This window comes from Trematomus bernacchii, unplaced genomic scaffold, assembly GCF_902827165.1.
Source record: "Trematomus bernacchii unplaced genomic scaffold, fTreBer1.1, whole genome shotgun sequence".
In the NCBI taxonomy this organism is placed as follows: Eukaryota; Metazoa; Chordata; class Actinopteri; order Perciformes; family Nototheniidae; genus Trematomus; species Trematomus bernacchii.
In genome coordinates, this window is record NW_022988043.1 from 23,959,239 (window position 1) to 24,029,813 (window position 70,575).

General features: G+C 41.0%; 3 protein-coding genes across 4 annotated transcripts in view; 2 read left to right on the forward strand and 1 right to left on the reverse strand.

Annotated features, from left to right (window-relative positions):
• The window catches only part of ptar1 (protein prenyltransferase alpha subunit repeat containing 1), an 18,798-nt gene extending 9,976 nt beyond the window's left edge, over positions 1-8,822 (reverse strand). Inside the window, exons 1-5 of one of the 2 annotated variants that reach the window (XM_034118406.1) lie at positions 8,734-8,822; positions 7,445-7,614; positions 5,170-5,236; positions 4,253-4,357; positions 2,818-3,079 (exon numbers count right to left, since the gene is read on the reverse strand). In XM_034118406.1, the coding sequence (XP_033974297.1) occupies positions 2,818-3,079; positions 4,253-4,357; positions 5,170-5,236; positions 7,445-7,614; positions 8,734-8,819 (690 nt within the window). In that variant the 5' untranslated portion in view covers positions 8,820-8,822. The remainder of the gene's footprint in view (positions 1-2,817; positions 3,080-4,252; positions 4,358-5,169; positions 5,237-7,444; positions 7,615-8,733) is intronic. The other variant, XM_034118405.1, reaches the window with a different exon arrangement.
• Positions 8,823-26,508: 17,686 nt separating this feature from the next.
• LOC117472628 (uncharacterized protein K02A2.6-like) lies at positions 26,509-28,935 on the forward strand. Its single transcript, XM_034117927.1, has one exon. It carries the CDS (start codon positions 26,533-26,535, stop codon positions 28,933-28,935), a length of 2,403 nt encoding a protein of 800 aa, XP_033973818.1. The 5' UTR covers positions 26,509-26,532.
• Positions 28,936-32,557: 3,622 nt separating this feature from the next.
• mamdc2a (MAM domain containing 2a) lies at positions 32,558-59,588 on the forward strand. The gene is made up of 14 exons (XM_034117686.1): positions 32,558-32,696; positions 33,291-33,492; positions 43,903-44,153; positions 46,889-46,973; positions 47,077-47,190; positions 49,747-50,003; positions 52,209-52,302; positions 53,205-53,351; positions 54,746-55,011; positions 55,533-55,629; positions 56,192-56,338; positions 56,602-56,861; positions 57,525-57,609; positions 57,728-59,588. The coding sequence occupies exons 2-14, from the start codon at positions 33,327-33,329 to the stop codon at positions 57,784-57,786; spliced, it is 2,028 nt and encodes a 675-aa protein (XP_033973577.1). The 5' UTR covers positions 32,558-32,696; positions 33,291-33,326; the 3' UTR covers positions 57,787-59,588.
• Positions 59,589-70,575: the final 10,987 nt, after the last annotated feature.

A 70,575-nucleotide genomic window follows, 5' to 3' on the forward strand; every position in this document is an offset into this window, starting at 1 on the left:
GCACCATAGAGAGTATGACCTTCTACAGGTGCACCATAGAGAGCATCCTGACCTTCTACAGGTGCACCATAGAGCATTCTGACCTTCTACAGGTGCACCATAGAGAGTATCCTGACCTTCTACAGGTGCACCATAGAGAGCATCCTGACCTTCTACAGGTGCACCATAGAGAGCATCCTGACCTTCTACAGGTGGCACCATAGAGAGCATCCTGACCTCTACAGGTGCACCATAGAGAGCATTCTGACCTTCTACAGGTGCACCATAGAGAGCATCCTGACCTTCTACAGGTGCACCATAGAGAGCATTCTGACCTTCTACAGGTGCACCATAGAGAGCATCCTGACCTTCTACAGGTGCACCATAGAGAGCATCCTGACCTTCTAACAGGTGCACCATAGAGAGCATCTGACCTTCTACAGGTGCACATAGAGAGCATTCCTGACCTTCTACAGGTGCAACCATAGAGAGTCTCGGACCTTCTACAGGTGCACCATAGAGAGCATCCTGACCTTCTACAGGTGCACCATAGAGAGCATCCTGACCTTCTACAGGTGCAGTCCATAGACGCGAAACCCCAGCCCGCGCATAAGAGGCATCCTGACCTTCTACAGGTGCACCATAGAGAGCATCCTGACCTTCTACAGGTGCACCATAGAGAGCAATCCTGACCTTCTACAGGTGCACCATAGAGAGAGCATCCTGACCTTCTACAGGTGCACCATAGAGAGCATTCTGACCTTCTACAGGATGCACCATAGAGAGCATTCTGACCTTCTACAGGTGCACCATAGAGAGTATCTGACCTTCTACAGGTGCACCATAGAGAGCATTCTGACCTTCTACAGGTGCACCATAGAGAGCATTCTGACCTTCTACAGGTGCACCATAGAGAGCATCCTGACCTTCTACAGGTGCACCATAGAGAGCATCCTGACCTTCTACAGGTGCACCATAGAGAGCATCCTGACCTTCTACAGGTGCACCATAGAGAGCATCCTGACCTTCTACAGGTGCACCATAGAGAGCATCCTGACCTTCTACAGGTGCACCATAGAGAGCATTCTGACCTTCTACAGGTGCACCATAGAGAGCATTCTGACCTTCTACAGGTGCACCATAGAGAGCATTCTGACCTTCTACAGGTGCACCATAGAGAGTATCCTGACCTTCTACAGGTGCACCATAGAGAGCATTCTGACCTTCTACAGGTGCACCATAGAGAGCATTCTGACCTTCTACAGGTGCACCATAGAGAGCATTCTGACCTTCTACAGGTGCACCATAGAGAGCATCCTGACCTTCTACAGGTGCACCATAGAGAGCATCCTGACCTTCTACAGGTGCACCATAGAGAGCATTCTGACCTTCTACAGGTGCACCATAGAGAGCATCCTGACCTTCTACAGGTGCACCATAGAGCATTCTGACCTTCTACAGGTGCACCATAGAGAGCATCCTGACCTTCTACAGGTGCACCATAGAGCATTCTGACCTTCTACAGGTGCACCATAGAGAGTATCCTGACCTTCTACAGGTGCACCATAGAGAGCATCCTGACCTTCTACAGGTGCACCATAGAGAGCATCCTGACCTTCTACAGGTGCACCATAGAGAGCATCCTGACCTTCTACAGGTGCACCATAGAGAGCATCCTGACCTTCTACAGGTGCACTATAGAGAGCATCCTGACCTTCTACAGGTGCACCATAGAGAGCATTCTGACCTTCTACAGGTGCACCATAGAGAGCATTCTGACCTTCTACAGGTGCACCATAGAGAGCATTCTGACCTTCTACAGGTGCACCATAGAGAGTATCCTCACCTTCTACAGGTGCACCATAGAGAGCATTCTGACCTTCTACAGGTGCACCATAGAGAGCATTCTGACCTTCTACAGGTGCACCATAGAGAGCATCCTGACCTTCTACAGGTGCACCATAGAGAGCATCCTGACTGGCAGCATGACGTAAGACTCTACAGAGGGTGGAGAAAACTGCACAGAACATCACCAGGACGGAGCTGCCATCCATGGAGGACCTTTACTCCCAGCGGCTCAGGAAGAAATCCCTCCGGATTATAAAAGACCCCCATCACCCCAGCCACAAACTGTTCTGTCTGCTGCCGTCTGGCAGGCGGTACCGCAGCATCCGGACTAAAACCACCAGACTCAGGGACAGTTTCATCCCACAGGCAATAAGACTATTAAACACCTGAACTGTTGAAACAACATCCATAACATTCATCTGGCTGCTACTTAGAAATTATTTATCTAATATATCATATTTCATTTTTCTTTTTGTATTTACTTGCACTATATTTTTCAGCTTATCTGTTTTATTGTGTTGCTCTGTTGGAGGAGCCTGTGACCTAAGATTTTCATCGTCATAACTACACTGTAGCTATGTTCGTATGACAAATAAGAACCTTGAAACCTATTATGAAGGCTGATTCATAGATTCTCTCACAGGGTTGACCTACAATTTTTGAGCAGAATTTTAACTGGTGGAGCAGTTTTCATTTTAAAGTGGTAGACAAACACTTGTACCATGTAGTATTGTAATACACTGAAAAAAACGGAAACCTTGAATTTCATTTATATTTATTTATATATGTCAACAAATTTCACATTACTGTATTAGTTTAGTTGAAAGCAATAATATTAAGTTGAACCTAATATTTTTTATTTAAACTTAAAATGATTGCTTTCAACTAACCTAATACAGTTATGTTAAATCTGTTGACACTCTTTTATCACAATAAAATTCAATCTTAAAACAAAAAAAATATATAAAAAGCATCTCTTCCTGATCCTACCTTTACGTTGCCCTGGCCCATGTGCTGCAGCACCCAGATGCGGTGGGACCATGCGTTGTAGTTGCTGGGGTAACGGCAGGCGGCGTCGGAGCACACCTTCATCTCCTGGTGGAGCGTCCGGGCCAGCTGCTGGCTCCTCTCTGCATCCCCCCGCTCTGCGTCCCCCCGCTCTGCGTCCCCCCGCTCTGCCTCCCCCTGCTGAGGCTTCTTGCTGCGGTCCGCTGCAGAGCACTGACCCAGGATCTGCTGCAGCACCCAGCGCCTAAAGGGAAACAACCACTGCTGGGTCAGCACCTTCAGACACTGGTGTACGCTTACTTTTTACCATACTTCAGGTACTTCTAAAAGGAAGGCATTGGAGAGTCTGAGTGTCCTTTATAAAATGAAAAGGCAGTCACTGATGTATGTAGGGGCAAGGTTATGTAAAGCCATGATACAATTTAACAATAGCTCTCCTCCTGCCACTAGAGGTGTGAAGTCCCCATTAGTCAGAGCAGCCAAAAGGGAACTTTATTTTATAGTCACACAGCAGAGGGCAGGTAAACAAGTTTGAATTTGAAACAGGAGACAAAGTGTCTGATGGAAATTCAGGACTATAAGTTCCAATTTTGACATCGGGTTGTTTTGTGTCTGCGCCTCAGTATTATAAATAGACTAATAATGTATTAACAACACAAAACATATTATTATGTAATGGTTGTTCTAAGCTAAAATAATGCTTATGTGCGTGTCCTTCTTGTCTTTATAGAAACAGGGATCTAACAACCTGTTTCCAATACAGAAACGTATACAGGGCCACAGGACCTTTACCTGCGTTTAAATAGAGTTTCTCGATCTAAAATTAGACCATAGTTCTCCAGCTTTGGAAGCATCACGTTGATGGCACAGTGACTATTGGGGCAGAGTTTGTTGTTGAGTGGTCAAACCAAACGTTTGGACTGCTTCAACTTGTGTACAGCTTCGTTGCAGGATACAGAAAGAATAATTATTGGAACTAGAAGTGGATTTTTTTTTGTAGTGCCTTTTGAAAACAAGCTTTATCCTTAACTTCCCGACTACTTTTCGCCAAAAGATAAAGAGAGTGTGTGCAATGAGCTCAGAGTACGGGGGGGAAAGGGAGCCGAGAGAAGGAGCTGCCATTAAGACAAAAATATTTGGGTATTGTTTCATTATGGCGATATTATAAAACAAAAATGACTGTGCAAGCACTTGTTGTCAATGATCTTCTCTACCTCTGCATCATCAGTTGCCATCTAATTAGCTTACTGTATTAGGTTGATGTCATTTGATAGAAAAAGGGAGTAGTTTGGTTCCTGTGACCAATGTTTGACTGACTCACATATTTACCAGCTTCCAATCATATCAACCACAACATTGTAGTCACTGTAATGTGCAGGAGTGAATCTGACAATGTGGAGAAGCAGCAAAGTCTAACCTGTGTATCCATGTCTCCGGGCTCTTGGGGAATTTGGTGAGGGCGAGCTGGCCCAGGTAGAGGTCTTTCTCTGGGTTAAGGACTCCGCATTGCAGCAGCTCCTTCCTGCAACAACAAGCAGCCATGCATCACTACCAGTGTTGGCGTAGTTACTCAAATAAAGTAATGCATTACACATAGTAGTCCTTTAAAAAAAAAGGTAATGCCTTTCTTTACTTCGTTACTCACTGCTGAAAGTGATTAGTTACACTACTAGTTAGATTACTTTTTGTGATGACTCTGTAACATCGCCAGAGAAGCACCATACATCAAATAACAAATAACAATATAAAGTTGAACTTTATTTCTGCCAGATCAGCACAAATCCTTAATCTAATAAGGACAGTACTGATCACAGAGCTCTGATGTTTGAACATCGTGTTTTCCAGCTAGTGGAGCACGCTCATGACCTGTTAGCAAAACAGGTAAAGGAGGGGCCGTTGTCCACTAGTTAATCGATCACGGATGGCGTCGTGCTCGCGGAAGGATAAAACATTTTAAACCTAAATGGGTCACGAAATATACTTTGGCGGACGTTAATATAACTGGGCGGCCCGCCCAAGTAAAGTGTATGTGTGGGAAACCCTGGAATCTGATTACAGTAATGCGTTTCTTCGTAGCGCATTACCCCCCAACACTGCAGACTGTGGCCTTCTTCCACAGGGTCAGTACAGCATGCTTAAATCCCACTGCGGTGTGTTGAACTGGGATTATATGTATTTCCACATAATCGTCACAGCACTCAGCCAATGCACCAGTCTAACTATATCCAGCTTTTAATATTAGGTCTTGTAAAGAGATATTCGATATTTCAAGAGACAACAAACAGCTCACCTTCAAAGAGAACAAATATTTGTGCTGCGAAAATGTATCTGTACCTGACATTCCATGCAGTGGTGAAGTCCGGGTTAAGCAGCAACAGAGTGCAGGTGATATCCGCTAAAGCTAAGAGACACACAAACATCAACAGTTAGCTCCTCTGATGTTTATCAGTATGGAGGAGGTTTACGCAAAAGGAAACCGCTTCTATATTAAACTTGCAAACTAGGTTTGTAAAATAAAGTAGCGTTCAAAAGAGTTGTGCAGGAATGAGTTCTAAGACATGGAAATTAGTTAGCATTTTACCACTTTCGATTCCCTTATCTAAAAGTCAACAGTTTTTACGTGTCTTTGGTTCGAACGCTTGAAATATGGTCTGTTGTTTACACAAACTGAAGAGAACTTCAGTTTGTTTATGACATGAAATAAGTCAGTAAACACCCCACTGGTTCACAGCTAATCCTAACAAGTGACTAAATGAGACAGCTAAACGTCCTCACGCTGAACATTAGCCGCCATTAGCTTAGCGGTGGTGATGCTCAGCCATGCAAACATGTTTTAGTTCGTTTATGCATTTAGGATGAAAATGATAAAAGTGGTGCTTATATGTGGAGATATCCCTGCTCATAAAAACATGTAGGTGTCATAAATGCGTGTTTCCCAGAGATATTTTTTACTAAGCAATATTCCGAAGTCCAAGTCCTTTTGTTGAGGAGACCTTCGGATGCTAACTTACTCTGTGCTGTTATCCTGTATTGTTATGTTTACAATACAGGATACCTCAATTACAGCACAATGAATTTTGTGCCATATTAACTCCCTTGCACTTTCTCTTTCTGCACTGTGTCGTTGTGGGGGTATACGTATACTCGTATAGACAATGAAAACAGAGTTCTGGGGCCTCATTTATAAAGCCTTGCGTAGGATTGGCGTGGGAAGGTTGCTTACGTAGGACAAAGCAAATAAATACGCACCGACACTTTCCGAGTCATAAAAGACTGCGTACCGGCACAGGACTTGCGTACGGCACGTCCTACGCCTGTTTCCCTTTAGAAATCACAATCAACTCGAAATGCGGCGCAGCTTTTGCAGGCTTCACGTAACGCCCATATTTGCCTATAAATAGTCAAAGAAACGCCCATTCATTCATTCATTCTGACTGACTGCATGAAGAAGTTCGCAGGAAATGACGATAGAACAGCTAAAAAAGACATCTCACACCGTGTCAGATTTAGGTTCTTTTGGGGAGGTCGAGATAAATCATATTGTTTGGTGGATGCAGTTTGAACCAGAGTAGCAGCATGGAGGTCGGATCGTCACCAAAATAAATAAATAAGTGGTCCGAAAAAAGTTAATGACAAGAAAACTACACATAACCTTACTCAGGCAGTGTGTCAGTGTGTTTGTGCCGGGGACAGGAGAGCCCCTCTTGATGAGAAACTGTAAGAAATGATGGGGGAATCCCTCCGGAGTGGAGTCATGACGACTGGATCTGAATTATTTTGTTGTATTTGGTGGTTTGTGTTCCAGCTGTCGATCAGCAACTATATATCCATAATCCACCAGTTAAAGGAAATACAACTAACGTGTTGTGTTATATTAGCTGTACAATTTACCACATATGGTGTTCTTAGTTTCCATACCTCCTGTGTTTTACGAGCAACTTATCAAGTAGGCTATTGGCGAACGGCATAAAACATGATTAAACGTGATAGTATATAAAACCATGCTCGTATCTGTACAACCTATAGAAATGCAAAACGGCGTCAGTTTAAAGTAATTCTGTCCTTCTGCTTACCGCATCATTTATGAGAATACATTTCTTATAAGAGAACATAATCGAGGGGTGATCAATAACATTTCCGTATTTATTTATTTATTTCTCCAAGTTATGTTTTTGTGTGCACTGAGGAGTCTCAAACAGGCGTTTGTTTAATCATTTTAAGATTGGCTTTAATCAATGTTTGAAAAGGAATTCTTCATATATGATAAATGAGGTAACATTTTATTTATGGTATTATTTCCACATATTTCTCTCCATTCTTCCTTCTGCCAACGGTGTCGCAGTTTCTCGTCTCTCCCGTTTGTGTGCTTAGTGCGTACGCATGGGTCAGAGTTTGCGTGGAGGACCGCACATTTTCCCGTCAAGTTAGTTTTTTATAAATCGCAAACAGTGCGTAGAAACTGGCGTACGCCATCTTTTGAGCGTACGCACCGTTTATAAATGAGGCCCCTGGTCTTTAATCCATCAAAGATATTAATGTTACAATAAGTTAGACAAAATATAATAACATGATTTATTCGTTGTGGCAGATGTTGTGAGAGTTCAGGTACCTTCCCTCTCCAGCCAGTGTTTGCGCTGGCGGTAGAGCAGCAGCTTGTTGTGGACATATGGCAGCAGGAACTTGACACACCAGCTCTCCACACCCAGCTTGTTCTCCACCAGCACGATGGGACTGCGGTTGTAGCGGGCCTCTGGACACGGGATCACACCAATCTCATCACTGAGGGAGCATAGGAGGGAGGATTTTACTAGTTGTATGTGAACATAGAGGAATTGTTCGTACAACACAACATGGGGCTTGAGGCACATTCTTTGTATTTTTCTGACAATTTATAGAAACTATTTCCCCCAAAATGTTCTGCAATAGCTGGGAGAAAGAAGGTGAAATCTGTGTTTGTGGATCTAAAAGAGCAGTCTCACACATCCCATTTAAAACCTTTGAGAACAAAAACACCCAACAATATTAATAAGGTGCAGTCTGATTGAGGCTTATTTATGTCCAATATTATATGAGAGCCATCTTACAATAAAAACATGTTTAACATTGTTATTGTAAATGTATATATTGGAAAAGATACATTTGAATATGATACACCAAGTCCACCATAAAAGTTGAAATAATAAAATGCAATACTAAGGTGTATGGAGAGCTAGTAGATACAATATCATGACAGACTCAATGTTTCTTCTCATCTACGCTACATTAATTATAAATAAAATAATTATCCACATTTCCTAATATTTAGGATAATGGGCTTTTGAAACCATAGAGTATATAACCATAAGTACATATTAAGGTGTTATTTGCACTATAAATAGGTAATAAGATAATACGATAGCTCTTGAAGGCATTTGCCAACACTGACAGCCCGATGCCGGCGTTCCTCTATTAAATTATAGACTGAAGCAGCCCCAGAACACCAAGGAATGGGGAAACAAAAGCTACATTTTCAAAAATGGCACTTTTGATTTATCGTTCTGAATGACTAATCACATCATTGATGAGCTAACGTTGCTGGCCTGGGCAGAAGGTTTTGACAGCCGCCTTACCACGTCAAAGGGCGAGCTAACTGGCTAGACAAACAAACACACTGTTTATTTTGTTATTTAACAGATACATTATATATTTCTAAGAACCTTTTCCAGCTATATATATATATAAGAGAACAAACAAACAGCTAAGCTAGCTAAACTGTCAACTTTCCCTGGACCGCTGTGATTCCAGGTAATAGTCCGAGCCCATGCTGAAAGACTGGGTCAAGCAGTGGTGCGTTCAGGGTCCACTGGATGAGACAGACCGCTCCAGTCTCTCTGCTATGTTCACGATAAATGTACTTACATGTTGGGGTTTCTCTTGAAGGCATTGGTGATGTCTTTGACAACTCGCTGGACCAAGACGTCCACCTCCTCCTCCGACTCCGCCATCTTTATGGCACCTAATGACGTTCACGTTACACGGACCAAACAGTTTTTCCGGTTAAAAAAAACAACACTACGGAAGCCCGGAGAGCTTAAAGGCAAAGCTGCCTAAAAGACTCAGGAGGAGATGGATTGTTATTTACTGCTATCTCTCGCGATGTTTTATCTATGTATAGTACCGGTATTTAATAATGTAAATACAAAATAAATAGTGTACGTTCCGAAGTCCAATGGAAAATCACCATTTTACATTTGACTGATTTGTTCAGTATAGAGCCATTTATTTTGTAAATGTATGTATTGTAGAATATTTTGGCATGAGGTAGAATATTTTTTTTAAATAAAACGGGACAAAAAGTACTCCAGGATAGAGACATTTTTACATATTTAAAGTTGATAGTATGGACGCAAATATAAGTGTTTTGTGCAGTTAATATTATTTTTAGGGAAATGTCATATCCATAAAAAAAAGATGGTCTGACTCTTAACCAAATTGTGCAGATTTTTACCAAGAACTAAAATAATAAAGTAGCACTATTAACAATATTGTGAATAAAAAAGCAATCAAAACTGATTGTTTATTTAACAAATATTGAATCCGAAATATGGAACTGTATTATTTTAATTGTATTTACTTAATGTCATTTGTATTACTTTAAATATCTACCCCTGTTGTCGACTTTTTTGTATACAAAATATATGATGTTCATATATTATGTGCTTGAATAATATAAAAACAATTTGTTCAGTAGTTCCATTAAAACGTTCACATTCAATTATATCATTAACATTTTTTGCATAACCCCTATGGCCTTTTGCTCATTCTGTAATAGCTGTTCTGGCTAGTCACTGCAGATGGGCCTCAAAGCACTACACATTGTGGTTCAGTTGTGCATTTTCCAAAAACAAGAGTTCACTTCATCACTTAAAGGTGGGGTATGTAATTTATTTCAGAAACACTTTTTGTTATATTCCATGGAATGCTCTTAACATCCCGATAGCAATGAATATATTAAATGCTTTGACAATAAATACATTAAAAAAATGTCATCTGTGGAAGCCGTAGCGCTGTAAAAAGCACGACCAATCATTTTAGCCGGCCCGGCTAAAATAACTGGATGGCCTACCTGGGGCCTATACGACGAAGCAGGATTTTTGTTTAGCAAGCTAACTTCAGGGGTTTCCGGTCCTACAAAGCTGGTTCACTTTTTAGCGGGCTAGATAACTTATTCTGAACGGCTAGCCTCCGGAGCAGGATAGGTTCCAGGATAAGAGATCAACTCAGTGAAAGCACCGCCTGCTGAGCTCAGTGTGCGGAGGAAATACAGTTTAAACTGCCGTTGCAGGAAAGACGGCCGGCCAAAATCACCGACTGTGTGAACGAGAAAATTAATAGAATATCACCTCCCATCTTCAGAGCAATCTGACTATTAGCCTATAACTATTATACTATTATTATACTATTATGTTAAGAAAGCTTAATTAAATATCTGCCACATCATACAGATGGAGCATCTTATTTCAGACAGTTTGAAACGCGAGGGTCGTGATTGGTCCGTGATTGGTCCGTGATTGGCCCGTGATCGGTTCGTGATGAAGAGCCGGCCCCCAGTCTGACTTGATACCGCCCCCGTGATTTAGTCGAAAAAAACGAACGAGAGGAAATGCAGCCGGCTCTCGATTTTTAATCCTAATTTAATCATCATCTTCACCACGATCATTTATGTTTATGTTCGCCGAATTGACATGAAATCACTGACAAATATGAATATACTGTATTCAACTTCATTAAAATGTTATTAACGTGCCTAAACTCAGTAATTCACTAAAAATATTTATATTTTAATTGGGCCTTGTCAGGCAGATCAAGATCCCGACGCGTAGCGGAGGTGTCCCACATCCTGGGGATTGTGTTTACAAACATTGACCATACCGTTCACCATCCCCCACCCCCCTACTGTATGTTGATTTTTGACTTTGTTTAGAGCAGTGAATTCTCTTTCTCTCTGCAGCAGAGAGCTAAGCGCTGTCAGACCAGACCTAACCCTAACCCTGAAAAGTATTATCATCTGAAAGTAAAATGAATCATTATGTTATTAGTATTAAATACATATAAGTATTTTTACAACTTGTATTTAGAAATACTCTGTTGTAATTATTGATGCATAAATGTGTTCATCCATTCAATGTGGCATCTGCTATAATGGGGTTAATGTATGATATTACTTAATAATACAATACACTATATAATATATGATATGATAATAACATTTTAATTTGATTCATTTCTTATTTCATAGTTTCTCTTCATTATTATAACAGTTCTGTTTCATATGAGTGTTGAGAGCTGTATCCATAAATCTCTTAATTTTGCCCTCAAAGTGCACCAGATTGATGCATTTAACTTCAATATAAAGAAAAACATCTTCTGTTGTAACAACAATAACATTATAAATAGTAACATAGCTGAACATGGTATTGCACATTTAGCTTTGAGTGTTACTGACCTGAGATACTGAAATTAAATGTATTCTGTAGATTTTGGGGATTCATTAATGCATTTATTGCCATCACCATGCTTTTTCAAGACTCTTTTAAATTCTATCATTTTATAAGGACTTTGCAGATGTCTGTCAAGTCGCTGCAAATTACGGTAACTCCTTCTGACGTCATAGCTACCCACGTATAATATATAAACAAAGTCTTGGCTTTCAGAATATGAAACTTTTATTTCCAAAATCACACGATAAATACATTTGTGAAGCTTGTAAAGGGAAGATGACAGGCACCTCACTCGCAATCTGCTCCTCAGCAGCGCCGCACCCCTCCCTCCGGCTGAAATTATGAATGTACAGTAAGGCATAGTAATCATAAATAACACGGCAGGGTCCGTTACAGTTTGTTTTCATCTGATTTCAAATAAACAAAGTCTTGGCTTTCAGAATATTAAACTTGTTTCGGCAAATTTAGATGATAAATACAACTATGAAGCTTGTAACGGCATAATTACTTAAGCGGAGAACGGAGTAATTTAACGTTACAGCAGGCATAACAACAGCCGGTGTTTATTTTATTATTATATATAGTCGTTATTCATTTGTTTTAAAGCTCAATAAGGAAGATTTAAACTTTCACACACGTTGACCGGCGAAAAACTCTGCCCTCGGTTCCCTCGGCCCCCACCACGTTGATTAAACAGAAGGCTGCTTTTGTGGAGGAAGTTACAGCGCTACGTACAGGCTCGGCATATGCAGCTTTTTCCAGCGGTATCCATAAATCTCTTAATTTTGCCCTCAAAGTGCACCAGATTGATGCATTTAACTTCAATATAAAGAAAAACATCTTCTGTTGTAACAACAATAACATTATAAATAGTAACATAGCTGAACATGGTATTGCACATTTAGCTTTCAGTGTTACTGACCTGAGATGTTTTTATTACATGAATTAAGGTGACTGAGGCTTTTTAACATAGACTTTTCAGTGTCCCACATACCCACATACCGTTCACCATCCCCCACCCCCCTACTGTATGTTGATTTTTGACTGTTTGCCTACATGTAAATGGGTGGCATTTAGTACCTACCCCCCTCTGACTGAATACCTGTTGTACCTGTCCGGGGCTAAGCCCATAGGACGATGCTCTGATGTCATCACCCTCGCACATTTGTCATATGTTTACAAAAAACGATGTTAACACTTTCTCGTTCTTAATATATGCTATATTTAGGGTCGATATGTGTTGAATTTACTTTAAAATAGCAGATCACTGTGACCGGATATAGTTTTTTCGGCTTAGTGAACGTGTGTCTCTTCCTCCGCGGCTCCTCCGTGCAGAGAGTTTGTAGCGGTGTGTGTCAGCAACGTGCAGTCAGGGGAGGCACGGATTGGCCGTCGGGAGAGTCGGGACTTATCCCTGGCCAGCTGTGAGTTCTGGAGAATCACAGAACGGCCGGACGCCAACGGCCCGGTTCGCTTACGGCTGACAACACTTTTGCTATTGCTCTTGGGGCATTAAAAACAAGATTTTAACTTTAGTTTTTTATATAATATCTGCATTTTCTCTTGTGAAAAACTAAGTCTTAGTTTGGCCACAGTTATTGAATATATAAAGACTATATATTATTGAATTACAAGATTAGATATACTTTATTTGATCTAAAATATTGATGTGTTCAAATGCTCTTCTAAACAAAACTAAAAGTCCATGAAAGTTCTCTTCCTGTTTTTGTGAAGGAAGCGCCATCTCCTGGTTAAATCCTGAAATTGAAAATCTGGCAACGCCCTCTTGGAAAATAGTGGGAGGGCTTAACATTCCCAGATACTGGTCTTTGGCAGGTCTTAGGCAGGTAACTGGCAGGTAGTAGGCAGGAAGCAGTAAGCTGGAGTCTGAAATAAGATGCTCCATCTGTAAGTAACCGGATCAAAGTAACATTACGTACAGTCCGCGGCACTGTGAGTGCAGACGTCGATGTGTCCCATTATCATTCATATCACATCATAATGCATCATATATTTCCTTATCTGAGTCAGCTTCTTGAGCCGTATCTGGCCGTGCAACACTCACAGTGTCACATACTGTATGCAGAAGTATTATTTTAAGCAACACATTAAGTTGACGAAACACTTGAGTCAAATGTAATTCAAGTCAGATCCACTCGTGTCTTAGACGGGGCAGTGATATCATAAACCTGTTAATGTACGCATTCAAACACTTTTTCTTTTACCAGCTGTATTCACCTTGCAGGTGCAGCTATGTGGCTTTTATCCTGGATAAAGTGTTTAAGTCATGGATGTTTAAAGTTTAACTTCTTCATATTTGACTAATATTATAATTGACTTTTCATTCAGGAAGTATGACGCTGCGCTGTCAGAACGCTTCTCCATGTTTGTGATTGGTCGAATGCTCCAGATACCACCCATTTTATGTGAACGCGCACCTAACTAGATAGGACACGGCTGGCTTGCGATCAAGTTGATAGCCAGCGTCGTAGGACAGTTTAGCGAGAGCGTTTTTTTTTTTTGGATTAAGTCAACCGGATAACTCAAAACATATCCAGGATATGTTGAACTAGATTCGTAGTATACCCCCCTACCTGGGGCCTATACTACGAATCAGGATTTTCGTTTAGCAAGCTAACTTCAGGGATTTCCGGTCCTACAAAGCTGGTTCACTTTTTAGCGGGCTAGATAACTTATGCTGAGCGGCTAGCCTGGGGCCTATACTACGAAGCAGGATTTTTGCTTAGCGAGCTAACTTCCTGGATTTCCGGTCCTACGACGCTGGTTCACTTCTTAGCGGGCTAGATAACTTATTCTGAACGGCTAGCCTCCGGAGCAGGATAGGTTCCAGGATAAAAGCACTGCCTGCTGACCAATCAGAGCTCAGTGTGCGGAGTTTAAAGCGATCAATTCATATGACAGGAGAAAGGAAATACAGTGTAAACTGCCATTGCAGGAAAGACGGCCGGCCAAAATCACCGACTGTGTGAACGTGAAAATGAATAGAATATCACCTCCCATCTTCAGAGCAATCTGACTATTAGCCTATAACTATTATACTATTATTATACTATTATGTTAAGAAAGCTTAATTAAATATCTGCCACAACATAAGTAACCGGATCAAAGTAACATTACGTAGCCTACAGTCCGCAGCACTGTGAGTGCAGACGTCGATGTGTCCCATTATCATTCATATCACATCATATCACATCATAATGTATCATATATTTCCTTATTTGAGTCAGCTTCTTGAGCCGTATCTGGCCGTGCAACACTCACAGTGTCACATACTGTATGCAGAAGTATTATTTTAAGCAACACATTAAGTTGACGAAACACTTGAGTCAAATGTAATTCAAGTCAGATCCACTCGTGTCTTAGACGGGGCATATCATAAACCTGTTAATGTACGCATTCAAACGCTTTTTCTTTTACCAGCTGTATTCACCTTGCAGGTGCAGCTATGTGGCTTTTATCCTGGATAAAGTGTTTAAGTCATGAATGTTTAAAGTTTAACTTCTTCATATTTGACTAATATTATAGTTGACTTTTCATTCAGTAAGTATGACGCTGCGCTGTCAGTGCGCTTCTCCATGTTTGTAATTGGTCGAATGCTCCAGATACCACCCATTTTATGTGAACGCGCACCTAACTAGATAGGACACGGCTGGCTTGAGCGATCGAGTTGATAGCCAGCGTCGTAGGACAGTTTAGCGAGAGCGGGTTTGCTTTCGATTAAGTCAACCGGATAACTCAAAACATATCCAGGATATGTTGAACTAGATTCGTAGTATAGGCCCCTGCTTGTCAGCCTTCCATCTGTGCACAAACTTATCTCGTGCCCTCATTGGTCATGTGCGCGTTCGTGTGTGTTGGAGGAGGGTCTCTGTAAGGAAGTGGCAGATTTTTTCCGGTTGTGTATTTTCAAATTCTAGCGCACTCGAGCTGAGGCCTGTACTACGAAGCTGGTTCAACCTAACGTGGATATGTTTGAGTTAGCCGGTTGGCCTAATCCAAAACCAACATAGTCTCACGGCATTTCGTGTTATAGTCACGAAATTAATCTATTGATTCGTGTTCACCAACACGATTTCGCCATTTTTTTCGTGTCACACAGAACGATTTTAAAAGCAATGTAAATCATAACAAATTACAAGGAAAAACAGATTACAAAAAATACAGATTTCAGTATTCTGACACAGAACGATTTTAGAAGTAATGTATTTATATTGGTAGTGTGTTTCGTGCCTGCACCAAATAATAATAAATTACAAAGAAAAAAAGATGACAAAAAATACAGATTTCAGTATCCTGAGGCTCTGAGCCATTTCTTTTCCTCACTGACGGCAAAAAAACTCCGACATTATACAATTTAAAATAAAAGGGATAGGGTTAGGCTTTAGGGTAAGATATTGAGTAAGAAAATGTTTTTATGAACCACACCGCTTCTGGTATTCCAAGACCCGACCGGACAAAAAGACGTGTTGCAGGCACGAAACATACTACCAATAGAAATACATTGCTTTTAAAATCGTTCTGTGTGACACGAAAAAAATGCGAAAATCGTGTTGGTGAACACGAATCAATAGATTAAATTAATTTCGTGACTATAACACAAAATGCCGTGAGACTGGGTTGTCCAAAACATACGCGCTCTCGCTAAGCTGTACTACGATGCTGGTTATCAAGTGGATCGCTTAAGCCAGCCGTGTCCTATCTAGTTAGGTGCGCGTTCACATGAAAGGGGTGGTATTTGGAGCATTCGACCAATCTCAAACATGGACAAGCGTACTGACAGCGCAGCGTCATACTTCCTGAATGAAAAGTGAACTTTAATATTAGTCAAATATGAAGAAGTTAAACTTTAAACATCCATGACTTAAACACTTTATCCAGGATAAAAGCCACATAGCTGCACCTGCAAGGTGAATACAGCTGGTAAAAGAAAAAGCGTTTGAATGCGTACATTAAAGGTGGGGTAGGTACGTTTGAGAAACCGGCTCGAGATACACTTTTTGTTATATTCCATGGAATGCTCTTAACATCCCGATAGCAATAAATATCTTAAGTGCTTTGACAAAAAATCCATTAAAAAATGTCATCTGTGGAAGCCGTAATACTGTAAAAAGCACGACCAATCATTTTAGCCGGCCCGGCTAAAATAACTGGATGGCCTACCTGCCTGTCAGCCTTCCATCGGGGCACAAACTTATCTCGTGCCCTCATTGGTCATGTGCGCGTTCGTCTGTGTTGGAGGAGGGGCTCTGTAAGGAAGTGGCAGATTTTTTCCGGCTGTGTATTTTCAAATTCTAGCGCACTCAAGCTGGTTTCTCCAAAATTACCTACCCCACCTTTAACAGGTTTATGATATCACTGCCCCGTCCAAGACACGAGTGGATCTGACTTGAATTACATTTGACTCAAGTGTTTCGTCAACTTAATGTGTTGCTTAAAATAATACTTCTGCATACAGTATGTGACACTGTGAGTGTTGCACGGCCAGATACGGCTCAAGAAGCTGACTCAGATAAGGAAATATATGATACATTATGATGTGATATATGATAATGACGTCGATAATGGGACACATCGACGTCTGCACTCACAGTGCCGCAGACTGTACTTAATGTTACTCTGATCCGGTTACTTATGTTGTGGCAGATATTTAAAGGGGACCTATCATGCAAAATGCACTTTTGTACGTCTTTTATACATGAATATGTGTACCCGGTGTTCCAGGGAACTCACCAAGTGTCAGAAAACACAACCCTCTCTATTTTCCTCCATACCCAAATCTCTAAAAAAGGGGCTGCAACGGATCTGATAAAAACTGATCCAGATTTGAACACTGTCCTGACGTCAGGACAGTGGCGCTACGGCTATTGGGCCAACTCCACCAATCAGGAGGAGACAGCCACGGCCATTGCCGTTCAAAAGCGCTGGAGACGCTGTAGTACATATGCCAGGCCTGTAGGTGGTGCTGTTCTCACAGAATCAGCCCTTGCAAAAACAGAGCTAAACATTTTCAAATTGAGCGAAATGAGGCATGGCTAAAATGCATGATCTGTTTGGTATTTTGAAAAAAAAAAAGTATAAATATGCCTTATATAGGTATGGTCCTACACTATATTATTCAAATATAGCATGATAGGTCCACTTTAAGTAAGCTTTAACGCAAATGTTATAATAGTCCGATTGCTCTGAAGATGGGAGGGGATATTCTATTAATTTTCACGTTCACAAAGTCAGTTGATTTTTGCCGGCCGTCTTTCCTGCAACGGCAGTTTTTCAGTATTTCCTCTATCCTGTAATATGACTTGATAGCTTTAAACTCCGCACACGGAGCTCTGATTGGTCAGCAGGCGGTGCTTTCACTGAGTTGATCTCTTAGCCTGCAACCTAACCTCCTCCCGAGGAGGTTAGCCGCTCAGCATAAGTTACCATGGAGATCTAGCCCGCTAAAAAGAGAACCAGCGTCGTAGGACCGGAAAGCCCGAGTTTTCCCTGAAGTCAGCCGGCTAAGCGAAAATCCGGCTTCGTAGTACAGGCCTCTGGTTTCTCCAAAATTACATACCCCACCTTTAAGTACACAACAAACCTGCCAGAAGAGGGAGACATGTGGCTACTGTAGCACCAAACCATGTAGGGTTACAATATCAAGTCTGAAGCTCATGTTTATCAGAAATCTTTGTATCTGATAAAGACAATCACAGATTGAAACAATATAGATATAGCAAGATGGCCCTGTGCCAAGTGTCAGCCTGTTGCAAGCAGCTCCCTGTATTTTTGATTAATTCTTTCTTTTTACCTCTTTTTCTTATCTGTGCTTTTTCTTTCCACTATTTATTTTCAATATTTGTCAGAGTCTACATATTTTTATTTTCGCTCTTTTAGTTAGGTTTTATATTCAATTTTTGAGATGTTTATTTCTCATTGTGTGCAATACTTTGTTTTACATGCTGCTGTAACGAAAACATTTCCCATCAATGAAGTATATCTTACATCATCTTAACCTTAAACTAACTGTAAGGTTACATAAAGACAACTTTCTGGTGGGATCTAAATGAAGTCTTGAGAGGTGTTTGGGAAATGCAGCAGCTTGACAGTCTCCCATTGCCTCCCCGACCTGAAACTCAGTAAATCACTTTCAAACAATCTTACGTAAGAGATGGAGCGCATCTGTGGAAAAAGTGTGTTACCCTGATGGGGAGCCACAGCGGGGGAGTCGACTGTTTACTAGCCAAAGCCTGTCCAAGCTTTTATATAACTTGCTCCTTCTGAAGTTGTTTAACCAATAAAATCTTATTCATTACGGTTTGGATCTGGATCTTTATTCTCGAGGAGTTTCAGCAGCTCAATCGTTTTTATTTCCAGGTAGGTTTACACATACGAGGAAGTTGCTGTGTGAACGGTGCGTTTTTTTTTTAAGTTTAGCATTGTGTCATAATCTGAATTTATAAAGTAAATAAATCTGTATTTACTAGTAGAGTAACATTTGCTACTAAAACGTAGCAAATTAGAAGTATAAAATGAAAATACTCTGTAAGTACTTCAAATGTGTACAGTACTTGAGTAAATGTAATTAGTTACTTTCCACCACTGCTTTTAGGCATTCAAATAAAACACGTTTGCAAAAGATATGACTGCCATTTACATTTAGAGAAATAGTTAAACGTTTGGAAATCTAAATTGTTTTCCCTCCAACTGCAAGACTGTTGGGAATGGTCTCTTCCTTTCAGTGGAGCTACAGCTGTGTTTATTTGAGTCTTTGTTTCATTTACAAAAGTGAAGCAGCACAAACAGCATTTTAACAGAAAGTGTAACTAATAAGCACATTACATCATTTGTTTGAATGCAAGAGGCCAAGGGATGAGAATGTCTACACTAACAACACATACAAGTTTGAGAGTCGTGCAATTCAATATGGATAATCAGACTTGCGTTGCCAAATAATTGCCAGAAAAAAATGAAGTCTGTATGGACAACAAATATCCTGCAGTGATTTTGAAAAACTCAATACAACTGTTGGAAACCAGGCAGATCTGAAAATATCGTGATTAGGGTTTTAAACACATTACACAGCAAGAGCCAATAAAAAAAAAAAAAGAACAATCATGTTTCAAACATCCTCAGCAATCGTATCATCTTAAACCACCTTGAGTGCAGCTTCAGCAGATGTTTTTTAGTACCTTAAGTGGAACGGATATGCCATTGAGCACAATAACCTTATTTATATAGCACCTTTCAAAACATAGTTACAGTGCTTTCCCCTTAAAATACACAGAGCAAGTTAACTATTGATCTAATCATAAAAGACAGTAAAACAGATAGAAAGTAATACAACATAAATACAAATCCAATAAAGAAAAATCATAAAGCAATTCCAAACCTTTTTTAAAAGAGGGACTTAAGAGAGCTAACAGATTTTGCAAACCCATCCTCAATTCAACCAGCCCACTGAAGCCACAGTACTGTATATATTTAAGCTCGGCAACACAAGACAAAAAAAGCAAGCTGCGTCGGATCAGAAGAACAACTTTATTTAGTTCTTAAGAGTCATCAACCAGGCCAAATCTGAAGATCTGGAAAAATGGAAGCATTAAGATCAAAATTGGGTTAACAGGAACATACATTCTCACACTGTAAAAACTTGCCAGGTATATATATATATATATATATATATATATATATATATATAATTTCTAGTCAAAATATGTCTTCAGAATCTCAGAGGAAACACATTTTTTTTAAGCTGGGATCATCCTGTTTCAAGAATCTTAGTTGATTTTAGAAAACATATTTGTATTAGAAAATCACCAACTAATATAAGAAAACAGAACGCTTTTGAGAACAGAACGCTTATTTTGTGATATAACATTTCCTAATCCTGGTAAATACATCTCAAGAGAAGTCTACCCAGCGAATTACATGATGTAATTTACGCATCTTATTTAAAGAAATCTTACAAAGCACATTTTCTATTGTCAGATTCTTTAACTTAAAGGTCCCATGTCATGCTTTTCCGGTTATTACCCGTCCCCTTGTGTGTTATGAAGGTTTTTATGCATATAAACGGTCTGCAGAGTCAAAAACCCTCAAAGTACACCCTGTAGCGAGTACAACTAACACAGAAAAGACCTGTCTATGCTGCCCCAGAACGCCTCGTTGGAGATTTTTCTTTTCCGTTGTTTGCTTCCTGGGTTCTGTGACGTGTGAACACCCAAATCAACAACAAATGACCGGATTGGCCCAAATGGACCTGGTGTGTGAGGTGCTCATCCTGGTGTGTGAGCACCTCACACACCAGGATCCCTTGGCTAACTAACAGGGAGTCCCCATTGACTTGCATAGAGCTCCCTGAACGCTGGTAATAGACGAGTTGGGATCGCGGAGAAATGCTCTCCGCAGACCCATTCTCACAGCGTTATAAACCTTTTTCTTACTCAATATCAAGCCACACTTATTGTTTTTACTTCAGCTGTGAGTGTTTGTGTGTTCAGGATGAGTTTAGCTTGTTCTCGCTGTATCGCCCACCCGGAAACCTGTCCGCTCCTCGCAGCAGCGAGCCTCGCAACGAGCCTCGCAACGAGCCTCGCAACGAGCCAACCAATCAGAGCACAATGGGCTCACAGGGAGGGGGGGCAGGAGCTCCAACAAGCCGTTTAGGACAGAGAGTGAATACACATACTATACAGAGATGCTGTATGAGAAACCAATGTGATTTTGGAAAATTGCACAATTTAAATCTATTCTAGTAGACCTCAACAATGGAAATATGATCAGTAGAAATGGCCATGACATGGGACCTTTAATACGAGTGAAAACGGCTTGTTTCTATTATTTTTTATTTGATTTTGGAGCAGCATCATACCTTTAAAGAGATGTTCAAACACCGCCTTTGGGTGGAGCGTTGGGGGGTTGTTCAGGGCTGCTCTTGAACGATGGTGCAGGGGGGAACAGGACATCTCCAGGAGTGTAGCGGGATTGGACCATCACGTTTCTTCCCCTCTGGTAGCTGGAGCTGGATCTGTAGGAGTGGACCGGCACCAGGTGGGACACGTCACTGAAGACCGGCTCAGGGGCCTCCTCCACATATCCTCCACTAGAAGGCTCTGGTGATGAACCGTCAACATCTGTGGACTCGGAGTAATAGCGTGCACTGCCTACGGAGCCTGAACCCCCTTTACTATATCCACTGTTGGCATAGCCAGAGGCATCATTCCCAGGGGCTGCTGGGAGCTCAGAGGCACCTGGAGGTAGATAGATACTGTATTGATAACAAATTGGGAAATTATTTAGTTTCACACAGCAGCAGTGTGTTCAGGCATTAAAAACTTTTTAAAAAAAAGGTAGATAAACATTTACATATTTTTAGTAGAAAGGACATGAACCACAAAGAATACTCAATATAGAATGTTCAAGATAAGTTAGACTGTTCTATAAAAGACCAATATATTACAGTAGCAGAAACATACGGTATACATATGATAGTTTACAGTATAAATGATGTGCAAGGTAGCTTTTGTGCAAATTGTTCATGGTTATGGAGAGGGAGAAACTAAGACTAAGTAGAGGCGTTGTACTCTTGGGGAACAGCAGCATTGGACCCCCTGCTGAGAGAATCTCAGCGCCATTTCCACCACCCCTAACGTCAGCCGGAGACACCAGCTTCCTGTGGGAATTCTGAGCAGCGGGGGTTTCTGACATACCCCTAAAGCTCGGGTAAGAACCACTCCCCTCCTGCCTGCCAGCACTTGGGTAGCTAGAGCCGGAAGCCAACATCCAACTGCTGCCATCAGGACTGTTTGAGGCGTATCCTGCAGAGGGAGATGTGTCAATAATGTTTTAATCAAAAATGAAACTCAACTGGACATGGTTTGGACTGTTTATATTACCTTTTGATGCAGGAAGACAAGTGATACTGCTGATCAACAGGCATGATATCCAGGACACCCTGCAAACACCATCAGTGGTCAGTTCATATATAAAGACTTGGGTGTAAGGATAGCTCATCTGCTATGGAGAGAACAAATTGAATGTCTTCAAAGGGACGAAACAAATAATTTATTTTCTTCGCCGCCTTAGGTCTCTCAGGGAGAGTAGACAAATTATTCTTTACATCTGTGAGTTTGATACTACATGGTACAGGTGTTTGTTTACCGCTTTAAAATCAAAACTGCTCTACAGTACCAGGTGAAAATCTGCTCAAAGATTGTAGGTCAACCCTGTGAGAGACTCTATGAATCAGATTACTATAACAACATATTGAGGCTGTCCTACGACATCATCTCTGACCCCAACATGTCCTGAACAGAGAATTTGTCTATCAAAATCAGAGATACAGGGGCCAATGATTTAATAAAGTTAGACTGAGGCACTCCTTTGTCAATCCGAACATTAAATACAGAGCTAAATCCCAGGTCTAATGTACGAAAAAGGGTCCATGACAGTGTTTCTCAAACTTTTTCATACCAAGGACCACTTAACCAATAACAAAACACTCGCGGACCACCTAACTCCACAAATATCCCAAAACACATCGTTTTTCTAGAACAGATTAAAAATCGCCTGAAAATGGTACAAACAAGTGGCAACGTGTGTGATGAAGGTGTTGCGCTGGGCTATATCACGCAATCGGAAGTGAAACTTAAGCTCACTCCATTGCGGAGATATTCCCGCGAGAGTGCGGAAAACTTTTATTTATTTATTTATTTCAAATGTGAAATGTTACCAATATACTCACGGACCACTAGGGGGCGCTCACGGACAACACTTTGAGAAGCACTGGTCTATATGAGCATGTTTCTCTTTAGTGACCGTGATGTTATGTTAAATGTTTGTTTTCCTTATATAGTCCCTTAATATTTGTCCTTTTTTGATGCTGCAAATGGAGCTGCTGTGATGCAAGTACAATTTCAGACTTGATCTGACAATCCATTATTATCGTATATTGTAGTTCAGCCAAATGCAAAACAGGAAACACATTTAACACATAACTTACCTCAAAGACAAGCCACAAAGTGCAGCCATGTTGTTGATGTAGATTCCCTGCTTCACCTCTGTGTCCCTCAAGCTCTCCTTAAAGAGGATTCCCAGCCCCTTGCTGCTGTTCCCAATGAGCACTCTTGCTCATTGGGAACAGCTGCTGGCCATCAGGGATGAGGTGTTAAGCATCAACCTGCCACAGAAAGGTCTTTGACATGGGTTGTCTTAGATAGAAAGAGGCAGTTCAGATGGATTACAAAAAAACTAATTGTTTCACTTCTGTATTCATGCAGATCGTTTTTTTTTCTTCCAGGTTTTAATAAAGGAATCTGTCTGGGAGATTTCAGCCTCAACTCCAATAAAATGGTGCTCGTTTTTCTCCCAGCATTGAAACATTCAAAGCAGCATGTCTTTCCGTAAACACTGTCCCTTTATACACCACAAATAATCCTCAGAGCTCACTGTCAGCATTTGTCATAGGGCACTGACAAATGAACATAATGTAGGAAGTAGGAGAACACTTTTTGTTCTTCTAGAAAGCATCACTGTTGAATTTGATTTAAAAGCCTTATTGCTTACGTACAAAAAATCATTACATCTTGTTGGCGTCATTATATATATTGTTTTCAGTTGGTCCCTTGAGGATTTAAATTGAACTTAAAACTGTAATTATTCTGCTAAATCAAATGTAAACTGTAAAGTGTGTATTATATTCAATGTTTACATTTTGTGAGTTTGAAAGGCTGGACAAGCATGATGTACACTGGTATTCTATATATTGTATATTTATATTGTGTACTATTCAATATATATACTCTATAGATTTTATTCACTGTTTTGCACATTGTTTTATCTTCTACTGCTCATATGTACATCGTTATTGTTTTTATTTTAATTCATGTGCATTGTCTTACCTACTGTACATACTGCTGTGGCAGAAGAATTTGCCAAATTTGGATCAATATCTGTCTGTCTGATCTCATCGTACACATTTCTCTGTTAGTAAAACTTTTAACGTTTATTATCTTAAGGGGTTTTGACTTTTTGTGGGTTGCATGCTTAAAATAATATAACAGGAAAAGACTACTCTTGAGGTTGATTTTACGGGAGGAATACAAATGTTTCATATGAAAGAAACACATAAATGTTGGTATGATCCTTTAAGATCCTATGAGTTTAAGAATATAAGAGCAGTGCTAACAGTGTCTTTGACTTTTTCTGTTACATCATTATCATTGCAGATAAAAAAGCAACTCAGATTTTGGACAGTAATCAGAAGCAGACCGGTGGGATAATGTATTGAGATGTGATGTTTTGGAATACAACCATATCCAGATGTGCAATATCTTTCCACAGTAGCAACGGTTGACTTTTGAGCTCTAGGTACATCCTGCAGGGCCCACTTATATTTTATATTAGATGTTTTATCCCCTGGGAAAATTACTCTCATTTTGAAACAGGAAATATGGGAGTATGCAGGGATGTAGGGCAGATGACTCCACATGGACACAGTGCTTTGAGACTGCTGATGTATTGTGGTATCGGAGATTGTGATATAACCAGTGCTGTAATATATTAAAGGACAATTACTCAAGTACGATTTTGGTTTACTTGTACTTTACTTACGCAACCTCCGCTCCACAACCCATCGGCTTCGCCCCCCCCTGAGGACCTAACTCCACACAATGGGGGATCGGGCTTTCTGTGCAGCTGCTCCTCACCTGTGGAATTGCCTCCCAGACCACCTGAGGACTCCACAGACCACTGACGCCTTCAAGAAAGGCCTAAAAACCTTTCTTTAAAAAAAAGCCTTTAATTAAAATGTTGTTTGTTTTTATGATGCCTCCTGTAGCACCTTGGGATTGCTGTTAGCAATGAAAGGCGCTTTACAAATCAAATGTATTATTATTATTATTACTTGAGTATTTCCATCTTATGCTACTTTATACTTGTGGTATCTTACCTTGTGTTATTATTACATGTTATTGCATTTGTCCAGCAGGGGGCAAACTCACTCTTGGTATTAAAAGAGCCTGTTGTACATGTTCCCACGAGGAAGTCCCGGAAGCATGTTACCAAAGTAAAACCAGTTAAATCTACTCCTATGTTGTGGACATACAATTATTGATCACAAGATACAACATATTATTGGCGACGAGGATTAAGAAGAGGATTAAGACAAGGATCAATACGGGATCAAAGAGGACATGCCGAACGGACTGGTTAGCACCTTACATGCAGGTTTGGGTCGTTAGCGGCAGCTAGCTCAAATTATTAGCAAAGTCTGCGGGTGGAGGAGAGGATTCATTGACACACAATGGCAATGATTGGCACGCTGGCACCTTTTGATGCAAAAAATCAGAAGTGGGAAGAATACTGTGAGGTATTGGAACAGTTTTTTGAGGCTAATGAAATTGAAAATGGAGACAGACAAAGAGCCATATTAATAAGTGTTGTGGGATCATCAACATACAGCCTTATGAAAAACCTCCTCAGTCCGGATAAGCCCAAGGATAAGACTTACACACAACTTGTGGAGCTGCTAAAAAATCACTTTGACCCAAAGCCTAGTGAAATTGTGCAAAGGTACAAGTTTGACTCCCGCAACCGTGAGCCCAATGAGTCAGTAATGGAATACGTGGCTGAGCTGCGTCGGTTAGCGCAGGATTGCAACTATGGTAACACTTTGCAGCAGAGGTTGAGAGACAGGATTGTCTGTGGAATAAATGAAGATCGGATTCAGAGACGACTCTTATCAGAAGCGGATTTAACATTTGAAAAAGCATTGTCAATTGCTGTGGCGTCAGAGACTGCAAATAAAAATGCACAGGAGATACAAAGCCAAGGGGCCACAGCTAAATGTTTCAAAATTGATAAAAAGCCACAGGAGGCTTATGCACACAGAGAACCTACCAAAGAGTGTTACAGATGCAAGGGAACCCAGCATGAAGCAGCAGACTGTAAGTTTAAACCAGAGACATGTCATGCATGTGGTAAAATAGGACACATTGCCAGAGCTTGTCGTAGTAGATCTACACAGAATGGAAACGGCAACAAAAATGCAGACCCAAAGAGAGAAAGGAGGCAAACCACATATCACCGTTCTCATAAAGTACAAGAGCAACGGAGCCAAAGTGATAGCTCAGAAGAAGATACATTCTTACTGAATAAGATGAGGTTCAGATTGGGACGCATTAGTGAAGTGCACCTGAGACGAGTAGACCCATACATGGTTGAAGTGAAGCTGGATAGTAAGTTTGTTAACTTTGAGATAGACACTGGCTGTAGTCTCACAATAATGAATGAACAGACATTTCAAAGACTATGGAAAGACACAAAAAGTCCATGTTTGAGACCAACCAAAATCCACATCGAGTCTTATACAGGTGACCCTGTTAATGTGGTCGGAGCTGCCCTTGTTAAAGTGAAATACAAACATCAAAGGCGGTACCTGCCCCTCATTGTGGTTAAAGGGGACGGCCCCAGCCTGCTGGGAAGAGGCTGGCTGGAGGAAATACATCTGAGTTGGAAAGAAATCAAGCTCAGACACAAATCCCGAGTCCTGAAACACCTGAAGACAGAGGACAAATCGCTGCAGCAAGTACTGAGCAAACATGAAAATGTCTTCAAAGAGGAGCTTGGCACACTGAAAGGTATGAAAGCTACCATCCATGTAAAGGCTGATGCAGTCCCTCGTTTCTTCCGTCCGAGGTCTGTCCCGTACGCCATGCGCACCAAAGTAGATGAAGAAATAGACAGATTGTTGAAAGAAGGAGTAATCTCACCTGTTAAACATGCAGAATGGGCAGCACCAGTGGTTCCAATACTGAAGCCTGTTGGGACAGTAAGGCTATGTGGAGACTACAAGCTCACTGTAAATACAGTTTCCTCACTTGAACAATACCCCATACCCCGAATGGAAGACCTGTTTGCAGCACTGACAGGAGGAAAACAGTTCACAAAGTTGGACATGAGTCATGCATACCAGCAAATACTCATGGATGATGAATCAAAGAAATACTTAACAGTGAATACGCACAGAGGCTTATTCACATACAACAGACTGCCTTTTGGAGTAGCATCAGCCCCAGCTATATTTCAGAGGACAATGGAAGGTCTCCTGCGAGGCATTCCTTTTGTGGCAGTGTATTTAGATGACATCCTGGTGAGCGGTGTGGATGAGGAAGACCATCTGCAGAACCTCGAGACAGTGTTGGCAAAGCTGGAGGAGGCAGGATTGCGTCTGAGAAGGAGCAAGTGCACTTTCCTGGAAGAGGAAGTGGAATATCTGGGACATCGAGTGGACGCACAGGGACTTCACCCTGTGGAAAAGAAAGTCAAAGCCATCATGGAGGCTCCCAACCCCACAAATGTTACTGAACTCAAGTCGTACTTAGGTTTGCTAAATTACTATAACAAATTTCTGCCAAACTTAGCTACACTATTGGCACCACTGCATGAGCTCCTGCGACAAGATGTGCGATGGACATGGCAAAAGAAACAGGAAGAGGCTTTTAAAAAATCAAAGGCCCTGTTAAACTCAGCAGAAGTGTTGGTGCATTACTCTGCTGACCGAGAGTTAATTATGTCATGTGATGCGTCACCTTACGGGGTGGGCGCTGTTTTATCACACGTAATGGACGATGGAACTGAACGTCCTTTGGGGTTCATGTCGCGTACCCTAGCGCCTGCTGAAAATAATTACTCACAGCTAGACAAAGAAGGCTTAGCAGTTATATTTGGAATCAAGAAATTCCACAAGTACTTGTATGGTCAAACTTTCACCATCTATACAGATCACAAGCCACTAATCTCTCTCTTCAACGAAAAGAAACCCGTTCCACAGATGGGTTCCCCTAGAGTTCAGAGATGGGCAGTGCACCTGAGTGCCTATGAGTATCACATTGTGTACAAACCAGGAAAGAACAACGCTAATGCGGACGCATTAAGCAGACTGCCGATGTCGGAAGATGTGCGAGAGAGTGAGACCGCAGAACAAGTGCTCATGATTGATCTTCTGGATGACACACTCGTGGACACAGCCAAAATAAAACACTGGACAGCTAAGGATGTAATATTGTCTCAAGTTCATGGTTATGTCCTGTCGGGATGGCCTTCACTGACTGAGGCTCCTCTCAAGCCGTATCATCAGAGGAGAGAAGAACTGAGTGTGAGGGATGGCTGCGTGCTATGGGGAGCCAGAGTCATCGTACCAAACAAAGGCAGGGAAAAGATATTGAAAGTACTGCACCAAACACATTCCGGCATGTCAAAGATGAAAGGTCTGGCTAGATCTTATGTATGGTGGCCGGGGATGGACCAGGATGTAGAAAAGGAAGTGCAGTCTTGTGAGGAGTGCCAAAAGCACCACAAGTCACCACTATCAGCACCATTACATCCCTGGGAGTGGCCGGAGTCTCCCTGGACGAGAATTCATGTGGACTATGCAGGCCCCTTCCTGGGAGAGATGTTTCTACTGATAGTGGATGCTCACTCAAAATGGATGGATATTTATCCAGTGAAGTCAGCTACATCACAGGTGACCATTGAAAAGCTGACACCTGCAGCAGTATACAAAGTAATTCAAATTAGCTCAACCTTTACCAGCAGTGATGAACACATTAATGCTTGATTCATTATAATCCAGATAAATAATATATATGATTGTAAAATTGGACTTAACGCACAACAAGTACTTTTACTTTTGTTACTTTGAGTATATTTTGATGCTAATACTTTTGTACTTTTACTCAAGTAGGATTTTGAATGCAGGACTTTCACTAACAGAGTATTTTGACACTAGTATTTCTGCTTTTACTTAAGTACAAGATCTGAGTCCTTCTTCCATCTCTGGGTATAACATTTCACGCTGCTTATCATGTGTGTCACACTTTCTGTCTCAATTGCGTGTATTCATGTAGCTGCAGGAGAACTTGGACGTCTGGGGAGGAGGGTCGGCCCCACTCCTTAGAGTTCAACTGTGGTCGTGCAGAGTATGTATGTTTCTGTTTTGGTTTGTATTTTCACTTTTTTTTCTTGTTTTACTTCCTGTTTATTTACTTTCTTTTTTACGGGGGCAGATTTGAGGCTGGGTTGGGGTGGGGAGCAGTGCCACTGCGGTTATATCACTGGAGGGAGATGTGGAGGTTACATCAAAAGACACAATCTAAGAGACCCTTTTATGCCTTATGGCTGTGACAACAGATAAAATAAGTGGTGATACAGGTAAAGGAGAGGATTTCACTTTTTGCACATGGAATGTGAACGGGATCAATGAACCAGTAAAACGGGGTAAAGTACTGTCCCATCTAAGGGAGCTTCATGCAGACATCAGTTTTTTACAAGAGACACATTTAAATAACAAAGCACACAATAAAATTAAGGCTAGATGGATAAATCAGGTTTATCATTCTACGTGTTTGGCAAAGGCTAGAGGTGTAATCATTCGCAAAAATTTCCCATTTTTACACAAATCCACAATTGCAGACAAAGAGGGGAGATATATCCTGGTCACAGGTGAAATACAAACTATACCAATTACATTACTGAACATATATGGTCCAAACAGGGACGATCCAGAATTTTTCAGAAAGATCTTCAGCATGATCCCCGACATCTCTACAACAAATCTTATTATTGGAGGCGATTTTAACCTGGTCATAGATACTTACTTAGACAGATCATCGACTAAGAGAATAGCATCATCTAATGCTTCTAATTTCTTGAAGTCATTTATCAACAATACAAACTTATTTGATGTGTGGAGAACCTTAAATGCAACAGGTGGAGAATATTCCTTTCACTCTCGAGTTCACAACGTATACACCAGAATAGATTATTTCCTACTCGATGGTAAACCTTTGTCTGGGGTTAATGATGCGAAATATCACAATATTATCATATCTGACCACTGTCCTGTATCTATGTCACTGAGACTGCTCGAGGCGTCAAGGACGGCTAGATCCTGGAGGTTCGACCCCCAACTATTAACAAAGAAACCATTTTGTGAATACATTAAGACGCATATAGAGGTTTTTTTCGAAGCAAATGATAAAGATGATGTTTCACCAACATTGTTATGGGAGACTTTTAAAGCGTATATAAGAGGGTGTGTTATCTCTTTCCAGGCATCTCAAAGAAAACGGGACCGCATTAAACAATCACAATTAGAGGAACAAATTCAAAAACTGGATACAGAAAACGCCACCCTACCATCTACTGAGTTGCACAGTAAAATCTCTTCTCTTAAATATGAGCTCAATCAAATACTTTCTGAGAACATTTCTAAAGCCTTTATTTTTACTAGTCAGACATATTTTGAGTTTGGGGATAAACCACATAAACTGCTAGCGAGACAGCTGCGGAAGAGGGAAAGCGACAGGGCCATTCACAGGGTAAAATCAGAGGAAGGCACTCCCTTGACCTCTCATAGGCATATCAATGACATGTTTCGCCGGTTTTATGATGATTTATACAACTCTAAGGCTCATGCGCAACCTGAAGTTGCGGATCAGGTTTGGCTTCTGCACTGCTGTCATACCGATTAGGTTACTTACCACTTGTTCAAACAGTTACATTTATCGATAATACATTTCTCCAAAAACCATCCCAACCCTGCATGCAAGACTGTCATTAGGAGTCACTACCGACAAATAAAGCTACAAATAAATGAATGGATCTGCAGACTATTCAGACTTTGGTTAGACTTATGTGAGTCTTATTTGAGCTTCAAAAAATGTTGATAGTAGCAGGGTAAGGTGACCATGCAACAAGCCACAAGTCGGACTGCAATGATACATTTAAATATAATGTCCATCTAACCTTTAAAAATAAAAATGTCTATTGAAACGGTTATCCTATAAATATGAATAACGATGCTTTGCTGTGGGTAATGTGTCTGCACAAACGATGCAAGTGAGGGAATGAAATATATTTAGTTTGAATTGAATTTCTTCAAACAAACAATCATCCGTAAACATTTCCGTATTTTTTTGCAATCTCTGAATCTGGAAAAATGGCCACCGCTTACTACCAGTCTGCTGACCTGTATGACTGCAGGTTAGTGGGGTTAACTTTCTTTATTTCAGCCGCAGTTATTGTCTCTTCGGTTATCCCCTTTTGGTTTCACAAGGATTGTATCTATAGATCAATATTTTCTTCATGAGCCTGGAATTTCTTATACGTTTCTCATGTAACTAATGACGCTTCAAATCGTCATCACCTTCATGCGCGATTGAAAATAAATTCTGGCAAATCTCACAAAAACTCTCTGAGAATCGCCCTCCCCCGGCTACATCTAGTCAATTCCTTCCTTTGTTGATTGATTGACATCTATCCTTCCTGTCATATCCTACTTTTAAATTGTGTTAGCTTCATAGTGTTTATTTGACAGATAGTCTGCAGATAATTGTCTTTCATGGTCAACTTGTATTTTACTTTTTAGTTCTGTTTTATTTTCTATTTTGAGATGTTTCTATTTTATGTTTGTTTATTTTTCACACTTTTGATTGTTCTAATGATGTGCAATGACTTGTTTTAACATGCTGCTGTGACGAAAACATTTCCCAAATTGGGATCAATAAAGTAAAGCTTATCTTATCTGACACAGCTAATGGTGATAGCCCTCTTCTGTGCAGTCACTAATGTTGTCTAATAAATTGTGGAGAAAAAAGTACAATATTTGCTTTCAAAGAGTGGAGTTTACTGTAACTATAAAGTAGCACTAAATGTAAATGCTCAAGTACAGTAAAGCACACAATTGTACAGTACAGTAAGGTATTTGAGTAAATGTACTTAGTTACTTTTGCAACATGTACAGTATAGTGTGGGGAAGTCTGCTTTATGCAAAAAACAGAAAACCTGCGCCTCATTGCTTTGAAAGAAACATTACATATTTTGGCCGTCATTTACACCTATTATCTGTAAGCACACCCAACATGATTATTATCTTAGAGGGTTTTGACTTTTGTTGGTTGCATGTTTCAAGTAATATAACAGGAAAAGACTACTCTTCGGGAGGAATACACATTTTTCATGAAAGAAACAATTAAATGTTGGTTTATTTAAAACAGTCCTGCACAAAGCGGGCACCCGGTCCCCCCATTAGCGGGCTGGATGCGGCCCTGCAGCAGCGGGCTCCGGGCCGGCCCTGCTGCCGGCTCATCATCAGTAGGCGGAGAGCAGCACTGCTCGTCCCCCTCCTCCCCCTTCCCCCTCCTCCACCATTCATCCATCTCTCCTGCTGACTTTGTTACAACATGTGAAAAACAACCCTGAGAGTTTGGACGAGTTTTTCGCCGTGAAGTTTTCTTGTGGACTTAACGGGCGACCACCGGAAATACATTTCACGCTACACCGCGGAAAGGATGAGCAGCGCGAGCCTCACTCTGCACGGTAAATCCGATTTATTGTAGTCAGAGGTGGTACTTTAGTAAATGTAGAAGTACCAGAATGTAGGAATCTGTTACAAGTAAAAGTCCTGCATTAAAAATGTTACTCAAGTAAAAGTATAAAAGTATCAGTATTAAAATATAGGCTACTTAAAGTAGGCTACCAAAAGTAGTCATTGTGCAGATTGGTCCATTTCAGAATAATATGATATGTTTTATAATGATTGATCATTAAAGTGTTCTCAAAGCTGGTAAAGGTGCAGCTAGTTTGAATGACTTTGTATACTGCAGGGTAGCTTGTGAATTTACTCCAGGTGTAACTAAAGTCTGATTTAAGAGTTGATTATATTTCACATCATTAATCCAAATCTGTAAAGCAACTAAAGCAAAAAAAGCTAGTAAAAGTACACGATTTACCTATGAATTTGAGTGAAGTAGAAGTAGCTACAAAGTAACATAACAATGGAAGTACTTCAAAATTGTACTTAATTACAGTGAGTAAATGTACTTAAAAGGTACTGAACACCAATGATTACCTTGGGGAAACAGTCAGAAAGTTGAACCAGAAATCTTCTAACTTTAGTCTTTGATGTTTTAGGATAAGCAACCATAAGGTGTAAGGACCTCCTGAGAGATGACGTCAGCAGCCTGGACGCTCTGCCCCCTCCTCACGGTGCTGCTGGTGGTCCGGCTCCTCGGAGCCCAGCAGCAGCTTCTGCCCGGCTCCTGCAACTTTGAGCTGGGCACCTGTGGCTATACATCAGACCCGGAGTATGGCACCTGGAGCATGAATGAAGAAGGTACAGCGCCATCACAAGCTTTACTTTTTGACATAAACAAACTTGCAATACTTCACTGTCTCCGATACTGCCATTTATATACCGCATGGAGAAAATCATCGATTAGTCTGTAGTCAGGAAAACCTGCCTGTCACTCAGCATATTCAGACAGCAGCCTATACACCAACACTGAAACACATGAGCACATACTACAGTTTAAAAAAGCAGAAATAAAATCTGAGCTGACAGAAAATGCTCAGTTTTAGTTTAATACACACAGTTAATTTCACACACACTATTTTATGAACATATAGGTTCACCTTCTGCATTAAAAACAGAACAAATGAAGCAAAGAAAGTGAAAACCATAAAGCAGATTCAGGCAGTAGGCGTATAGATTCACACTTAAAGTATTATCCTACAGAACAGTACAGCTTACAGAGAAGAGATAACATCTGATCCTTTACAACAAACACTACAGTATATGCTCTTTTTGGGTTTTTAGTGAAATGTTTATCCTGATAGTGTCCCCCAATTTGTTGTAATGTAACAGTGTTCTGACTACACCTTTTATGTTACTTGCTGTTGTCAAATGTTAGACATGTAGAAATGAAGGGCCACTGCAAGTCCTTATGTGCTGTGAGGTATTGTTGTTTAATAAAGTCATTTTAATGTTTATATAAGCAATAATGGCAACAAAGGGGGAGAAGTAACCAGAAACCAGAATTTAAACTAGTTTGTGACTTCTCTGTGAGGCCTCTGTGCTCAGTATTTTTGTCTGGGAATTTGAGGATTATGGCACTAGCCTCAAAGCTCATCCTTTTATATTGTCATATCTTATTGGTTGTGTGTTCTCTGGCAATGTGCAGTTTGGCTCACAATAGTAGGTGGAGTTTGTTTCAGTATTACAATCGTTTCCCCTAGTGCTGCAAAAAGTAGAAACACTTGAACTTGAGATGTTTTGCATTCTCAAAAACACTATTGATTTGTGGCAGATAGCGCCTCATATTGCTCAGAAAGTGCTGCCAATGCTGGATGTTTCAGGGACTGTTATAATGCCACTGTTGGGATTGCATAAAAGTAAAACAATTTCATACTCAGGTACTCTATGAATACAGTGTGTTATTTATACTTAGTTTTCATCACATTTGATTTGAAATGTCCCAATATATTGACTTGCTTAAGGTATCACAACATATTGAATGGTATCACCAAGACTAACGTCCTTTTTTATTCTTTAAAATCTGTCTCACGCTGTCTTTCTGCCGTGAAAAGGGTAAAACATCTACGTCACTCATTATTGACTGATTGATTATTAGCGTAGATTTGTTCTATGACACTGTGTATAATCCTATGCATAGAGTCAGGGCTGCACATTAAGACTATGTTTTCATTTAACATTTCTGCTATACACACAGTTTATCTATATACTATATATATTGCAATGGGTTAGGATATTTTCAATGGTTAATTAAAACTGTAAAAAATACTTTTTGTGCAGCAGATTTTTATTTTTAAATGACAATTATTTTTTAATTCAATAACCATCTAGCGGCCATGTTGGAGTTCTGACCCCAATGTTGAAAAGGCAACTGCATACATGCATTATTCCAAAGCGACATAAAATGGTGCAGTGATGACAAATCTCTGTAGGCCGACCCAGAAGTTAGCATTGCAAGGGCTGCCTCCACTAAAAGCATTGGATTTTGGAATATAGCAGAAAAATAATCTCTGTGGCAAACACACATTTATGGTACTTACACGTTTTGTTCAGCAGGATAATCTCCACACATGAACACCACTTTATGATTTCTGAAGCGTTAATGCAGTGGTTCTCAAACTTTTTCTGTCATTCCCCACTTTGAACAGGTGGGCCTTTTCAAGCCCCACCTGTTCCTCATCGCTCCAATAAAATGGTAGGCCAAGTTTAAAATGATCAAATGTATTGTTCTATATCAGGGGTCTCCAACCTTTTTTAGGATGAGAGCTACTTTCAAAAAATAAAACAAGTCGTGAGTTACTTTTATTCTTTTTTTTTTTTTTTTTGCAGTGTATATATTTAGCACATTTTAACATTATAATATGCTGACCTTTAACCTTTGTGTGCTGTTTGGGTCTGTGGGACCCGTTTTCAGTGTTTACTAAAATAAAATGTATTCAATTTAATTATTTGAACCTGCTTTATTTGGGGGTGGACCTCATCTCCTCTAGGGGGGTCGGGGGCATGCTCCCCCGGAAGATGTTTTTTTAAATGTTGAAGTGAAATGCATCAATCTGGTGCACTTTGAGCACAACATGAATTGATGGATACAGCTCTCAACACTCAGATGAAAGGGAGCTGTATACTTTTCAATACTCCAAACATCTTTAGAATATGATCACAACCAATAACAAATCATTTAAACTTGTTTATTCTTATCTTATGTTACCTAGTTAGCATTCTTTCTTTTTATTTATGCATATTTGACTAATCACTCCCCTTTTAAACTGTTTTTTTTTTTTTACTGTCCTATAGTACACATCGGAATGATTTCTTACTTTATTTTTTACAACTAGGCTATATTAAATAGTTAAAGGTGTGCTCTCTCTAGCTCTCTCTCTCTCTGTCTCGCTCGCTCACAGAGGCTGTGTGCTCCTCCGTGGCGATGACGGCTTGCGTTAAAAAAATAAAATAAACATAGGCCTATTTTTAAAGTGGCGGGACACAAACGGGATTTCGAAAAGTGTCACGGTTAAACTCCTTATGAAGTGGTGAGGTGCCGCTCCACATTGCTTTTCTTCCCGACTGCAACGCTGTTGTGTGTGTGTATGAAAGATTTTTACATGTGTCTGTAAATTATTTTGGTTTCAGTTGTGTGTGTGTGAGCAGGCTCGGATTGGCCATCGGGAGATTTGGGACTTTTCCCGGTGGGCCGCTGCCGTTGGTGGGCTGCTGCCTTCGGTGGGCCGCTGGCTCTGGCATAGGTGGGGTGTGGACTTTCACAGCGCCGGTACCACATCCGCCGCCGCAAACACCCGCCGTTGCGAGGCTCCGGTGGCTCCGGCGCTGTGAAAGTCCACCGCCGTTGCGAGTCTCCGGCTGTAACAGTCCACTACCGCCCACGAGGACCCAGGTTCGATTCCGGCCTGAGGTCCAAAAAATGTATTTAAAAAAATAAAATAATAATCTCCCGTTCATCGCGTCCATTCGCGACCCAGCTATCACATCTCTGCGCCCCACCAGTGGGGCGCGCCCCACACTTTGAGAAACGCTGCGTTAATGTAATCACCAGTAGTGAAAAGCTAATGTTAGGCTATAAACAAGCTACATTACGGTTGCATGGCAGTGTGTCCACCGCTAAGCTAAAGTCGGCTAATGTTCGTGATGATGTTTAGTAGTCTCATTTAGTTACTAATTAGTAACCTCTGTGACACATAGAAGCTCCGGGCATTCAATAATGTGGTATTCTCTCACTTATTTTATGTTGTAGAACAAAACTTGAAAATCTCTTAAACTCGTTCTCAAGATGAAGGAACCGGAAGTGGTACATACTGTATGCTGACTCATTTCTGGTTTAAGGACTCATTCCTGGTGTGTGTGTGTGTGTGTGTGTGTGTGTGTGTGTGTGTGTGTGTGTGTGTGTGTGTGTGTGTGTGTGTGTGTGTGTGTGTGTGTGTGTGTGTGTGTGTGTGTGTGTGTGTGTGTGTGTGTGTGTGTGTGTGTGTGTGTGTGTGTGTGTGTGTGTGTGTGTGTGTGTGTGTGTGTGTGTGTGTGTGTGTGTGTGTGTGTGTGTGTGTGTGTGTGTGTGTGTGTGTGTGTGTGTGTGTGTGTGTGTGTGTGTGTGTGTGTGTGTGTGTGTGTGTGTGTGTGTGTGTGTGTGTGTGTGTGTGTGTGTGTGTGTGTGTGTGTGTGTGTGTGTGTGTGTGTGTGTGTGTGTGTGTGTCACTGAGATGGCTAATAAAACATGACCAGGGTTTTCCCTGTCATAAAGCCGCTCCTTCAGGATATCCTGTCTGCAGACACAGGGCCGTCACGTGTCGTCTCCCCCCGACTCTCTTTTGTAGTAAATACTTGATACTGCTGGGTCACCTCAGCCTCTTTCCTCATTTTCATCTTCCTCGACCCCCCCTTAATTACCTTACAGTGTCAAATGATGGCTGGGACATTTATTTACGTCATGGCCTAAAGAGGCCATTCAGACATATGTTTTTTTTCGCAAAAAACGTCTATTATCCGGTTAAAATTCCACGAGGGAAGATGTTTTTGTAATGAAATGCTCCCTCACTAGATCCCACTTGCCAGCATTACATACTGCATCATTTACAAAGAATCTAAAGCACCAATTAAATAGGGTGAGCTGTTACTAACGTCACCGAGGTCCTTGGCCTTGTGTCACTTTGCTGCTATTTTTTGGTCAAAAGCGATATTAGTGATATGCATTCCTTGCCTTTAGAATATTGTGTGTTTACGAGGGATTGAGATGCTTTTTTATAAGCCTCTCCCCAGTACATTTTCATTTGAGCAATACTTTAAAATATTTAAAGACTTTACCGTTATATTCACAATAGCTAAATGTAGTTTTGCTTGTGAGAATCTAAGGTCCCAGGCTGTGCAACATACTGTACATTATACCTAAGACGTAAAAACAAATAAAAATAGTGCAAGAAGTAATACAAATAAAATAGTTAAAGAAGGTGGTGCAAGTGACACAATCTGTACACTGAGCCTAACCCTGTGATAGAACTAGAATGTCAAAATACCTTACATGGGAATTAAAAACTGCCTATTGTTATAATAAATATGGTCACTGTAAACAGATACATGCGTAACAGTTGCTCAACTATTGATACAATTAAACTCAATGGATGTTTATTCCAACTTTTCTGGGTTCATTAAAAAGGGAAATGTGCTGTAGATGAGGACATGTGTTTGGAAACTACTTAGAATCTTATTCCATTCCAAAAGTGATGTAATAGAAGTATTATAAATGGGTTATAACTTATCTGTGCTCAATATCACATGGGAAACAGACAGCACATCAGAGGAGGTGTGTGTGCGCCACTAATGGTACTGTTAGCAGCTACAGTCAAACAAAGATCAGTTCTGAATCATTATCATGGGATCTGTGTGGGGGAGGGTCAGCTCACTGTATCTTTATAATGAACAACATGAAACCAAGTGTACACGTGTCAATTTCTCATTTTGTTTTTGATGTTACAGGTAAAACTCCCTTTTACAGTTTCTCGGTATTTAAAAGGAGACGCCAGGCAAGTTATACAAGTTGACCTGACTTAAAAGTAATATAATGAATCACTATAATAAACAAGTGACCAATTGTTAAAGAGGCCCTATTGTGCTTTTTGGGGTTTTCCCTTTCCTATAATGTGTTATAGGTTTTTGTGGGTGTACAGTAAATGGCCTGCAGATTTCCCCCCTCCCCTCTCGAAACGCCTCCATTGGACTCCATTGATTACTTCTGTAACATAGTGACATCACTATGTTTCACTCACGCATCTATTGGCTAGCGCTCCAACACATTGTACATGATAGGCTAAGGGGCGGGACATCTCTAAGCGGTTCACCAATCACAAGAGAGCCAGCCAGCTAACCAATCAGAGCAGACTGGGCTCTGGTTTCAGACAGAGGGTGAAAAGAGGTGCTGCAGCACAGGCAGTATGAGGAAAAGAAAGAGCTTTTTGAACATTAAAGCATGGAGACATGTCACAGAGTAGAGACACTACTGTACATACTGATATGAACCTGAAGATGAGCAGAATATGTCCTTTTTAAAAGATGAGTTCATTAGATACAACTCAGAAATGTCACAGTGTGGGGTGTGCTGTGTTTTGATCTCCTGGATTATAGAAATGTGTCCCCACATGCCACGTGTAAAGTCACACATTCTCATTGACTTCCCCTTTTGTCTTGTTGTCCAGCGAAGCAACTCCCTCTGTTTAGGATAATCTGTCAGCAAAGTTAATGTTCCCACAGTTGAGATAAGTGGCTGCACTGTAAATCGTGTGTGCCATCTTTCTTCCAGCCAAGTCCTCTCAGCGTGTTCTCCCTGCAGCTGGAGACAGCCGTACCCAACAGCAGCTCCAGCGTGGTGAACCACAGACTGAGCGGGCACATGCTGATAGACTACACCCGCTGTGGCAATAAATAGGTTCTAAAAAAAAAGAGGGGACCACAGTGGTGTTTTCTGTTTGGTTGCCATGGTAATGTGGGCTTGAGCTGAGGAGGTTACAGCAAAAAAAGAACTTAAAGGGGACCTATCATGCAAAATGCACTTTGTGATGTCTTTTATACATAAATATGTGTCCCCGGTGCGTCGGGGAACTCACGCAGCGTCAGAAAATAAAACCCTCTCTCCTTTCCTCCGTACCCAAATCTTTTAAAAACAGGGGTACAACGAGCGGATACAGATTCCATCCGAACTGACATCAAATCGGCAGCGGACCCACAGAAAGTTGCTATCAGAAACAATGCCTGACGTGTTTTGGACGTAGTCTCGTCTTTGTTTACATTAGCAAGCCTCGCTAACACTCAGAGCTAACCTGTACTGGAGAGCACATGTGTTTAAAAAGCAGGAAATAAAAAAAGAACTCACCTTGTGATAAACCTGCAAGAGAAAAAGCATTTGAGCTCCATACTGTTTCAGAAATAATCCTTGACGTGGTTTAAACAGGATGGCGTTTTATCACAACCGAATTTAACTTTATCTCCGGTAGAATTCTGATCAGGCATTAGCTCCGCCTCCTCTTCTTTCTTTTTTGCAAGCTAAGGACCCAAGATCCGCGTTTCTCTAACAGGGCTTCAAAAGAGGGGTTTGAGCAGTATGAGGCATGGCTACAATGGGTGATCTGTTTGGTATTTTGAAAAATAAAATTCACAGACATGTTTTGTATAGGTATGGCCCTACAATATATTTTTCAAATATAGCATGATAGGTCCACTTTAAGTCAGAGTTTGTGGTTCAGGGCAGGATGGATATCCTAGGTGATTATACTCAGTAAACAGAGACATCAGAGACAAAGACATCAGACGCTGCTGGGACAGGATAAACATTCCCCCCTGCCTCACAGACCTCCCCCTCAACTAAATGACATTTTTCCATTGTTTTTGGCGATATTGCAGAGAATAAGCTCTGTGGCAAACACACGTTGATGATTACATGTTTTGTTCATCAGGATAATCTGAAACGTTGATTTAAATGTGCACAGCTCCTTATTTTTTGTCTGGAACCTCCACCCAGCTCCATTTTCTTTTTCCTCCCCCTTAATTCCTGTCTCCCCCTGCTCCTCTATTCATTACATTATATTTTCCCCTCTGTCCTCCCCCAGCTCCTCTCCCAAGCTCCTCTCCTCCCCACAGACCTCCACTCTCTCCTCTCCTCTCCTCTGCAGTACTCTGCCAAGAAGAAGGATATTCTGTTGAACTTTGTATCCGGTGCTGCTATGTGGCTGACACGCAGGAACCGGGTCCTGGAGGGTGGAATACACCTTTGATCACATGATAGACCATGTGCTGCCTTCCAGTCAGATTTGGGCTGTAGGGGGCTATTTTAGGCTCTGTGGGTGCATGGAAGTCCTGTGTTGGGGTGACTGGTTGTTTTGTTGTTTGTTCTTCTCTGTAATGAAATATTTTACTAAAGGGTATTTGAAAACCAAATCAACCTCTCCTCTCCTAGCTCCTCCTCTAGAAAGTGGTCTACTGTATCCTTGCAATAAATAAATAAAAAGGACTTTGAAAAACAAACCTCTCCTCCCCCCAGCTCCTCTCCTGCAGTGAATAATAGTGAATTTGGAACTTAGGTTCAATAACGGTGAGGAATATTTTGTTGGTTTGCTCTCGTACTGCTTCCTACGTGTGTGGGAGAGAAACTCCCTCCGGAGGGAACACAAGGGTTTTAGCCTTTGCACACCATTTACATGCACAAAACTCTATAGAACACACTACAGGGAAGTAGTGGGGCAGCTTAGCTAGAAATTCCATAACAATTGTGCATTTTGTGATACAAGCATCAAATTCGGTACATTTGTAGCCAAAGACATATAGAAAAAAATTAGATATGGAGGCATCATGAATTTTAAATATGTTTAATGGTTAACATGAACATTTATCTAAAAACAGTTGTCACTGGCGGCCATTGTGAAAAATGGCTGCCATATTGAAAATTCATGATGGCTTCATGTTCTGCATGTCTTTGGCTATAACTGTACCACATTTGATGATTCTATCATATAATATTCATCGTGAATATGAAATTCCATCTAACAACAGTTCATCTTGAAAAATGGCCGCCATATTGAAAATCCATGATGCCTCCATATCTCATTTTTTTCTTTATGTCTTTGGCTACAAGTGTACGAATTTGATGCTTGTATCACAAAATGCACAACTGTTATGGTTATCTGCCCCACTAAAGGGAAGACTCCAAAAAGCATAAAAGGGCCCCTTTAAAGCATCAGTCTATATCCATATTACCCCTGTATAGTCCTGTGCTGGTGCAGATGAACAGTGTGAAACTTGGTTAGTCTTTGGACCAGTGGTGTAGTGGGGATTTTTTTACTGGGTGGACGGGGCGGGGGGAGACACTATGGACGCGCTCGTGAACTGTCAACAGGGGGGGGGGGGTACACTGTGGACCTCTGTGTCGCCTGTCAGCTCAACATGATGCCGTTTAAACAATATAATAATAAAGGGCGGTGCCGGCCGTCAGCGAACCGATCCGGCCTTTCTGCGCGACTGTCACTCAAATGCGGGACATATTGTCTCAATTTGTGGGACGCGGGACAAATAATAAAAATGCTGTGTGTGCACTGTGCAGTCCCACACAAAGCGGGACACCTGGTCACCCTACACACACACGGTGCTGCCCCTCACACACACACGCTTCAAATCAAGTTGCATAAATGCTTGAGCTACGTTTTTATTATAATTACTGTGAAATCTGTTTTCGTCATTATTACAACAAATACACACTTGCAACTGATAACACTGGCAATAGTTTTATATTTATTAGACTGTTAAAAAAAAAAATCATGCTTCAAATAAGTGGGGGTACGGCGTACCCCCGCGTCCAACGCCCACACCACTGCTTTGGACCAAAACCTCAGTACAGCATTATTCCTAAACGGTCAACCTGCATTGTGTCTCATGATGTTTATCATTCTAAGCAGCATGTTCCTTTAGCCTTCAGCCATGTATTTCCTGCATGCATTGCTACATTTGTCGGCTACTCATGGGTATCTCTCTGCTCAAAGACTTCTTCTGCCAGGAGGATTCTCTTCATTTGACCAAATAAGGGATCACAGATACAACTGTGAATCCCCCGTCTCCCCTCCCCACCACATTTAGAAGTGATGGCACTTTAGCCAGCTCTCCATAAACTCTGTTTATGTTCACTAAATTGCCTCAATGCTCTCTCAAACATGTGCAAATGGGTACTCTCAGCTGTTAGATAAAGGGGAGATAGAAATGCTTTTTCTCGTTCCGTTAACAACTATTTGCTTCAGGAAATACATTATTGTCTCTTTTCATTTTAAATATAGCCAACAACAAAAATACATATCCAAAGCTGAATGGTCTGCAATGTTGCACTATTACAGCACTGCCTTCAACTCCCTCCATGTCTTCCAATGCTTCCTGTGAATATCTACATCTATATGCCTTTAGGATGCTTGTCCATTCAGTTTGAGTTCATATTTCATTTTATACATATTATAATTCCCATTGCAACGACTTTGCAATCAGGGTTTTGAATCCAACAACAAGTCTGCCAAGCTGATTTGTTGGTGCCACATTGTTTGGGAAAAAAACAGAACTGCAGTTAAAGTGCCCTGTTGGATGCTCCCGACAAAAAAGTTCCCAGTAGGTAAACGTTTTAGTTCAGAAAATTTGATGAATGTGGCCTTAAACTAGAGAGTACACGATACAGTGAAGAACGATATATATACATATAATATATAGGCTCCATACTATAATAGTTTTAGCATGTTGGTGCCCCACCACATACAGCTGGGTCCTTTTTTTAAGGAACAAGCTCCCCATTTACATCAGGACAGCAAATTGCAACTGCAACTTGGCCAATAAAAATATATCTCACTTCTGTACGTACCAATAAGACAGTTTGGACTTACTATGAAGGAGATTCAGTAGCACTTTTTTTTGGCTTATTCATACACTAAAAAAAACTGAAATGTTGACTTTAATTAAATGTATTGTCAACAAATTTCGGGTAACTGTATCAGGTTAGTTGAAAGCAATTATATTGAGTTCAACCTAATATTTCAACTAACCTAATACACTTATGTGAAATCTAATGCATTTAATTAAAGTCAACGGTTCAGTTTTTTCAGGAGCTAATGTGTCTTCATGGTTGAATCCTCTGGAAGTCGCTTTGAATAAAAGCCTCAGCTAAATGTAATGTAATGTATGTTGTGGTCACAGGTCATGTGATCACCGTGGACTCCGCCCTCCTGAAGGAGCAGCAGCAGGCGGTCCTGGTCAGTCCGGTTCTGGACCAACAGGACTGGAGCTGTGTGAGGCTGGTGTACCAGATCACCGGGGGGGGGTCCCTGCAGCTCTTCCTCAGACCAGATGGGGATAACTTTGACCACCGGATGTGGACTGCCAACCAAGCCTCTGACAGCTGGCTCATCGCTAGTGTGGACCTACCCAACAGCACCACCCCCTACCAGGTAAGTTGTAGTTTGTCTTCACCCCATCTGTTGAGTGCACCTGTATTCAATTCAATATTTGTTCCACTTATACTGAAAATCTTGCAAAGTAGTGCTCCACCTGCGATCAGCTGTCACAGGCATTCCTATCAACATAGCATTTCTCATAGGTCTCTACACTTAAAATGTGTCTTAGCTGCTACAGGGTAATCGCAGCAGGTATTTGTCTTTCCTTCTTTTATTCCACAGCAATACTTGCAACACAACCTTTAGCACTTAGAAAGGAGCCTGCTGTCCCAGTCAGTTTTTGTGAGACTGATGTATTCATGCTGCTGATTGTTGCCTGGGAAGAGAACATTTGATCACACAAGTTTCAAGATCCTGCACTGGCTTCCTCTTAATGACTTGTGGAGGATTTTGAATATGGTGATTGTTTCAGGGGTTCATCGACAGCTAGTGAAGGTGTTTTTGGTTTGATTTATATTTATATTTAAATTAAAATCAACCAATAAAACATGTTTAGTACTTCACGCACATTAATGAGCTGTGTTTTCACAGTGGTTGTTTAATATTTGTAATTTAATTATTTACTGTAAATGGTTGTTAATACATGCATGTATTGACATGACTTTACTGTATGAATTATTCAAGTTGCATCTAATGTCACCTGCTTTTTTGTAATTTAAAGAAAGTTAATGCTCCAAAACACAGAGTGAGTTTGAGGCCAAGTGTTATAAAAGCATGGTGATGTCATCTCAGGCTCTTTCTAAATTTAACTAGCTTCTTTATTGTCAACAAGAGTGCTAACCTCTTCCATCCAGAACAATTCCTAAAGTGAATATATACAGACTGTGAAATCAAAATAAATGGCTCAAGTGTAATAACTTAAAACCATGCTGTGAGTCTCATGAGTTATGAGAGGAAAAGAAAACTACATCATGTTGTTACTTATGGCGCATTTCCACTACAGCGCGGTTTAAGCCTGCCGAGCCGTGCACGGCCCGTTTTTGGTTGCGTTTCCACTAGGCGTAGTACCGGCTAGCGGGTACTATTTCACAGTTTTTTTGGCCCCATAAAATCGAGGTTCTTAGCGGGCCAACAACCAGGCTGAGTCGAGCTGAGTATGCTAAACTAGAGAGAGGGAATCGCTGGCAAGGGGGCTACAACTACAACAAGATGAACATATTTGACCGTGATTTCATTGTAATACACGTTTCAAAATGATGCCGAAGTAACAACATACTGATACCGGTTAGTAAAAACCATGAATTAATGCTTTGACAAGTCTGCAGACAGACGGCAGGCGAAAAACCTTTTAAAATGCGTGTTTTCTGAATGGAGATCGGCTAAGCTAACGCAGTATATGCTCCGACCGTCCACACTCACAACAACGGCCTATACAGACATAAATAAAGCAGCGACTGTATTCACCATGACACAGGCAGTCTGTGGTTTGTACTTGTTTAACTTTTGTCTAGTTTCTGAACAGATATGAGGAGCTGTGAGCTCTGAGTGCTAACAGCTAACGGCTGATGTTGGTTTTGTGTTTCGCATTGAAGATGACGTCACGGTTCCGCCTACACTGCGTTACTATAGTTACTGCCCCAGCTACTAAACTGTAATGGAAACGCAGCATAAAGTGAGCCTGGCCTAACAAGGCCTAACTATACCGTACTAAGCTGAGCGAGGCCCTGCAATGGAAATGCGCCATTAGAGTAATGACACAGCTATATTTAAAGGCTGGCTGTTCTCTCAAATCACTTAAGCATGGCCGCAGGCAGCCCAGTGTTTATATCTGGAGGATTAGTACTTATAATACTGACAAGTGTGTTCCAGTGCACTGCCTGGAAGGGTTGTCTCTCTGTGTGGCCAGATGTGAAATCTTTCACACTTTCTAAGTTAGTCAGAGTCATTCCCAGACTCACAATGGCAGACCAACAGGGCTGGCAATGTGATGGGGTATGGGATGTCATTTCACATGTGATAAGTGATGTGGCAGGTGATATGACATGAGATGTGACAGGTAATATGACATCTGATGTGATAGGTGATATGACACGTAATATGACATCTGATGGAATATGGAATATAACCTGTATTATGACATGATATAGGTGATGTGACATATAATAAGACATGTGTTTTGGCATAGGATATGACACTTCATATAGCATGTGATATAATACTTGATATGACATGTGATGACATACTGTGCGGATAGATCTGATGTTTAGGGGATGATTTAGGCCGGGCAGATATTATTATGTTTGTTCCTAATAAAGATATGAACATATCACACCACTTCCAATCTCTGCAGTGTTTACCAGTAAAGTAAATAATACATTTTCAAAAAGTAGGGAAGTTCTTCTCATTGCGTGATGCAAACCAATATTAAAATTGGTTGGGATTTCAAAACGTACATAGTCTGAGTTTTTCAACAGATTAATATAGATTCAAAAACATGACCTTTGAGTTGTTTAATCTTAAAAAGGTAATGTAATCTAAAATGTCACTGAGTACATTTGGTCAATTACTGTACTTAAATACACATATTGTGAAGTACAAAGGTAAATCCAACCTTCTTCACAATTCATTAATTCGGCAATTCATCGAGTACTTCAGTGACATGATTTGCTATGGTTCTTATGTGATGGGACTTGATTTGTTGTCATTCAATGCTGATCTTATTTATAATGATATCATTTAACCTATGGTGACAGAATATTATGTTTGGAATTCTCTTTTTCCTGCCACAGGTTCTGCTGGAAGGTCGACCTGAACGTGGCTCAGGGAACAGCGTGGCCATCTTTGAAATTCACATTGTCACTGGTTACTGTATAGGTCAGTGTGTTCTAAGCATTGATGTTTTTACCTTTGTTGTTAAGTCTGATATGAAACTGTATTTATGTATCTGCAAGGAGTAATGGTTGTCTGTACTTTTCAGAGTGTAATTTTGAAGAGCATCACCTGTGTGGATATAGCAACAGCTGGAACCCAAATGTCAACTGGTACGTCGGGGGGAGCGTGCCTGTCAATCACAGCACACATCACCAGAGAGGTACACACACACACACACACACACACACATACATACATACATACATACATACATACATACATACATACATACATACATACATACATACATACATACATACATACACACACACACACACACACACACAAGTTTAAGTGTACTATATACAGGGCGACTGTGGCTGCGAGGGAGTGCGGTCGTCTTTCAACCAGAAGGTTGTGGGTTCGATCCCTGGCCATGCAGTCAACATGTCGATGTATCCTTGGGCAAGACACTTAACCCTGAGTTGCTCCCGATGGCATGGCCAACGGTGTGTGAATGTGTATGAATGTTAGTTCCTAGAGTTAGGTACACTGCTGTATGAATGGGTGTGAATGGGTGAACGACATGTAGTATGTAAAGCGCTTTGAGGTGTCTTAAAGACTGGATAAAGCGCTATATAAGTACAGTCCATTTACTATGTAAAACAACCGAACAATATCACCTTAAAGGGGACCTATCATGCAAAATCCACTTTTGTACGTCTTTTATACATGAATATGTGTCCCCGGTGTGTCAGGGAACTCGCCAAGTGTCAGAAAACACAACCCTCACTCTTTTCCTCCATACCCAAATCTCTAAAAACGGGGCTGCAACGGAGCTGATTATTATTTGAATTTTTCTGACGTCAGAAAAGGGGTGCTCCGCCTATATGGGCAACTCTCCACCTATCAGGGGAATGAGAGACCGCTCGAAAGCGCTGGAGATGCTGTAGTACATATGCCAGGCCTGTAAGTGGCACTGTAGTCTGCCACAAAAGCAGAATCAGCCCTTGTAAAAACAGGGCTGGAGAGGAGCAAATGCATGATCTGTTTGGTATTTTGAAAAAAAAACTTCACAGACATGTTTTATATAGGTATGGCCCTACAATATATGTTTCAAATATAGCATGATAGGTCCACTTTAAGAAAAAACAAACCAAGATATTTCGTTTGACAAATGTGTCCTCTGCTCAGAGATTGTATTGATAGGAAAATCTGCCTTTCATTATATTCAGGCAGTAGCTTATTCACCAGCAATGCAACACATGAGCACATACTGCAGTTTAAAAATATAAATAATATCCATAGAAACTTTTCAAACCATTACTTCCACACATTCCACTTCTGTCAATTTCTATGATCTGTACGTTCCAAACTCTCCAAACACATTCAGCCAAAGTATGGCTTAACATACAGCCTCCTTTTGTCACTACTGTGGTCAGCTGTTTGCGCCTGCGGCTCCCAACTGCTTATTACTGCAGTATTCTGGACTGTACTGAGGTATGACTGCTGGCCCACTCACTGCTTTCTGCACCTGCAGGCCTTCAATTCCAAAGGAGATTCACCGTCACTGTCTTAGACTTAAGTCAACCTACTTAAATCATTTTGTCTTTGCACTACTTTATTCCACAATTTGTTTATTTTACTTTTATATTAGGTATATAATATGTTGCATTGTTGTGGGAGCATGAGGCTTTAGATTTCATTTCCGTCAGATTCATTGCCAAAACTAGGCTGTAGCTATTGTGCATATTCCAAATAAAGCCTTTGAAGTCCTCTAGTTTTTATGGACATTCTCACTATCCCCAGCTGCCTCATTTTCTTTATACAGATCACTGTCCTGTTCAACATCCTCTCTTATATTCCCACCTTTAACAGTTCATGGTGTACCTATTTAAAACAATCTGGATCCAGATGCATATAAATGCTCTGTAGTTTGACAGTCAGTTTACATGGATTTATGGTTGTGAAGGCAGCATCTGTAATCAGGGAGCTGTGCTAGCCAATGAAATGAACTGCTTTTTGATTTGGTATGGATGAAAAATTCCAGGTTAACCGACTCTGCATTATATGTTTAAAGGCGACAACATGGTCATTGTTATAGAGTGATTAGAATAGAGTGATGCAGTGATTACGTATTTGTGTAGGCGGAAGTTAGCATAGCAAGGGCTCCCTCGACTACAAGCAATGACATTTTTCTGTTGGATTTTTCAATGTCAACACATGTTTATGATACTTACACCTTTTGTTCAGCACGATAATCTCCACATATTAACTATGCAAATCGCCAGAAGTGAAAAGCTAATGTTACGCTACAAAGGAACTACATTGTGGTCACGTGCTTTCGCATAACGGCGGCTAATGTTCGGTTTGATGACTTTAATAACCTCATTTAGTGCGCAATCGCTATTTTTTAAGACACAAAAAAGCTTGAGACATTCCAGTGGGTTATTTTATGCCGTAGAACAGAACATGAACATCTTGGAAATGTGTGTTTATTTCAGACCTTATTTAGGGAATCAAACCAAAAGTCATCCATAATCTATCCACTTCAAGTAGAGGTAGCAGTAAAATGTTCATTCATTTCCGGGGTTCAGACTCATTCCTGCACCACCTCATGCTCATTGCATTCTATGAGTATGAATACCTGTATACATGAGTCAGCGTTAAAACACACACAGCGTAACAACACACAAAGCGTAACAGCACACACGTCCTGTAAATGAACCTCCCATAACTGTGTCCCCTCAGCTCATCTCTCTCTCCCCTGCTCCAGGACACTACATGTATGTGGACTCTGTGTATGCCAAGCACTTCCAGGAAGTAGCCAAACTGAGTTCCCCCATGACCACGGTGCCCCTGGCCGGCTGCCTGTCCTTCTACTACAACAGAGACCAGGAGAGGGGGAACATCTTCTCACTGTTCACCAGAGACCAGCTGGGACACTACGAGGACATGTGGAGGCCCGAGGTGTTTGCTACAGCTGGCTGGACTCTGGTCAGTGTGGATATCAAGGCCCCCCACCCCCTGGAGGTCAGTACTGGAGCTAGCATTTACAATGATCAAGAGAAGTTCAGCTCCATATGTGGATATGTGGGTCTTCTTTGAATGCTAAGAAGACTACATTGTGCAAGCAAGATGATATTATGTATTTGCCTGATGCTTTAAAAGATAAGATAAGCATCCCCTATGTTTTTATTTCCTTAACTGTCTCTACTCTAAATCCATCCAACTTGTATTACATCGTCTGAGTACATTTTATTTACTAGTCTACCAGTTTCATTCATAAATCCCGAAGGAATCACATTCACAGACTTCAAACCATACATTATACTTAAAACCGTGTCTTATAGATCAGAACATTCTTATCAACATATACACAACAAACTGTCACAAAGCAACCAATGGTTTTTGGAAGGAATGAGCCAGGAGGTTGGGTCTGATACAAAATATGATCGAGTTGTATCATGGGACATGTAGAATACAGTGTTGTTGTCAATAGAAACTAGGCACTTAAAGACGGGATCTCATCCTCCTCCCATAAATATCTGCTCATAAATGGATGTATGAAGAGAACTGGATACAGTACAGGTGATCTTCCATTCATGGCGCCCATAGAGCATGCACACTTCGATCAGCTCCGTTACAGCCGGTCTCGGTGCATTTTACAACTTTTATGCCCTAACATTTATATAAGGGCTTTTTAACTGGCAAGTTGAATTCCATTAAAAAAAGATATCTGCTGCTTATTAGACATCTCTTTCCCAATGAAAGTCAATGGGAAAAAGTATTTTTCGGCCTAAATCACTTCACTGACTGACACAGAGTTGTAGTATCTCTGTTTGGACACTATGGCATTTTGCTTCAACAGCAGGCTCTCTTCCTGGAGGCTTGCCTCTGCCACATAGGTTCTGATCTGTTTTGCAGTCGTCAGCAGAGACCATTGTCTTGAGGCTTGGAAGCCTGCATATCAATGATCCTTCTGGCCTGTGGAGAAAAGCTCATCCTCGGCCTCACTGTGTGTCTGTGTCGACCTTTTGTTCTGAGTTTTCCTCCATGACAGGCTCTGAAGACCTTTTGACCACAACTCCCAGCAGCCGCCTCCACAAAGGAGGCTTGGAACACGGCCTGCTCGGATTCTACTCCCCAGCCTCAGGATAGGAGCACTGAAAACTAGTGGACTGCTATGAAGCCTTACATAATATTTGTTATCCACCGAGTTTCACGTGAAGCTAAGAAATATCATGCTAGGAAACTGATATATTTAAATTGAATACTTGGAAGGGTTCAGTTTAAAGGTCGACTGAGGCTTCTTCTCCTGTTAATTTTTTTTAGAGGTAATTATATGGGAAAGGTGTTTCTGCTGACTTGTTTCCTTTGTAATTATCCTATTTAAACTCTTTCCATGTCCAGTGTTCGTGTCAGACATGCTGCTGTACTGGCAAATATTACTGTCAGTCTCTTATTCCCCTTTATTACATTTCTTTGTTGTCTTAGAAAGATCATATTTCTCCTTGTATATCATCGAAAAGAAAACTCATTTGGTACTTCTCTGTCTCATACCTGTGTTGTGTGCATCTGAGTGGACACACACACACACACACACACAAGCAGACCCTGAGAGGCAAAGGGAGGGGGAACACAAACAACACACTGCATCTGAGACGCAACAGGACTACACACACACACACACACACACACACACACACACACATACACATACACATACACATACACACACACACACACACACACATACACATACACATACACACACACACACACATACACATACACATATACACACACACACACACACACACACACACACATACACATACACATACACATACACTCCTCCTTTCCACTGCACTTTTATGGTTTCCTTTGCTTGTGCTTTCAGCCAGAAACCCTCCCACAGGCGGCTGTCGCTGTGGAAAGAAGCTTGCATAACTTTACTAACTGGGTCAGCTCCTCTTTCCGATCCAGCCAAGAGTCGTACAGACCTTTTCCATCAAGCAGCACTCCACTCACTCACCCATGTTCCTGAATGTATGCTACACTGAGGTCACTGTGTGGCCTCTACAGCTGTCTTATCTATCACTACATGTTCACAACGTTTCTCCGAGCATGTTCTCTCAGACTCAGACAGGAAAAATGATGACTTAGAGTTGAAGTCACACATTACTCATCACACATCTGTTAACAGTTGCTGGTTATGTCTGTGTGTATTACCAGGTGGTATTTGAGGTGGCTTTTAACAGTGCCAGAGGCGGATACGTGGCAATAGATGACATCTCCTTTTCTCCTGAATTCTGCCACACTGACACAGGTGATTATAGGGCGGGGTGGTTAACTACAATCACAGACTGTTCTGTATCGCACTGAAAGTGAAATCTCACTTGTGGTCACTAGAGGCTGCAATGTTAAAGGGGCCTTTTTCTGCTCATTTTCAGTATGTAGTGTCTCTACTGTAACATGTTTCCATGCTTTAATGTTCAAAAAGCTCTTTATTTTTCTAATACTGCAACACTTTTCACCCTCTAAACAGCTTTTTGAACATTGAAACATTGCAACATGTCACAGTAGAGGCACAAAATACAAATATGAACCTGAAAATGAGCATATTAGGGCCCCTTTAACTAATCTTCCACTCCCAGAGAATTATGGCTGGTAAAGTCCGGCAAGGCATTTTGCCTCAAACTTATCTTCTGTATCAATTTTACAAATGTATTCATATGAAATGTATATTGTTATTTTCACTCACAGGATTTCCCACATTAAATGTTTACCATATTATAAACGTATTACCTGCCGTTGTAAAGTAAACAACAGTTTTATTCAAATAAAGTCAAAACAATGTGCTTGTTTTTAAAAAGTGATTATTTATTCATGAAACAAGAAAAGTACTTTTTTACATGGTAGGCCTTCAATACGCAGTCTAATAAATTATAGGTAATGATTACATTTATTTGAGGGTGGTTGATTATAAGAGGGAGCAATGGGCTGAGAGTCACTCATGGGTAATTAGTCACTTGTCATTCAAATCCAGCAGTGATGTTTCCTGCAAATAATCATTTTACAACCAGCAATGGTTCTCACGCAGAGACTTTAAGCTGCTAGTCTTTTATTCCAGCATCCTAACCCCCTCCCCCAGTTCCCCCTTTAGTTGAACGATGCACACTGTTCATATCTGAGGGGGGGCTCACTGTGATGCTGTGTTTTTTATTCCAGAGCCGAACTTTGACCCCTCTATAGCCAACTGTGACTTTGAGGACGGGCTGTGTCTGTACCATCAGGAGAAAACAGACAGTAAGGAGTGGAGCCGAGTGTCAGTGAAGCCTAACGCCTACAGGATAGGAGACCACACCACAGGAGTAGGTGAGTCTCACACACACACACACACACACACACACACACACACACACACACACACACACACACACACACACACACACACACACACACACACACACACACACACACACACACAAAAGAATGCACATGCCTACATGAACACACACACAATTCACGGATGTCTGCTGTTTGACAAGATGAACGTTTTTAGATTTATTCTGCACATGAAAATGTACTTTGTCATTATCATAATATTAAAGGTCGTTTGTACCAACTGCTGGAACTGCAGCGACAGCAACCAAACTTAAAATGACTGCAGCACCGATCGAGGTTTTCTGTTACTGTCTGTCTGTTTATATTTTATTTTCCATTAACCAGTCTTAAAACACTGCCAGAGCCCATACCGTGGGTGTTTCTCAATGTCGAGTACGCTTGCTTGGTAGCACATGTCTTCCGAGTCACTTGCTTCAGAAGCGAGGCAAGAATACTTCCTGCCATTCGGAAAACAAAGAGTGGAACAGGCTAGCAAGTGTGCAGGTGTGCGTCATATGAGAGGCCCCGCCTAACATCTTCCGCCACAGATTTGGGGAAATTGGTCCGTGCGCAAAGCATTGTGGGGATTTTAAGACCGCGGAGTCTACTCATGTGCAGCCTCGATATTTCTCCAAACGGAGTACGCCGGGCTCGGTAGATTTCCAAGTATGCTGGAGATTGGAACAGTACTTCGGCGGCACTCGATGACATAGTATGCTTGAAATAGTGGCTCTGCAGCAGCTTTACTCGCGATTGAGAAACACCCTGAGTTCCCTTTAGTGTGTACTTCCTGTCTGTCTTCTTCTGCTGTTCCCTTTAGTGTTTACTTCCTGTCTGTTTTCTTCTCTTGATTTCTCTGACGTCCAGCGCTCTGTCTTATAACCGCTTCACTTTCCTTTCTCCTGTTCTCTTTTTCTTTACTATAAAAAAAAATGAAATCTTTAATAAGTATTTCATGGTATTTTAGTGAGGGAATGATATGAATGCACATAGTCCCTATATCCTCTTCAGCAACAGTCTGTTCTCTTCATCAGCAATCTGGCTAGAATTAACTACCACTGGAATGTCCAAATTGACCAATCAGAATCAAGTATTTAGCTAAGCAGTATATGAAATGTATATTTTAGTGAGTGGGGTTAGTATTTGTTGGAAAGACAATCATAGAAGTAGTAAAGAAAAGTCACAGTTTTGAATGACGGTGTGAGTTTTTTAAATTGTTCTGAAAGTATATGTGTTCCTTTCATATTTACACATTGGTAAGACGATGGTCATTCTGGACGCTGTATTGTATTTTACACTGCATACCATTGTAGTTTAACATATGGTTGATGAACTAAAACCATCATCTTTGTTTTATATTGTGTTCTATGTCTCATTTTCTCTAGGCTGTTTCCTCCTGGTTAACACTCATTTCTCTTCGAGGCCGGGTTATGTGGGTCGACTTCATGGTCCCCTTTTACCAGGGAACCACAAGTACTGCCTGAGGTTCTACTACCTGCTTCATGGATTTAGGAAAGTAGACAACGCTCTGGCCCTTTATATTTATGATGAGAACAATGTGGCCCAGGAGAAGGTCTGGAGCCTGACTCACACATCCAGGGATGTATGGACTGAGGTGGAGATCACTTACATGAAGCCAATGCTTTCCAAGGTATAAAACATGGGTCACTATGATGGGTGATTTATGTGGACGTTAATGCTTTTGATTGGGAAGGATGGAATGGAAGAATGGATACACAGGTTAATGGATGGATGATTTACAAACGTCTTATTGATGAAGGGATGGATGGATGGTGACCAGGCCTAGAGACATACGAACGGTTAGATGGATGGATGGATGATGGACAGACCAATGGATAGATGATGGAAATGTGGTTGGATGTTGGATGGACAGACGGATGGATGGATTATTGAAAGTCAGACGAATGATGAATAGTCGTACAGACATACAGACGAATGGATGGATGGATGGATGGATGGATGGACAGACGGATGGATGGATGGATGGATGGATGGATGGATGGATGGATGGATGGACAGACGGATGGATGGATTATTGAAAGTCAGACGAATTATGAATAGTCGTACAGACGAATGGATGGATGAATGGATGGATGGATGGATGGATGGATGGATGATAGCAGTCAGTATTCAGTCCTTTCTGTTTCCCAGGTGGTGTTTGTCAGCATATGTAAGAACTTCTGGGAGTGTGGCTTGGCAGCCATCGATGACATCACTGTCAGCTTGGGGGACTGTCAGATGACAGCAGGTACAAACCCTACTAACAGTATACAGGGGCACCATATTCTTCAAAGCTTATTGTGTTATATTGTATTTATTTCAATATTTTATTATTTATCTTTATTCATGGCCGGTTGTCACGCTACACATTATTTGAGAATCAGTTCAATTTACATATATATATTTACTAGGCCAGGGTCCCTGGTGCTGCTTTGTCTCTCTTTCAGGTTAGGGGCCGTTGACGAAACAGACATTGCTGGGTTGGCCTGAGTCAACCAGGTACTGTAGATCACACTGAAATAACTGAAAAGTTGACTTTAATATTAAGTTGAAGCTAATATTTTTTATTTAAACTTAATATTATTGCTTTCAACTAACCTAATACAGTTTGTTGACATAATACATTTAATTAAAGTCAACGTTTCAGTTTTTTCAGTGCTGCCAGGAGCAGGCTGGGTAGTGGAACAGCCTTGAATCTTAACTAGTTAGCTTAGAACCCATCCCAGAATGATCCTGGAGTTTTAGTAAACTGTAGCACACACTGCGCTGATGCACACCTTCTGCATTGACGGTGTGTGTTTGCTGTGCAGGCTCCCTCCCGGGCCAGTGTGACTTTGAGAGTGGAGTCTGTGGCTACATACAGGATAAGAAAGGAGACAAAGCCGACTGGCTGCGAGTGCGAGGAGACACCCCCACCTCTTATACAGGACCCAGAGGAGACCACACCACTGGGGTGGGTGAGTCATTTCCTCTTCCATTGCTTTGTTCATTCATTCAGAGGTCATGTGTGATGTGAAAGGATTAATGTATCATTCCACTCCTAAAGATGTTCATCTCAGATGAGACGTCGACATCATGTTTCGACAGTTTTGGCTTTTGGATGATAATACAATTTTTTTCTAATTTACACAGTATTCTTTGTGTATTGTATTTTTACAGCTGAAATAACACGTCTCCACTGAGAAAACATCCCATAAATGTTTCATTATGCCTCACCCAGGTTACTTCATGTACATCGAGGCGTCACTGATGCGTCCGGGTCACAAAGCTCGACTGCTGACCTCTGACCTGCGGGGGTCCTCGTCCCCTCAGTGTTTGATCCTCTTCTACCACATGCACGGGTCTGGCTCCGGCATACTGAGCATGCTCCTGCGCCGCAGCGACAGAGAGCAGGACGCGTTGCTGTGGAGACGCCGGGGGGAGCAGAGCGTCAGCTGGATGAGGGCGATGGTGGACTACCAGTGTGACGTCCGACACCAGGTACGTCCCACTGGCTAATGCCAAGGAGAGGGAGAAAACCCCAAAAATAAATAAATACAGAACAGAGTAGAGCTCCCTCGTCTCTCAGCTCACTAAATGAATCTAACTAATGCAGGCTGCATGGCACAACAAGTACATTACATTACTTTAAGTTGATACTTTTATCCAAAGCAACATACAATAAAGCAATAAAACCATGAGCAAACTAACTCTGAACAGCAAGAAACATGCAGGTCTGTTCCAACCCGTTTTAAGTACTGGTGCATTAAACGTTTTTATTTTGTATAGTCAAATTAGAAACGACAGAAAGGGTGTGTCTGGTATTAGGACTGCATATACTGCAAATAATATAACTGTTCCAGAAAATGAGAAGAGAAAGAAAACAAATGTCATCAAGTGCATATACAGATCACAAAACAATTAAATGTAACCATCAACAGTTTTAAAGAATATCCCTAAAATGATGTTTTTTATTGTATCATTTGGTTAACTGAACTCAAAAAGTCAATATTAGAATTAGAGATTAATATATGTTTCTGTAATCTGTAAATACAATTATTATATATATATATATAAAACAATACAATTTGGAAACTGGATATAATTGATCCATATTAGACATATGCACATCATATATAGTCACATCATTTGTGTCTCTTTCAGATCATATTTGAAGCCATCCGAGGCCCATCACTACGAAGTGATATTGCTATTGATGACATCTCCTTTAAAAGAGGACCATGTGAAGGTGAGTAACAGAAGTATTATTCCACAGGGGATGGGTATTTTAAATGTGTTGGGGCTAAAGTAATACTGTCTGCATTGTTTCCTGAGTGTAACAGTAATATCTGTGTCCTCCTCTTCAGATCCCGGGGACTTCGCTCCGTACTCAGGCTTCTCTGAGTATTTTAATGAGATCGAATAATGAGAAAGCGAGAAGTCTTTCTGTATAAAAGTTTGTGGGTTTCAGAAGTGTGACTAATCCACCGACAATTTACAAAGTTGTAGAGCAATGCTTACAGTGTGTTGCAGCCAGTACCTCTAGAGCAGTGTGTCTGTCTTTCTTCACCTCTCAGTCTGCCATTTTAATGTTGGTGCATTCATTTTCAAATGTTTATATTTTGAATTGGATTACATCATCGTCCCTGTGACAGTCAGATACACAGCCACTGTGTTAAAAGCCGGTCATACAAATATTTGTTAACTACGCTGTAGATTAATGAAAAAATGTATTTCAGTTACAAAGCACTAATTATGTGCTACTTCATAACCAAATGTCCTATCAGGTACACAGGGGTTCTATTCACAATGTTAAAAAAATGATGTCAAAAAACTTGAATTGACCTTCTGCTCAGTATGGGGCCGACAGAGCCAAACGTGTTACTATGGCCCAAACAGGAGGGGAAACACGGTGCAGTTTGAAAATAAAAAAATGATGCAAATAAAAAAACACAAATGTATTTCATTTTACATGCAAATAAAGAAACATCATCAACAACTTGACATAACATGTGCAGCATTTAGAAAAACATTCACCACCTTGAGGAAACATGAGCCGGGTTTACTAAAAGTGCTGCATGAACGAAACGCTGCAAATATAAAAAAGCAGCAAGAAGGCCAAAACACAACGGACACCAGGGGGCGCAGTGGGACCGCAGTGGGACCGCAGTGGGACCGCAGTGGGACCGCAGTGGGACCGCATCGCTAGGTGACGTTCAATGATCTCAAGGGATACACCTGGGTAAATAAAGGCTTGAAAAAAATTGTAATGACTCGATTAGCTACCTTAGCTAGCTAGCTTACAGCAGATGTGCAATAATATCAGAAGGAGTCATGGGATCACATTGTTAAAAATAAGCTGATAAAACTTACATTTTAGTTTTTTATTTGCAACATTTTGTTTGTGCAGTGCTTTCACTTAACGTTGCATATGTTTGGTAAATGTTTTCGAAAAGATGCACACGTGTTGTCAAGTCGTTAAAGATGTTTCTATATTTGCATGTGTTTTGGCACATTTGCGTTTTTATATTTGAAACCTTTTTAAAGCGCATTTCTCCTGATGGAAATGTTTTGGGCCGTTGAAACGCGTTTTAACCTTTCGGCCACCGTAGCTCAAGGTGAGATGGCTTAGTCTAATTGGGCAAAACATTGAAATCTGTGGATTACAAAATGTGGAACCATGTAATTACACACTTTGGTTGCTAGTGGTAATGAGCCTTGATCACTGCCATGAAACAAAGCACACAACAACACTATGAAAACATTAAGAAAAATACTCTTTTTACAATGCTTTATTTGTGTATCCACCAATGCTTTATTGTTTGTTCATTAACTCTGTCCTGTATATATTTGTTTAAAGTATCAACTGATTGAATTTACAAATGGGCTTCGGCCATACAACTGTGTTGATGTTGCTTGTTAGGTTATTTCTTTGTCAGATTTGTTAATGTTAGTTCCACTGTGACAAAGGATTTGAGTCCAGCTTTAGTCTTCAGTCAAAATCTAAGCGCTTCCAGATAATGGTAAAGGTTTTTGAAATCCTGTCATGTATTCAGTAAGGTGCTGGAAACCTTCCCTCGATGGTGGCTCATGAGCATCTTACATTTCTCGCAGACCTTCACAGATACATGCCACCTCTCTGCAGCGCTGAGTCTTCTGTCTGTGAGATCTTGTTGTACCATGCTTCCTGTTTAGCCTCTTAACCCGAGTAAAAGTTGCTGATTTTGATGTCTGGACTCAGGCTTTTTCTTATTGGCTTCTTAATGACTTGTATATGGTATATAGTGGTGCAGTGATGCAGGTAATTGCCATTAACTAGTATTGCTCAGGTTCATTTTTAATTTCAAACCTTTATTTAACCAGGTAGGTCCCATTGAGATCATTGATCTCTTTTTCAAGGTGGACCTGCAGCAAGTAGGTTACACATGAAACATAAAACAACATAAAACAATAAAGGACATCAATACATCATATTTACAGGGCTACATTTACATATCTATCGACATTTACAAGTACCAACAGTATCAAAGAGCATTGCACCTATCCGAGCTTTAAAAACAGGCAGTGGAACCAACTTGCTCAGTTTCAATTCTTTTTGAAGACTGTTCCAAGCAAGAGGAGCTGCACACATAAAAGCTTTCGTACCTAAGTCAGTCCTTGCACTTGGCACATGTAACAAGACCACATCATGTGATCTCAGGCAATAGCTACCTGCAATTCTGTGATCAGAGAGTAGATATAAGATGGGAGTTTACCCAACATGGCTTTATGAACATGTACCAATGACTGAGACTCCGTACAGTAAGTGAAGGCCAACCTGCCCTGGTATACAGGGTACAGTGATGAGTAAGTGCTTTACAGTTAGTAACAAATCTCTGCACTGTGATAGGCGGCATCTAACTTGTTCAGGCAATGGGCAGGTGCATTCATATAGATCAAATCCCCATAGTCCAGCACAGGTCAAAAGGTCACAGTGACTAGCCTTTTCCTGGCCTCAAGTGAGAAACAGGACTTGTTTCTGAAAAAGAAACCTAGTCTAACCCTCAGCTTTTTAAGCAGATTATTGACCTGAAGTTTAAAAGAGAGACAATCATCAATTTATAACAGGCAACCATTTCAAGTATTTTTCCTTGCGCAGTAGACCAAAGCGGTCTCTGGTGTCTTTTTGGCTGTTGAAAATAGCATTACCTTAGTTTTAGCAACATTTAAAATAAGCTTTAGTTCAGAGAGCTGAGTCTGACTAATATTAAAAACAGCCTGTAATTTAACAACAGCCTCCTTAATGGAGGGACCTACACAATACATCACGGCAGTGGCGTAACTATTGCCGGTGCAACGCACCGAGGCCCAGAGCCAGCCAGGGGCCCATGCAAATACAAATCTTTTTTATATATATTTTCTTTTTACATTTTTTTTTTGGGGCCCCAATGGCATTGACTGGTTCATGCAGTCTTCAAAGTAACCAATCAACCTAAATTAATTTGTAATGTGTCTGTCCAATGACCTAGCTCCCTTTCATGTCATGTGATACCTTGCGTGACGAGTGAACCGTTTAATCAACCTGTACTGTACTGTAGCTTGCAGCAGCAAGTTCAGCAGCATTATAAAAAATGTAATAGCTTGCATTTATAATGTACAGCAAACCAAAGCACAAGAGCGGCGCCCAAAAGAGAAAGGACAAGAGAGAACAAGGAGATGTAACAAGGAGATGTAACAGCTAAACTGACGAAATTAGACAGTCATACATCGTCCTCGAAATCGAGCGCTAATGTTAGCAATGTTGACGTGCAGCGGCAGCCGGAGTCGGAGGCTAACGATAGCTCACCTGCCTCACCACCATCATTGCCATCTAGCTCCACAAGTGAAGCTGTATCCGTGGCTGTGCGACCTTCTTCTCCAGCCAGCCAGGAGGAGAGGCTGGATTTGGCTGTGCCCGGCAGTGGTCCAACAGTTCCCCTAAGGGCCCCAACCAATAGGGGACTCTATGGCGCTATTGAGACCCCCAACGCCAAGATCAAAAGCTATATTATAGCAACCGGTCCATGTAGGCCTACCGGCCCATTCCCCAGAGACAAACATCAAGAGGCGCTTTCACACCGGAGTACTTTTCCCCGTACTTTTCCCCGTACTTTTCCCGTTTAGTTCCGATAGTTCCTCGGATTTTGCGTTCACACCAAAAAGAGAACTTAGTTCATAAGAACATTTACCTCCTTTTTAGTGCCTGCTAGAGAGGTGGTACTTTCCTGGGGAGAAAAATGTTCCAATTTCTGATTGGCTGGGCGAATTGCAAACCATGCCCCGTAAAACTCTGAAAAGTTTTGTGAAGCCGCCATTGTATTTGCTGGCATTAGCATTATTAGCATTAGCATTAGCCCAGCGCACCAACGGAGAGAGAATAACTTATGGCAACACAAAAAAAAACATGGGAGCGGTGGAGTGATGAGGAGGTGTCGGCGTTCTGGCGATTTACTCGGAAGGCTTCAGTAGAAGCTGCTGGGAGTCTCCCAAAACAATATTTGCACCGGGGCCAATCACAACCTTGTTACGCCACTGCATCACGGTATCGTCAGCATAAAAATGTAAAGTTGCTTCATCCACATTTTGACCTAAACTGTTGATATAGAATAATAGTGGACCTAAAACAGAACCTTGTGGTACACCATTTGTAATGTTTAACCACTCAGAAGTGAGCCCATCAAACTGAACACATTGGGACCTTTCAGAGAGGTAGTTCACAAACCACCCCACTGCATGGCTGGATATGCCAATACTGGCGAGCCTCTGCTTCAACATATGATGATCGACGGTATCGAAAGCTTTGGAAAGATCAATAAACAGAGCTGCACAACTCTGCTTATTGTCTAAGATACCCACAATATCATTCACCACTTTCATTGTCGCAGTGATGGTGCTATGTTGCTTTCTGAAACCTGACTGATGTTTACATAGGATGTCATTTTTACATAAAAACTCCTTTACCTGTTCACTCACTAGGCTTTCAAGAACCTTGGCCAGAACTGACAATTTAGAGATGGGCCTATAATTATTTAATAAAGGGGCCCCCCTCCTTTCAGTAAAGGCAGGACATAAGCTGACTTCCATACTTTTGGAATTGTGTTCGTGCTGAGAGAGAGGTTAAAAAGAGTAGTGAGAGGTGGAGCAATAAAATCTGCAGCTATCTTTAAAAAGAAAGGTTCTACGTTGTCTGGACCAGCTGGTTTCTTAGGATCTAACTTAGATAATGCTTCATGAACAACACATCAATAGTAAAAGGAGAACAACTGAAGGGGTTTTCCAGACCACATTGTTCAGAGTCACAGACTGTGGTGTTCACAAAAGCAGAATTAGTAACAGAATCAAACAGAGAGCCACAGGACACAAAATGCTCATTAAAACAATTTAACATAGTAGCCCTGTCCGATATAGTGCCAGATGCTGTGGTAAGGCAAGGAGGTAGCTCATTACGGATTTCACCGGTGGATATCGATTTAATGGTTTTCCAAAATGTTCTAGGATTATTCAGGTTCTTTGTGGTAACTGACAGATAATACTTCGACTTACCTACTGCTCACTTACAAAGCCCTACATAACCTGGCCCCCCCTATCTGGCTGACCTTCTTCAGGAGTACACCCCCTCTCGCTCCCTCCGCTCCTCCTCTGCTGGTCTGTTAACCGTCCCCACCCCACGCCTCGTCACCATGGGTGCTCGGGCTTTTAGCTGCACTGCTCCCAGACTCTGGAACTCCCTCCCCCCGCACATCCGACAGTCAGACACAATCACCATATTCAAATCCCAATTAAAAACCCACCTGTTCAGATCTGCCTACTCACTGTAGTGCTCCCCATTATATGTTTCATTTGTGTCCACTTGACTGTCTCCTCCATGATTTCCTGTTTGTGTTTTATCATGTTTTGTTGCCTATTAGCGTTTTCTTTATTTTTTTAAACAAATTGTAGGGTGTCCTTGGGTGTCATGAAAGGCGCCTAAAAATAAAATGTATTATTATTATTATTATTAGCACTTTTGATTTGCAATGTGAAACTATTTCTTAGCTGCCTAAAACGAAGCCATTCGACGTCTAAGCCTGATTTCCTAGCCTTTGCCCAGGCCTTGTTTCTCTCATGTAGGAGGCTAGACAATTCAGCAGAAAACCAAGGATTGTCTCGTCCCTTCACTCTAAATTTACGCAGGGGTGCATGTCTATCAATAATTTCCATAAAACCAAGATAAAAATAAGACCATGCAGTTTCAACATCATCACACAGATCGATTTTTCCCCAATCAAAACCAAACAGATCATGTACAAAACCCTGCTCCACAAAACGTTTTGTGTCTCTCTTATAATAATGCGAGGTTTACCCTTTTGGACCTTTGTGTCCCTGATTGTGGCTACAACACAGTGGTCACTCACATCATTTGCAAATATTCCCACAGATGAGTATTTATGGGGAACATTAGTTAAAACTAGAGAATGCAATTCCTGAAGAAATTGCGAGTGGGAATGCTTTATGCTGAAAAGCTGACGCTAAACTGCTATGTTGAAATGTAATGTGTAGAAGAAAGTGAAGAATTTAGATTGAAATGATACATGAACACTGGGGGCTTGAATGTGTGATGAGTGAAGAAAAGAAAGTAAAAAGGCTTGGAAAAGCAGCAGAATATTTGAACTGCAAACTTTTAAACTAACTTGATGGCGAATAATCTGTCGCCATGGCAACGGCATTTGATGACACCCCATAATACGCTTAGATGCGTTGATGGCTACATCGTTACCAAACCTGTGAAGTTTTGGGCCGTTTGGAACATTTTCACTGAAGTTATGAGAAAACCGTGTTTCATGGCGAGCATTTTGTTGCCATGGCAATGGCATTTGAAGAAACCCCATAATTGACGTAGAGCTGTTGAGGGCTGGACCGGTGATATACAAGCGAAGTTTGGGGGACGATCGGACCGTTTCCATTGGACTTACAGCGACATCGTGCTTCATGGCGAGTGGTCTGTCGCCATGGCAACGGCATTTGATGACACCCCATAATACGCTTAGATGCGTTGATGGCTGCATCGTTACCAAACCTGTGAAGTTTTGGGCCGTTTGAAGCATTTTCACTGAAGTTATGAGAAAACCGTGTTTCATGGCGAGCATTGTGTTGCCATGGCAACGGCATTTGAAGAAAAACAAAAAGTGTATCTCGAGCTGGTTTCTCAAACTTACCTACCCCACCTTTAAGTAAAAAACATCTTGATTTATTTTCTCCTGTATTTATTTGTATTGCATTTGATATTTAAGTAATCCAAAGTTACCAGAAAGTAATCAGGTAATCACTTTTATATTTTGATATGGTGGTTATATAATTTTTTTACAGTTAAATAATAATTATAACAGAGTACATTTTAAAGTCACCCTCCCAACCCATGCTTTTATTGTGTGACTCTGATCAGCTGTCTGGTCTCCAGCTGAGTCACTGCCATCTCTCCACCAGCAGGCGGCGCCCTCCCCACTTCCACAAATGCCTAATAGAATATTCCATGCTCTATCTATGGCAATAAATTATGAACCTCTTCTTGGTTACTCTTTGAACATTAATTTGTCGCCACCATAAGGCAAAATTATAAAAAAAAATTGGCTACAACACAAAAATAGGGGGGTGTCTCAAAAAATATTAACGGGATGTAAACCTTCGACTGCTTGAGCAGAGTCTTTTAATCTTATGGAGCACATGATGAACTTGCCTCTGTTTCTGCTGTCAGACATGAAGCCCTATTCTATTTTCTGTTATCGTATACATTTCTTTTAAAAGCCTGTAGTTTATTGCAGTATATTTACAGCATGTATAAAAAAGGCAGTCAACATCATCAACATCGTATTCCACAGGCTGCTGCAGTTTGATCTTCAATAAAGAATGAATACATGTGTCATCCATGACTCATAGTTTACTTCAAAAATACATATTTGTGAGAAAAAGATACCTGTACAATTTCTAAAGTCTTAACAGGGACTCATGCCATGTCAGTATTTATAACATGCATTACTCACAATGCATTTCGAGGCTACTTTATGTAGCACGAAGTACAATCACATGGCATGTTCACACTTATATATAATTGTTATAATATAAATGGAGCGATGAGGCAGCCACGTTTATTAAATTACAACAAAGATGGTCATGTGATGTAGATCAAGCCACAGAGAGCTAGATAAACACAAGTCAACTAAAACTTTTTCAAAAAAACATTATTCTACAAAGTCAAACATTTAAAAGTTTCAAATTCATTTATAATATATTTTGTTGGTTGAAACTGGTTGACAGCAATTTGGAAATGTTGACCCACTGGTTGGTGAAGTAAAGGGAACAAGTCTTTTATTTCATCTTTTTTTTGCTGTACATACTGTTAAAGTACGGAGCCCCCTAGGGAACATGGAGAAGAAAAAAACAATTATTTGAAAAAAATAATAATAATAATGTTTTGCGAGATATCGCAAAACCTTTGCGAAAGGGGTTTTGCGAGATCTCGCAAAAGTATTGCGAGATCTCGCAAAACCACTTTGCGAGATCTCGCAATACTTTTGTGAGATCTCGCAAAACTTTTCATTTAGCTCAATGTACTTCCTGGTCAGTTCGGCAACACAGAAACCACAACAATGGAGCGGTTCATCGATTTTACTTTGAGCTTGGCCTTAAATATAAAGATATAACATCAGTGCTTGGCAATAGGCACGGGTTTCACGTAAGTGAAAGACACCTCAAGAGAACACTCAGAGCGAGGGGAGATGCACGTCGCAAAGCATACTCTGAGCTGAGTTATTGACAGATTCGAATTTGGCCGATCAATAACTCATGAACATAACGTTGTAAAAATACAAACAACTTGACTTTACAATCATAGCAAGGTAGGCATTTAAAATCGTTCTGTGTGACACGGAAAAAAATCGTGTTGGTGAACACGAATCAATAGATTAAATTAATTTCGTGACTAATAACACGAAATGCCGTGAGACTGGGTTGAAGGTAGACAACGAGCTACAGAGTCGTTTTTATCAGAATAGTTTGATACGCGCCATCATCCATCCGAGCTAAACTTCAAGAATTGGTCACAATCTGCAGCTGGAGGAGGGAGAGGAGGGCTTAGGGACCGTCTACAAACTGCAACAGGGTTTTGCGAGATCTCACAAAGGGGTTTTGCGATATCTCGCAAAAGTATTGCGAGATCTCGCAAAGGTTTTGCGAGATCTCGCAAAGGTAGTACGGAGCCCCCTAGGGGACATGGAGAAGAAAAAAAAAAAGATTTGAACAAAAAAAATAAAATAATTGTTTTGCGAGATATCGCAAAACCTTTGTGAGATATCCAAATGATATATGTATATATTCATTTATATATATATTTATAAAACGGACAAGTCAAATCAAGCAATCTGATTGGTTCTTAGCCGTGATATACTGAGCGTATACCACGGGTAGAATTGTAGTTACTTTTCGCAACAAGTCAGTATCCCTCCGCATCTGAGAAAAACTGTATACAGTTGGGCTGAAAAGCAAACTGCCTGCAAACTGGGACAAGAAAACAGCGGAGAAGTAACGGGGCAGAAACCCTCCTTTTTACGCAGCGGTCCAGACATACAGTCTTCGCGTCGGGCCGAACCACGCCCCTTAGCTGTGATATAATGAGCATACCACGGCCTGTCGTGAGCTATTGCTTAAATATATCAGTGTTTTCCCCTATATACAAAAACCCCGACCCTTTTTCATTTTTGATTGTTTGTTATGTGGATTTGTAGTAAAATCCAGTGTTACTGTATGTTCAATAAAGGTGTCTTTTTGCTAAATCTTGAGACATTGCCACTTTACTAGGCAGGGCCGATTTTTGGCATAGGCAGTTGCCTAGGGCGCCAGATCTGGGGGGCGCTGCGCTGGTAGCTCTGGGAGGGGAAAAAACCTTTTTGACTGTTGGCGCTCATCCTAATGTTCGGCCTTGATGTAACAACATTCATAATTAAAAAAATGTAACACCCTTTTCACCCCGGTTACACTTTCCATTTGCCCTGTACGATGGGCGCTGTAAGTGATGAAAGTGGGGGATGTTGGCTTATCAGGCGAAAGTGCGAGCGTGGGAGCGTGGGAGCGAGAGAGCGAGAGAGGGAGAGAGAGAGAGGGCGCACCGGTACCGGCGCTGTTGTTATTAGAATATGGTGCTAGCTGCGCTAACGGATATAAGAAGTAAATGTTTCTACAACCAGGGTGGAGGAGAGCTCTCCTGTCAGACTGAGAGGCTCAGGGAGGTAAATGACTCTCTGAGGGTTTAGATCAGGGGTACTCAAACTTTTTTATTAAAGGTCCAGTTGTGAACTTTATACAAGGTCACTGGTCCGGATCAATGCCTCGTTCGCGACCGACACATCACTACTTGTTGCCAGTTCGTTTCGTCCCTTGTGCCTGACTGCCAGCGTGAAGTCCATGTTTTTTCTGCTAAGAGCTAAGAACTGAGTTTTGGAATTGACTTTGCATTTTTGATACTATGTTAACCTTTTCCTCGTAAGAGTGTTTTGTTTGTTACCTTAACCCAGGCATGGGCAAACTAAGGCCCGCGGGCCATTTACGGTACAAAATTGTCCAAATTATAGTAAAGACCGCATTCATTTAGCCTTTTTCCTGCAATACCTGGCATTTCAGTTGATCCCACTAGATGGCGCACTCTAGACACAATTTACCTTTGCTGGAGTCTGGTCTATTCTCTCAGCTGGCCCCACTCGGCAACCCGGCAAGATCGAAGAACCAAATACGTCACGCTTACATTGGAGGGGATCGAGATAGAGAACCGCAGTGACGCGTCCTAAAACCCGGAAGTAAGTTAGCATTTTTACCACGTCCGGTTCCTTCGACAAAAAGCAATGCAATTTCTCCATAGGATTTTGGAAAATAGCTCCAAATAAGGTCTGTGTTTGACACAAATTGAAGAGACAGATCACGTTTTGTTCTACGACATTAAATCAGGGTTGCCAACTTTGGGTACCTGGCTGGAGTGAGATTTTGATATCATGGGTTTAATTACACATATGCGCACTAAATGACTGCTATCGTGTCAGTAGCGGGACCTTAGCATATATATAGGATATATATACAATATATACAAATACACAATATTGGACACAGACTATAAAGGGCACAAAGTTTCATTCACTAATGAAAGTCAAACACATGTTTGTTTCCACTGTTTTATTGTGTGCCTGTCGCGATAAGCAATTAATTGACTTATCGTACGATAAATAAAAATGAACTCGATAAATTGCCATTTACATGAGGATGTGACTAGCAGTTTGAAAGGATGTACTTGAATTATTATTATATATTATATATTATTATTATATTATTATATATTATCATTATGTCAGTGGTCTAAAATGGTCATACAACAGTGCCGACAATATTATCGTTTATCGCAATAATTTCCGGGAAAATGTATCCAACACAATTAATTATCGTGAGAGGCCTATACATGAAACACACACACACAAACAAATCTACAGACTTACTCCAAACTGCCAAATATATTAATTAACACAATCTCACTATCTCACTCTTTGACTCTATTTTGGCCTAGTAGAACAATAAGCAGCAGACTTTTACTTCTTTATCATTTCTACTGGATCTTAGATCTGCGCATGCGCAATACGGGTCGGGGATTGACCAACCGGCTCCCACTGCTCTGCTGTCTGTTAACGTTGTTAAGAGTGGTGGGGGCGGGGAGGGAGCGGATCGACAGCTTGAGCAGCTGTCAACTCAACATTGTAAATAACCAACCAAAAACGATCGCCGGTTCATCTTGATTTTGGCGTGAGAATAGTTTGGGCAGCGTGAGAGCGTGAGATTAAGAGTGAAAGCGTGTGTCACACGCCAGATGCATGAGAGTTGGCAACCCTGCATTAAATACATCAGCAGTGACCCGGCTGGTGATTTTTTGAAGAGTTGACGTGTCTGAAAAATGATGGTTGTTAACAAGTGGCTGAATAGGACTACAGAAGTTGTCGAGGCCGTTTTACGTCATTACACCGAACACGTAAAACACTCCCGCTAAGTTTGTTTGCCCTGTTCTGCTTGAAAGCAAGTACCTGCCTCCTGCAAACTGTTCAAACAAACGCTTCAACTTGTACCATTTAGAATCTGTATGTTTGAATATGGATCTTAAGTTGGCGTGACGTTGAAGCAGCGACCCTGCTGTAATTCGTTTATAGCATAACGTTAGCATTTTGCTTCTGGCGACTAGATTTATGATTAGAAAATTATAAAAGTAGTCTAGACATGTGGATATTATCCGGCTGAACAAAACGTGATCCGTCTCTTAAATGTGTGTCAACCACAGACCTTATTTCGAGCTATTTTCCAAAATCCTATGGAGAAATTGCATTGCATTTTTGACGAAGGAACCGGAAGGAGTTTACTTCCGGGTTTTAGGACGCGTCACTGCGGTTCTCTATTAACCTGAGCAATAACAGTTCATGGCGTGTACGGCGAATACAAGTTGTAACAAGCAGTAGCACTGAGCAAAGTGACTAGAACGCGACCACACACTTATAAAAAACACTTAGATTAAGTCAGGCAACACTAACCAGGCTTAGTGTGATTCTGTTTATTTGACCTTACTTTAATAACCATCCGTTCACTGTTATTGACCATTGTGAATAGGGCAGACGTTCTCCTTTTGTTTTATATTATTGCAGCTATCGGATGGAATCAATACATGGGCTAGATGTGGCCATCACAAGTAAAATCATAACGAAAACTACGCCGGTAAAATATGCGTGTAGAAAACGGCTTATGCCACAATATGATAGCAACAAGTAGTCAAGATAGTCTGATTAGCTAACATCACCTGTAGAATGCCAGAGAAACGTTCATAACAGCGTTGTGATGCCAAACAGCATTCAGACTAAAACACATTCACTTATGGGGATGGGGGATATTTATCAGCTGCTTGTGTGAAAGTCAGACAATGAAAACTTTACAGCGGCCGCTGCCGCGAGTTAGCGGGAGAATAAACTCCGGTAGATGAGCAGCACTGCAGCAGGCAGTAATGCAGCTGAACCACATTAATAAACAATGCACCACGGCTCTCTGGAGAAAGGTACAAGGTTGGAGAAGTAGTTCTTTAATTTAATCTGGCTTCGTATAATTAAAAACTACCTGACGCAGTCCTCTATTGATGTTGTTGTGAGCGGTGTTG

Bases quoted from the DNA above. Each gene is read 5' to 3' on its own strand.
- LOC117472628 (XM_034117927.1), top strand. From the start codon at position 26,533: ATGGTTGAAGTGAAGCTGGATAGTAAGTTTGTTAACTTTGAGATAGAC.
- mamdc2a (XM_034117686.1), top strand. From the start codon at position 33,327: ATGACGTCAGCAGCCTGGACGCTCTGCCCCCTCCTCACGGTGCTGCTG. The intron at 46,974-47,076 runs GTCAGTGTGTTC...TGTACTTTTCAG, and splicing joins TGTCACTGGTTACTGTATAG to AGTGTAATTTTGAAGAGCAT. The intron at 50,004-52,208 runs GTCAGTACTGGA...GTGTATTACCAG, and splicing joins AGGCCCCCCACCCCCTGGAG to GTGGTATTTGAGGTGGCTTT.